This window comes from Triticum urartu, chromosome 2 (assembly GCF_003073215.2).
Source record: "Triticum urartu cultivar G1812 chromosome 2, Tu2.1, whole genome shotgun sequence".
NCBI classification, from domain to species: Eukaryota; Viridiplantae; Streptophyta; class Magnoliopsida; order Poales; family Poaceae; genus Triticum; species Triticum urartu.
The window spans coordinates 738,089,171-738,161,259 of record NC_053023.1 but is presented as its reverse complement, the minus strand read 5'-3'; the positions used below and the strand labels follow the sequence as shown (position 1 = coordinate 738,161,259).

The following is a 72,089-nucleotide window of genomic DNA, read 5'->3' as shown; positions in this document are numbered from 1 at the left end:
CTCAGGACATTATCTTCCTCTTCTTCAGCAACAGTCTCAGGCACTGGGGCCTTGTTCTTCTCAGCTGCAGGAATGCTCCTTGTATTTCTCTTAGGCTTTGGCTTTGGAGCTGACTTGGCCTTGGAAGCAGCTCCCCCTGATTTTATGGCATCTCCCATTAGCTTGGGTGCCTTGGGCGCTGGTGCAGCTACCTCTTCTTCCTCTTCTTCTTCCATGATGGAAGCTTTGCCAAGCACTCTAGCCACAGTCTTCTTCACCCTTTCCTTCCTTTTCTTGCCCTCAGCTGCAACTAGCTCTATGGGCTTCTCAGTTGACATTCTGGCCTTTGACATTGGCTGCCTGCCTGCTGGCCTTTTGATTTTCAGACCAGGCTTAGTGCCTTGAGCTGGCTCAACTCTCTTGGAAGTGGCCTCTTCCTCTGCCACATAGTCCTCTTCTTCGGAATCTGAAGTCCTCTTCTTCCTTTGTCTCATGGCAGCCTTTGGCAAATTGCTAGGAGTGCTCCTGCTGCCTTCATCAGATGAACTGGAGGGACTAGTGCCCTCACTCATCACCACTTGCTGCTCTGACATATTTCGGCTATCACTTTGATCAGACATGCTGCAAACTGACTGCTGACCCTGTGAATAGATTGTAGATGAGATAGAAAAGATGAGCATCACAAAATGCAGAGATTTTTGCAAAAGAATGATCCAAAAACTTAGTTTTAGTTTCCCACTGAAATCATCTCGGATCTACCGATTTTCAAACTCGGTGATACCGAAGCAGTTTTGGATCCTAAACTAGTGAACTCGGTAGGACCGAGTCATAGTTCGGTGGCACCGAGACTGCTAGGGTTTCATTGAGTTCAAAAATCGGTCACACCGATAAGTAATTCTCGGTCAGACCGAGTCTCACTTGTGCAATGGCAAGAGCCAAATCGGTGGGACCGAGTTTTTCAACTCGGTGGGTCCGAGATGGTTTCGGCGGAAACCTAAACCTAAAATTTTCGAATCAAACCTAATCTACGGGTGTTTTGACTGGATAGGAGTGTTTCAATCGTGGCAATAATCATTAAGAACACAATGTGCTAGGGATTGGACGGGGAATAGCACTGTGATCAAGTCCATACCCTAGTTCGGCGGAGACTTGCTACGGCGGCAACGGCGGGGCAGAATTCCCGTTGACGGCGACGGAGACCAGCGACTGGAGGCTGTTGGCGGCGAGAAGATGATCCGGAGACCACGAGGGCAGAGCAGGCTATCGCGCGGGCGAAGGGGTTCGGAGAAATTTCCAAAATTTTGCCCGTGACTATATATAGCCCGACCCTGTCAGTGTGACCGAGTGGAACAACTCGGTGGCACCGAGATTCATAACTGCAAGCAGTTACTGAAACTCGGTGTGACCGAAAGGTTCAAATCAGTTGCACCGAGATCGAAAACCTAGATCAACTTAATGATCTCGGTAGGACCGAAGGTGGAGTATCGGTCAGACCGAGAATCATAAAGAGGTTTTGGAAGTTTAAGTCTATGACGAATTGGGGACTCCGAGCGCTCCTCACACAGAATGGTTCGAATCTGACTTGATCAAATTTTGTGATGCAGCATGAATAGAGTTTGAGACAAGAAAAGCATAGATAGCTAGAGGGGGTTCTTAGGCATTCTTGTCCATCCACTTGGCAAAAGACGATAAAACCAAACAATCAAAACAACAAGTGGATGTCCTCGAATGAGTAAAATATGCAACCAGCATGCTCACACAATAAGATGGCAAATGAAATATGTGGCAAGGCATGCAGAACCAATTCTAGCATCTATCAAGCAATTTGCGATGACTAGGTCATCTATATATGAGTATATTGACTTAGGAGTCAAATGAGAACACTTGATCATAGGTCATACTCATCGTTTAAGCTCAAGTGGGGTTACCACTTTTACATAAAGCATTGTTTTGTTCACATCTTTAGAGTTGCTTTAGCTCAAGTCTTAGAGTAAAGCTCCCCCTAGATGTGATATCCCCCCTAAGAGGGATGAACTAGCCTTGGGTTTTGTCGATGATGACTTCATGTAGATATTGAAGATGTGGATGCTCAATGTTGATGTAGATCTCTTGGAGCTATCCATTTGAGTGAATTGCACTTTCAATACCTACATGGGTTAGTCCCACAAGGAACAAACAGGGATATCCATAGACATAGAGTGATGCGCACAAAAGATGATGTCCATGAAAACTTTTAGGTTACCTTGTCCCTTGTCTTACCAACAAGAGGGTTTGTGACTCCTTGAACTAGTGCAAGATGTGGAAGTTGATTGCACTTGTTCTTGCCAAAATGATAAGAGTGAAGTATGTTGGCGGAGTCACCCTCAAGAACTCTCTAGTTCTTCTTCTTTTGGATCCACACCATCTTGATGGGAATCCTTGGAGTTGTAGTCATACTTGATGAAGTGGAACTTGAAGTAGTCTTGGGAATCCACTTGACTAAGGTCTTTGGAGCTTCTTCAAATGCATCAATTTCCTCTTGAAGCTTGTCCTTGCCTTCTTGCTTGTAGTCTTGTGGTGGAAGATCATCTTGAGCTTGTGTCCCCTTGAAAGAAGTATACTTCTCTTGTTGGGGGACAAACTTTGTCTTGGGGTATTGATCTTCTTCCCACTCAACTCCATTGGCATTGAACTTTCGTTCAAAACCAACACCTTGATTCTTCCGGTGCATTCCTTGCTTGCGCACGATTTCCTTGAATTGCTTACTCCCGGCAAGGCTTTTGTACACTCCTTTCTCTATAATTCCCTTCAATAAGCTATTTTCTTGCTCAAGTGTAACTTGGCTAAGAGAATCATTAGTGGAATCAAGAGAACTACTAGAAGCAACAATATTGGATTTAGCATGATCATTGTTATTGCTAGAGGAAGAATCTTTCTTGTTACTAGACTTGACTTGAGGCATGTAAGTGGATAAGAGTAAACGCTTGGCAATGTAAGAAGAACTTTTCTTGCGGAGATCATCATTGATTGCTTTTAAGAACTCATGCTCTTGCTAAAGATTGAGCTTTTCAAAGCGTAATTTCTCATGAGCTCTTAAAAGTTCTCGATGATCTTCGAAGATGGTTTCATGAGCTAACTTAAGAGTGTTTAGTTCTTTAGTTAGGGCCTCAATCTTCTCCTTATCATTGTCATTCATTTTATCTTGATTAGCATGTTTAATTGACATTTCATCATAGTATTCATCACTAGAGTTGTCACCAAGCAAATCATCACCTAACAAGTCATCTTCATCACTATTGAAATCAACATACTCGGGGTGTGTTACCTTAGGACCTTTGGCCATGAAGCATCTTCCAATTCCTTCATTTGGTGAGTCAAATATGTCGTAGGAGTTGGTTGACACAAGTGCTAGACCGGCAACACCTTCATCTTGAGTATCTTCAGAGCCGGAGTAATAACTTCTCTCGGAGTGGCTGTCGGAGTCGGAGCCGGATACCCATTCACCAACATGAGCTTGATGTCTTCGTCTGGTGTAGCTTCTTGATGATTTTTCCTTCCTTTCCGAATCCTTGCTTCTCCGTGAGTATCTTCGTTCATAACGATCATCTCTACTCCTTCTCTCTCTTGGTGGTGATCCTTTTCTTCTTCTTTTTGGAGAATCTTCTCTTCTCTTGTAGGGAGCCGTACACTCATTGAAATAGTGTCCGGGTCTTCCACAATTGTAGCAGTTTCGCTCTCGACTAGAAGATCTTTTGTCATTGTAGGACCTTGACTTGGAGCTTCTATCTTTGCTTCTACTCTTGTAGAACTTGTTGAAGTTCTTCACCATTAAGCTCAATTCTTCATTGAAGTCTTGTTTCTCACTTGATAATGTAGGGGCTTCACATGAGGCTTTATAGGCACCACTTGATTTGTTGTGAAGTTCATCTTTATCCTTAAGTGACATCTCATGAGCAACAATTCTTCCAATCACCTCCGTTGGCTTGAGATCTTTGTAATTGGGCATCATTTGGATCAATGTGCACACGGTATCATATTTTTCATCCAAGGCTCTTAGAATCTTCTTGATGATGAATTTATCGGTCATCTCTTCACTTCCTAAGCCGGCAATCTCATTTGTGATGAGAGCAAGCCTAGAGTACATTTCAGCGACACCTTCACCATCCTTCATCTTGAACTTGTCAAGTTGGCTTTAAAGCACATCCAACTTGGATTCCTTGACGGAGTCGGTACCTTCGTGCATATCAATCAAAGTGTCCCAAATTTCCTTCGCATTCTCAAGGCAGCTGATTTTGTTGAATTCTTTGGGGCACAATCCGTTGAAGAGAATATCACAAGCTTGAGCATTGTATTGCAACATCTTCAACTCATCCATGGTAGCTTCACGGTTCGGTTCTCTCCCATCAAAGAAGTCACCTTGCAAACCAACACACACAATAGCCCAAACGGCGGGGTTATGTCCAAGAATATGCATTTTCATTTTATGCTTCCAACTAGCAAAATTAGTACCATCAAAGTAAGGACCTCTACTGTGATAATTTCCCTCGCTAGACTCCATACTCTCCTAGGTTGTGAAACCAAGGCTATGACCACCAAAAGCTATGGAGATCAAAGCAAATGGAGACCAAAGCTCTGATACCACTTGTAGGATCGAAAGTATGTCTAGAGGGGGGGTGATTAGACTACTTGACCAAATAAAAACTTAACCTTTTCCCAATTTTAGTTCTTGGCAGATTTTAGCTAATTTAGGACAAGTCAAGCAATCACCACATAATTCAAGCAAGCATGCAAAGAGTATATAGGCAACGGAAAGTAAAGCATGCAACTTGCAAGAATGTAAAGGGAAGGGTTTGGAGAATTCAAACGCAATTGGAGACACGGATGTTTTTCCCATGGTTCGGATAGGTGGTGCTATCCTACATCCACGTTGATGGAGACTTCAACCCACGAAGGGTAACGGTTGCGCGAGTCCACACAGGGCTCCACCCAAGGGTAACAGTTGCGCGAGTCCACACAGGGCTCCACCCACGAAGGGTCCACGAAGAAGCAACCACCCACAAAGGGTCCACGAAGAAGCAACCTTGTCTATCCCACCATGGCCATCGCCCACACAGGACTTGCCTCACTAGCGGTAGATCTTCACGAAGTAGGCGATCTCCTTGCCCTTACAAACTCCTTGGTTCAACTCCACAATCTTGTCGGAGGCTCCCAAGTGACACCTAGCCAATCTAGGAGACACCACTCTCCAAGAAGTAACAAATGGTGTGTAGGTAATGAACTCCTTGCTCTTGTGCTTCAAATGATAGTCTCCCCAACACTCAACTCTCTCTCATAGGATTTGGATTTGGTGAAAAGAAGATTTGAGTGGAAAGCAACTTGGGAAGGCTAGAGATCAAGATTCATATGGTAGGAATGGAATGTCTTGGTCTCAACACATGAGTAGGTGGTTCTCTCTCATAACATATGAGTTGGAATGGTGTGTGTGTTCTGATTGCTCTCTCCTCGAATGAGAAGAAGGTGGAGGGGTATATATAGCCTCCACACAAAATCCAACCGTTACACAGTTTTCCAATCTTGGTGGGACCGAATCAATAAACTCGGTCGGACCGAAAATGTAAACCTAGTGACCGTTAGAGATTTTCGGTGGGACTGACATGCAACTCGGTAGGACCGATATGGTTGGGGTTTGGGCATAACGTAATCTCGGTGAGACCGATTACACAAACTCGGTGAGACCGAATTTGGTAATTAGCTAACCAGAGAGTTGGTCAGGCAAACTCTATGGGACCGATTTGCTCTTTCGGTGAGACCGAGTGGAACTCGGTGAGACCGAAAAGTTACAAAGGGGAAACACTGAGTTTACATTGCAATCTCGGTGGGACCGATTCGCTCTTTCGGTGGGACCGAAAAGTTACGAAAGGGAAACAGAGAGTTTGCAACCCCATCTCAGTGAGACCGAGATCCTTATCGGTAGAACCGAATTGCTAGGGTTTGGCAGTGGCTAATGACAAGTGAAAACTCGGTGGCGCCGGATAGGAAGAATCGGTAGGACCGAGTTTGGCTTAGGGTTTAGGTCATATGTGGATATGGGAAAGTAGTTGAGGGTTTTGGAGCATATCACTAAGCACATGAAGCAAGAGGCTCATTAAGCAACACATCATCCCTCCTTGATAGTATTGGCTTTTCCTATGGACTCAATGTGATCTTGGATCACTAAAATATAAAATGAAGAGTCTTGAGCTTTTGAGCTTGAGCCAATCCTTTGTCTTTAGCATTTTGAGGGTTCCACTTTCACATTCATGCCATGCCAATCATTGAGCTTTCCTGAAATAATCATCTTGAAATAGCATTAGCTCAATGAGCTATATGTTGTTATGAATTACCAAAACCACCTAGGGATAGTTGCACTTTCAGGAGACATGGTTGCTGGTGAAAACCGAGCCGACGGCAGGCGATGGCGGCGTTCTACGCCGTTACCTTGATGAAGGCATCGTCGTGTAACTACTATCGACCCACTCGTGCTGCTCTGAGGGAAACCCTAGGATCTGGTGTTCCAGATCGGACGATGGCGGCATTGCGGTGTCGTTTCTCTCTTGGAAGCATCATTTGTGGAGCAGTGCTGGAAGTCGAAGGCAGGAGGTGGAGCGGCTTCGTCATGCACGGAGCTTCAGTGGAGATGTCAAGTCATGCCTGACCGGCAGGTGCTACGATTTGTTATGTCTGGTCGGCAGATGCTACGCACGACAGATTTTCCATGGACTTCAAGTTGTGTTGGCTGGTGGTACTTTGCAGCATGGCGCTGAGGTGTATCTGTGGCGACCGCGACGTGCTCAGTTGTTTGCGCGCAGGGAGGAGGTGTCGTTGGGCGCCGTCGTGGCGTCGACGATAGCTACACCGAGTAAGGTTGATGCATCAATACAGTTCTGAAGATGGAGCGGTGGCAGTTGGCGACGGCGGCCTCTGAGAGCACGCCGGACCAGTGTGTGCCCCAAAGTCGGCAAGTGGCTACGTTGGGGTCTCAGGTCTTAGATGTTAGGCTTGGCTGCGATGTCTGTTTGGTATTAGGCTCAGGCTATATGCGCCCCTTCATCAACTGGATAGGTGTAGCGACAGTTTGTTGCTTAGACGGTAGTTTTAGTCTTACTGTTGTATGGCTTTGTAAGGTTTTCTGAAAATAATTAATAAAGTGGTTGTATGCATCGCCTAGAGGCAAAGGCCGGGGGTCATCCTCTTTTTTCTAAAAAAAAACTAAGATCTCAACTCTCTCTTCCCCGCCAAAAACAAAAAGAATATCAAGTCTCTCTACTTGACCAGTTGATAGAGCTAACAACTAACATCTCATTATTGTCCGCAAAAAAGAAAAAAAAATAACATGTCAATATATTCGTTGTGGTATCTTCAAAATAAAAATCGTTGTGGTAATCTAGAGCGGTACGCGTCTCCCAGGAAGGTTCCTAAAGTCTTTTGTTGAATCATAAATATTCTCCACTCTCGCCTGAAAACTCATAATATAAAGTAGTTTTTGCCCAAATCATACGTATGTATGCTGGTCAAACTACACGGTCGCTGCATTGCAAGTGGGTGAAGGGCACGCCTTCACACTGGTTTAGAGAAAGAATGGATAAGCCACGTATGCATCGATCTGATTGAACAAATTGGCGAATATGCCATGATTCCGGCCGCGGTTGTTGGGCGATGTATCAGGCTCTAATACACTATCAGTGGATTCCGCCTTTCGGGTTTTGTCCTGAACAAGGTAGTTACTAGGAAGGGACTTTGGTTCTTGGTATTTCCTTGACACTGCAAATTATATGCTGTCTCGAGTCCTCAAGTTTCGAAAATTGTATAGAGAAGTCGGTTTCACTGTGAAAGTGCATTAATTTTCGACCTCAAAATTGATTTTTGTAATTATAAACCCGGACGAAGTGAGTGCAACTCATATGGTTAAGTTCCTTGTGACACAACCAACCCACCCGGGTTCAACTCCTAGTCTTGGCATTAGTGATCGCATTTTTCTGATTTTATTTCAGGTTTTCCGCGCACATGTGTTTAGGAGGAGACGTTTATGCTGACTATGAAGGCTTTTGTGACGACTTCGTCAATCTCAAGATGATGTACCGGCTCAGTTTCTCGAAGCTCTCATAAGAATAGGACATGCATGCGCACATTCAGAAGGGTAAGCGTGCATATGCATGAACGCCTACGTCTTTACCGTGTTAAAGAAAAAGCCCCTCTATACCTTCATTATGTTAATTATAGTAATGTGTCCCATCCTATTTTGTCCTAACTAATTAAGGGCATGCATGATTTGCACTCATGCATGCTTTGTAATCATGCATTGCTTCTTATCCTTATCTGTTTAGTTTGTGATGATCAAGTGGATAACCTCTAATATGGGGTCGGTCGGTCCTCATTAGTATTAGTGTTTTGATAAGCTATGGTTACGTTAATAATTCTTTTGTACGTTATGTTTGTTAGTTGATTTGACTAGACTACTCCCTCCTTCCATCTATATAGGGCCTAATGCGTTTTTCAAAACGGCTTTTGACTATTGACAAGATTAATAGTACATGACATGCATAATGTAAAAATTATATCATTGAAATCTCCTTTCACATACGAATTTGAGGACATGCTTTGTGTAAATTGCATGTCATATATTGTTGCTCTAACATTTGGTCAAAGTTAGCCTTGAAAAACGCATTAGGCCCTATATAGATGGAAGGAGGGAGTAGAAAGCTAATCTCCAAAAATCTACCTGCCGTTATTCCAGGCGGTGTGCATGTGATTAGAGCGAATGGTCAGAGAGGCTTTACTGACATGGGTGACAACATAATCTTCGAATCGGCCTACTACCTACATCGACATAGGTATAGTTTTGGTCTAATATAAATATAATTAATGTTGGGAAATGCCTTTTTTATTATGTCAAACTGGTAGCTTTGATTGTGTGCATCTTAAATATACAGAGACAAGATGTCGCTCATAATACTCTGTATTCACTCGATCCTACAATATGAATTAATCAAAACATTCTTTATAAAATAAATAAAAAACTGTTCTGCAACTGCAAGTAGGTTTATAGTACTATTTGTAAATGCACCGGAGGCGCGCCTTCACACTGAAAGGGGGCAAAGTAGTGGACATGACATGCATTTTTCCAAGCAGTGTGAGTGGATATGATGGTGATATCCAAGTTCTTATTTTGAAACGGAAGTACTTAATTAGTTGAATCTCGCTTTCATTTCGCTTGGCAACAAAGGGTAGACCGGGCACACAGATGACACACGTACATCATATGCTGGCACCGTTCGATGTTAGGTTATCCCGGCGGGCATCTATAGTCGAATATGTTAAATATGGCCCCTCAAACAACGTCCGCGGAAGCGTCCGGGCGTGTCCGCGAGCAGTGACTATGTACACCTTAAATTTTAGTACTTGCATCGGGACATCTCATATTAGATTCTTAAATTCATAAAAGGACATGCAAACAAAATAAACCGACATACTACATCGATCATCTAGCTACTGATTGTCGGAGATGTCGACGATCTTCGTGCCCGGCTCCGGTAGCATGGGTGGTAGCTGCAGCTCCGGCTCCTCCGGGGCCTCCACTCCGGCCTCCTCCTCCTCTATCTCCGCGTCGAGTTCGGCGAAGAGCGCATCGGACGCCGTCTGCTCCTGTCGGAGGAACGCCCGGTTTGCCTTCACATAGGCCTCATCCTGCAAGGACTCCAGGATAGCCTGCTGCTCCGCCATCTCCTCTGATTGGGCGACGGTAAACTCCGCCTCTGCCTACTCCATGTTGACGCCCGGCAGCTCCTGCTCCGGCTGCTCCGCCTCCTCCACCTCCATCGGAGCCAGCTCCTCTTCCTGCTCATCCTCATTCTCCAGCTCCGGCAAGTCCAGAGGCGGCCCGACAGCGATGCGGGTGGCGCGCGCGGCTTGTCTCGCCCGGATCTCCTGCTGGATCCCATACCGGCGCTGCGGCATGAGCATTGCGTAGTAGGTGATCTTGCTCAGGACCATGGCGGAGCGCCGGAGCGTGGGCAGAGCATCGGAGTGTGGGAAAAGCGCCGGAGGGGAGAGGGAGGAGGTGGATGGGCTCGGGCTGGTGGCGCGGAAAGGAGATGGTGGATGGGATAGGGTTGCGGGACGTTGTCCGGGTTAAATAGGCGTATTTGCTCTCAGGGGCAAGCTGAAACGGCGTACACACCACGGTGAAGGAGGAGGCATCCGTTGGACCGTCGGGTTTTCGCGCGAGTTCACGTGGGACCCATTCGTCAGTCCTACATGGTGGGCGTGCCGTGCGTTCTCATATTCGCCCCATATTTGGACTGGATATGAGGGTGCCGGTCAGCTCGGGCGTTTGAGGCCCGTTTGAGAGGGCCATCTGGGTCGAAAAATCATGACCGGGCAGCCATCCCAAACGTATAAGCGGGTTTGGGGCGCTCGGCTATAGACGCTCTTATCAGGATTAACATTCTTCGCAATTTATTTTTATCACGAGTAACAGGCAGTACACGTGTAACAGTGTTGAAAGTGTTAGAATATAAGTTGTATAGGATAGGAAAGTGGTTTAACTTATCCCTGTCTATCTCTTCTTCTCTCCCTTATCTCCTGTAACCTCTTGAGAGGATCACGATCTATGATCAAACTCTAAAACGTGTACATCAAGGCATTGGCCATATATATATACTGCGGCCCGAGACAAAGGGTTCTACGCTTCCTCATATGGTATCAGAGCCCTTCCTCTCGTACGTCTAGCCCTCGAGAAGGAATCGATCTAGTTGATCGAGAAAACAGAGAGGAACCAAGATCGAGAGAGAGGTAACCATGGCAGGCACCGCGCCGTCCACCGCTGCATCCACCACGCCCGCATCCACCATGAGCACTTTGTCAACCCTGTCCGCGTCTTCCACCTTCGCATCATCATCTACCCATAGCAGCTCGCCCTCTCTCGGTCCGCCTCCATCAGAGAAGCTCACGAGGACGAACTTCCTCCTCTGGAAGGCTGTTGTGCTACCCCAGATCAAGGGGGCACAGATGGAGCACTTCCTCGATGCCGCAAGTCCGGCGCCCCCTGCCACCATCACCGTTACCAACGATGAGAAGGAAGAGCAGGTCTTCAACGTCGCCAGGTCGATCTGGTTTGCGCAGCAACAACAGCTCCAAGGGTATCTCATGGGGTCTCTGTCTCGAGAGGTCCTTGCCCAAGTTGCCATGCTCCAGACGCCGGCCGAGGTGTGGAACTCCATCCATGCCATGTTCGCTGCGCAAACACAAGCCCAGAAGATCAACACGAGGATGGCGCTCACCAATCTGCAGAAAGGTAATCTAACCATGGCAGAATATCTTGGGAAAATTAAAACCCTTACAGATGAAGTTGCCTGCGCCGGTGCACCGCTCGGAGATGCCGAGATCATCTCCCATGTCATAGCCGGCCTCGACATCGACTACAACCCCGTGATCTCGGCTCTGGCTGCGCAGGTCGAACCTGTTACGGTTCAGGAGCTGTATAGTCAGCTCCTGAGCTTTGACGCCCGCCTCAGCATGCTCCAAGGAGGAAACTTGCGCCAATCGTCTGTCAACGCTGCCTCCCGCGGACGTGGCCGTGGGCGTGGACAGCAAGGGCGTGGACGCGGGAACAGCAACGGCGGCGGGCGCGGTGGTAACCAGGGCCAGGCTCGCTCTGGTGGTGGTGACCGTGGCGGCGGTGATCGCGGCGGTGGCTACAACAACAACAGTCGTCGCCCTAGATGTCAGCTATGCAAGAAACCGGGCCATGAAGTCATTGACTGCTGGCACCGGTATGATGAGGACTTCGTGCCCGATGCACGACACGCTGCTGCAGCCATACGGGAGCACGGCGGAGCTGATGGTAACACGGTATGGTATGCTGATTATGGAGCTACTGATCATGTCACAAACGAGCTAGAGAAGCTTGCTCTCCGAGAGAGATATCACGGCAATGATCAGATTCACACCGCAAGCGGTGGAGGTATGGACATTCTTCACATTGGTCAATCTTCTATTAATTCCCCTAGTCTCAAACGTGATCTTGTCCTTAAAGATGTCCTTCATGTTCCACAAGCCGATAAAAATCTAGCTTCCATGTCTCGCTTAACCTCCGACAATAATGTTTTCTTTGAAACTCATCCTACCTATTTTTTCATAAAGGATCGGGCAACGAGGGAGCTCATCCATCACGGTAGATGCATTGGAGGATTATACCCCATCACATCAAGAGTCTTTGATCGAAAGCATCATCATAAAGTTCATTCTTCTATCAAGCCCTCCTTAGCCAAGTGGCACCAAAGATTAGGGCATCCTTCTTTAAATATAGTCAAGCAAGTAGTCAATAAAGGCAATCTTTCATTGTCACGTAGTTCGGAAAGTGAGTCGGTTTGTGAAGCTTGTCAATGTGCAAAGAGTCACCAACTTCCTTATCCATTGTCAAATAGTGTGTCTCATGCTCCTTTAGAGCTTATCTTCAGTGATGTATGGGGTCATGCAAAAGATTCTTTTGGTAGAAAGAAATACTATGTCAGTATAGCAAATTCACGTGGATATATTTGCTTAAATTCAAGTCTGAAGTCTTCTCTGTTTTTCAAGAGTTCCAAAAACTTGTTGAAAGACAATTTGATCGAAAAATTCTTGCAGTCCAAAGTGAATGGGGAGGAGAGTATGAGAAATTCAACTCTTTCTTTCGGAGCATTGGCATTATTCATCATGTTTCTTGCCCCCATGCACATCAACAGAACGGTTCAGCTGAACGAAAACATCGTCATATTGTGGAAGTTGGTTTGTCTCTTTTAGCTCATGCATCAATGCCACTCAAATATTGGGATGAGGCTTTTATCACGGCTACTTATCTCATCAATCGTCTGCCTAGTCGTGTCATTGGCAACACCACTCCTTTGGAACGTTTGTTTCATCAAAAACCTGACTATAGTTCTCTCAAAAATTTTGGGTGTGCTTGCTACCCAAATTTGCGTCCCTACAATCATCATAAACTTGAGTTCAGATCTACACAATGTGTGTTTCTTGGCTATAGTAATCTTCACAAAGGATACAAATGTCTAGAAATCTCATCAGGCCGTATCTATATTTCTCATGATGTTATCTTTGATGAAACATTGTTTCCATTTGCCAAACTTCATCCTAATGCCGGAGCTCTTTTGCGTGCTGAAATCTCTCTTCTTTCCGATCCTCTGTCTTCTTCTGATCATGGGGGTGAATTAATTAGAATTGACCATGTGGAAAATTCCATAAAAAATTTTGAATCTGGTGTTGATTGTGCAGCAACAGGGCGTTATTTTATGTGTCCAGATACAGCCAAGACAAGATCTGGCACGGGATCCCAGGCTGATTCGCCTGCAGCTGCGCGATCCGAGGCGGCCGCGCGATCCGAGGCGGATTCGCGCCGCAGACTGATGGACGCGGGATCCCAGGAGGATCGCCTCGCGTCTCCCGCGGCAACCGACCGGGTGGCCGACCGCTCCCCAGGTGTGGAGCCCGCGGCAACCGACCGGGTGGCCGACAGCTCCTCAGGCGCCCACCCCACCAATCTGCATGGGAGCGATTCGCCCCGTGCCACGACTCCCGATGCTGCTGGCGAGGGGGAGAGCGCGCCGCCGCCTGCTGATGAGGATCCGGCCGGATTTTCTGTGGACGACACCTCTGCTGCAGAACCAGAATTTTCAGGATCTTCTGCGGCCAGACCTGCAGAAACACCGGTTCCCCTCCGTCATACACGGTCTCGGTCAGGTATTGTCAAGGAAAAGAAGTATTCAGATGGTACAATCAGGTATGATAAACTTAAGCGTGCTTTTCTCACAAGTATCGGTGAACCAACAAATTTGCATGATGCTCTTGCACACAAGGATTGGAAGAAGGCTATGGATGTTGAATATGATGCACTCATTCAAAACAAAACCTGGCGGTTAGTTCCACCAAAGAGAGATGCCAATGTGATTGATTGCAAATGGGTATATAAAATTAAGAAAAAGGCTGATGGAAGCATAGACAGATACAAAGCTAGACTAGTTGCAAAAGGGTTTAAACAAAGGTTTGGCATAGATTATGAGGATACCTTTAGCCCTGTTATTAAATCAGCTACTATTCGACTTGTGTTGTCTATTGCTATTTCCAGAGGTTGGAGTCTACGATAGCTAGACGTTCAGAACGCGTTTCTTCATGGTGTTCTCGAGGAAGAAGTGTTCATGCGGCAGCCACCAGGATATGAAAACAAAAATACACCACATTATGTCTGTAAGTTGGACAAAGCATTGTATGGCTTAAAACAGGCCCCAAGAGCCTGGTACTCAAGGCTAAGTACACAGTTACAAAAACTTGGGTTTACACCGTCAAAGGCAGATACCTCGTTATTCTTTTACCATAAGAACAATATTACTATATTTGTTCTTGTCTATGTTGATGATATAATTGTTGCAAGTTCAAGCCCAGATGCCACAACCTGTCTGCTTAAGGATTTAAAGCTGGAAATTGCTCTTAAAGACTTAGGAGATCTACATTACTTTCTTGGAATTGAGGTCAAGAAGGTAAAGGATGGCATACTTCTTACACAGCAAAAATATACCACTGATATTCTCAGAAGGGTAGGTATGGAAAAGTGTAAGCCAGTCAGTACACCTATCTCTACTTCAGAAAAGCTTAATGTTGAAAGTGGAGAAGCACTTGGGTCAGATGATACAACAAATTATAGAAGCATTGTAGGTGCATTACAGTACTTGACTCTTACACGTCCTGATATTTCATATTCTGTTAACAAAGTATGTCAATACTTTCATGCTCCTACTACTTCTCATTGGACAGCAGTCAAAAGAATTTTGAGGTATCTCAAGTTTACAGAGGGACTTGGTCTTCAGATTGTCAAGTCTTCATCTATGCTTGTGTCAGCTTACTCGGATGCAGATTGGGCAGGGTGTGCTGATGATAGAAGGTCAACAGGTGGTTTTGCTGTATTTCTGGGAACAAACCTTGTGTCATGGAGTGCAAGAAAACAGGCAACAGTCTCAAGATCAAGCACTGAGGCTGAGTATAAAGCTTTGGCTAATGCAACAGCTGAAGTAATGTGGATTCAGACATTGTTACATGAACTTGGAATTAAAGTTCCACAGGCTGCAAGATTATGGTGTGATAACATTGGTGCAACCTATCTTTCAGCCAATCCTGTTTTTCATGCACGGACAAAACATATTGAAGTTGACTTTCACTTTGTCAGAGAAAGAGTGACGCGCAAACTACTTGATATAAGGTTCATTCCAACAAGTGATCAAATTGCTGATGGATTCACAAAGCCTCTTACGATGAGGAGGTTAGATGATTTCAAGTACAATCTCAACCTTGGCAAATAGGGTTTAGATTGAGGGGGAGTGTTAGAATATAAGTTGTATAGGGATAGGAAAGTGGTTTAACTTATCCCTGTCTATCTCTTCTTCTCTCCCTTATCTCCTGTAACCTCTTGAGAGGATCACGATCTATGATCAAACTCTAAAACGTGTACATCAAGGCATTGGCCATATATATATACTGCGGCCCGAGACAAAGGGTTCTACGCTTCCTCATAGAAAGATGCTCTAGGAAGTGACGGAGACGAATGAGGACGGCACACGAGACGTGAGGTGGTCGACCACTGTCTAGCTCGATCAAGAAAGTGCTGCAAGGAACATGATGGATGCGCTTCTTCATGCTTCTGATGCAGGGGGGAAAGTACTCCCTGGGGATACATCTTCGTAGGATATACTGTGTCTTTTGGTCGGTCTACGGGTCGTTTAGGTGCTTTTGAACTTTATGTGCTGCCAGATTTTCGCCTCATAACATTCGTTTTAACTACGAGCGAATAGCAGTGGGTTTCCTCCCAGTGCTCTAACTCGCTCTATTTCTTTCCCTCCTCGTGACAATATTCTCTGGATCCGGTTGTATTTCCATTCATTTGCAATGGAAAAGAGTAAAGTCCGGTTAAAAAAAAGCTCGATGGAGAAAGTAGGAGTATCTTATCATGCATGCATGGAAAGTTGGTGCATGCTGGGATCAAGCAAACGTGCATAAAGACACGTACGGACACACGCTGCATCCTATCTATGCTTTTCCGTGCCTGGCAAGAGAAAAAAACAGCAGCGTGCTGGCGCGTATAAAGCTGACAGCGACACTCCCAAACGGGGTGAAATACATCGATCTCATCTCATGCCATTTCATCTTTCAAGTAGGTTTTTACCATCGAAGATGATCAGTCGGGAAGAACCAAGTCTCCCGGATACAAGATGAGGGGTTGATCGATCGAACAACTAAGGGCATCTTCACCGGCGTTTCTCAAAGGCTGGATATGACAGGCCGGTCAGAGGGCATTCAGTGTTGTCCTCTAAAATTCTGCCAATTCAAACCCGCAATTTATATTAAATTTAAATTAGCTTGATATATAACATATAAAATTGATAAAGTTTAATTAGTTTGATATGTTTTACATCCAAACTACTTAAAATGAACCAAAACTAAACTATACTATACTATAAGTAGGGGGGCCGTGACCTTGTAGGAATAGCCTCCGGGGCCACTGCGATCGCCATCGCAGCCGTCGTCGGTGGTTGCGGAAGCTTTCCCAACCACCACAACATCTGTCCCAGGCTGCGACGTCGTGCTCACGCCACAAGCTTCATGCCTTCTTCTCCGTCTTGAGACGTCGGGTGTCCACCTTGACACGGAGCTCACGCTCCGACTTGGCGACTCCAGTCAGGAAGTGGTCCCGACTGATCTGGCGTTAGCAATGGGCATGGGTCTCCTTGGTGGTCTTGGGCATATCCAAGGGCCATGCCCTCCGCAAACTCTGGGCCAACGATGACCCATGCCAGCGGCACCTATGTCGCAGGGGCGAGCCCACATTGTGCCAGCAGGTAGCACAGGACACCGGGTAAAAGAATGTCTTACCTTATAACTATAGAGCCCACGTACACTGGGTCACCCCTAATTTTTCTAGGGGGACACTCGTACAACCAGGCTCCACCCAGCACAAATGCAAGTGCAGCCAGGCGCGTGACGAAGGCCCAGTCCAACTTGTAGATCGATGCGTGCAGTAGATTGATCGATCAATTGATCGATGCGTGCTTTTCTGTTCGTCTGCTCCACGCTGCGCTTTGTGCCTTGAGCCCTTGACCTTTCGCTTTCGTTCGTATCCCCCCGTATGCCGTACTCGCCGCCTATTACCATAGCACGGCAAGTCATCGAATCAGTGAAGAAAAGAAGGAACAGGTAGGCCACATCAGTCCCCAAACCCAATGCGGTGTGCCTCAGCCTCGATTGCATATCCGGTTCTAATTATTGATTTTTTTTCTCTAACCCTAGGGAATTAGGGCTACTGAATAAGACTAGAGATTTTGATTGTATTGGATAATTGGACTACTTTAAATAATTGTGCACCGAGTGGAGACCAATATTGCAACACTCTAGGACGCCAACACAATATCAAGTAATTTTTATGTTACATTCAAGTATTCTGTGTACACATGATTCATGGTTCTTTTCTTCCTTGCAAATTTTATAATTATCTGAATAAATTACAAATTTCAGGTGAAGCTCGGTTTATGGAAAGTTTCTAAAAAAGAGGAGAACCTCAGTGCAAGATGAAAATGTTGGTCCGTCACACGAACATAATCAGAATGATGTCTCTGTCCCGCCACCATCAGAAGGACAAAGTAATGCCTCACCGCATGAACAGATTGATGTCCCGGCCCCACCATCACCACATGGACAAAATGATGCCTCCAGATATGGAGTTCTGCCAATAATACAAGGAGTTCATTTCAAGCTGAAGAAGAGATCAATTGGGAAAAAGAAACTAAATTTGATCGAGGTAAAAGGAGAAGCATTGATGAGTACCATCCAAATCAGCAAGATTTGGTAAGAAGGAAATATTTGGCCAATGGGCCTTCTCAACCTCGTACTTATTCTTAAGTGGATTGTTTTAATGATGCTATTGATTAGTTGCTCCAAGAACTTGATAATAGCTTCATGGAGAAAAATTCTGAACTGCTTGTTCGCTCGGCGACTTTGAGCCCAAATGAATTATTTTGTGATTTCAACATAGTGCATTTGATGAGTCTTGCTAAATTTATCCAAAAGATTTTGATGATGGAGAACTCAGGGACCTTAGACAAAACCTTCATCTTGACATTGTTGTGTCCGAGCAGATGATCGCTCCTCTAGTTTAAGTAATATTTGTGAGCTCTCTCAAAAAATGGAGACAAGAAAACATATTGTCTATCCCTTGGTTTATCGGACTTTTTATTGCACAATTGTTATTAATATGCTACTAATTGGTTTTGTTTCTTTTGAATTGTCGGCAATCAAGATCTAGTGTTGCATTTTCTTGTGGTCATCGGTTATACTTTATTCATAATCTGGACACTTTGGTTCTTCTTCAATGTTTAATTTCCTACTATCAACTAATATTTCAAGTGAAACTCTTTATTTTGGATCTCTGGTAAGCATATTCAACGTTATATTGTATTCTTGGTATATTATATTGTTATAAGTGTGTTACTTTTATCTATATAATTACTTGATATCGACATATATGTGATAGAGATAGAACCCCGGGTCATTTTTGTCCTGGGTCCGCGCCTGTGTCTAAGCGAAGGACGTTGTGTGCCGCGCGTGGCGCTGCGCCACGGTAGTGAGGCGTTTCGAGCCCCTAAGCGACGAGGAGGAGGCGTTGGACCACACACCATTGCCGAGGTAGTACTTGAGGCGGGTGCACATATGCGGCGAGGATGGAGCCCGCTCCTATTTGATAAGGGCCGGGCGCCATTGGGTACCGGGGCGACAATGCAGCAGAGCCAGTCACCTAATTCTTGATTAGATTAAAAATGAGGCAATTAACTAGTGCAAGTATTTTGGCTCAAAATGTCTCTGTTCAAAAAACAAAGTGAAGGTACTCCGTCCGGTCCTTTTTACTCCGCGTATTAGATTTGTGTCAAGTCAAACTCTACAAAGTTTGACCAAATTTATATTAAAAAATATCAACATCTACAAGACCAAATATATATACTAAGAAACTACATTTCATAATGAATCTGACAATAATGTTTTGCTATTGTGAATGTTGATATTTTTTTCTATAAGTTCGGTCAAAATAGAGATACTTTGACTTCGGACAAAACTTATATGCAAACTAAAAAGGACCGGAGGGAGTACTTCAGATGTATTAGTCGTCATATCCTTAATTAGAGCAAAAAGGAGTTGTGCATGTATTTCGGCTCAAAAATGTTTTGGTTCAAAAGATGACGTGGAAGTATTTTAGATGTATTAGTCATATGATCCTTAAGTGGAGCAAAAATGAAGCGATTAATTAGTGCAAGTATTTGGCTTAGAAAATATCGGTTTAAAAATTAAGTGAACGTATTTTGGATTAATTAGCCGTCTGATCCTTAATTGGAGAAAAACGAGGCAACTAATTAGCATTTGCATACGATGCTATGTTGTTAATCTGGCTATTCAGTAGTTAATCTGCTATTAATCAAGAGAGGGTGATTAGGCGCTAACTGTAGGAATATATGCATGTCGGTTGGCTACGATGCAGTTAATTAGCTCTTGATCGTGGTAGGTTGGTAGGAGATTCTAGACAAGTGGAGGAAGCCAGGATTCATTATTTAATGCTGATGTGAGCACGACCCACTTAAATGCGATATACCAATGATATACGAGTTGGCTTTGTAATTATACAAGAAAAAAATTCAGAAAGATACTAGTTACTGACGGCTTTTGATGAACCTTGAATGGTGAGATTTAGGAAGGTGGCGTGAGCAGGTTCTCCTTCGTATTTCTCGGCCATATATTAATTTTTTTTAGCATCAGTACAGACACAAGCGCTCATATACACGCGCATACACTCACCCCTATGAACGCACACACGTACACCCTATCCCTATGAGTACCTCCGAGAGACTGAACCGGCATATCATCTTGGGATTTACGAAGTCACCGTAGGCGCCTCGTCGTCGATGGGAACGTCTTCTCCCACTGAAAGCACATCGCCGGAAATCCTGAAATAAATCCAGAAATAATGCGAGCACCAGAATTTAAACCCTGGTGGGTTAGGGATATCACTGTCCACCTAACCAACTCAACCGCAGGTTGATTCACCCGCCATATATCAATTGATATACTGACTTGATAGTAAGCATATATTCTCTCACCGCCACGGCCACAATACGTACACAGCACTGCTACACAACGATAAATTCATGCACGATCTGCACACCACAACGCATCACATCCTTGGTTGCCTCGTTTTGTAAATCTCTGTGGCCCAAATCGTGTCGTGTGTGGATCGTGGATGCACAGATCGTGTGCACAGCACTTCCAATACACGAACGCATAACAGTGGGAGCAAGTGGTAGGAAAGTACTTTCTTCATTTTTTTTAGTTTACATATAAGGTTTGATCAAAGTCAACCTTTGTAAAATTTGACTAACTTTATATTAAAAAGTTATCATGATTCATAATATGAAATTAATATTATCAGATGCAACATGAAATGTATTTTCATACTATATAGTTTTAGTATTATAGATGTTCATATTTTTTTATATAAATTTGATCAAATTTTTGTAGTTTGACTTTAATCTAATTTTATACGCGGAATAAAAAGAAACGAAGTACATGAGCATACGACAAGCAAACGAAAGTAGTCCACCACGTGATGGAGTGCATGAGTCCTCTTTTTCTCAACTTTTTCCACTTTTATATTCGGGACATACTCCTACACATGGTTAGAGCATCTCTAGCAGACCTCGCATAACACTCGGTCAGCAAAAATTTTGACGAGTATACGGATTTGGGCCAATTTTGCAGCCAGAACAGAGCCCGCATACTCGCCCAGCCCGCAAAAACTTTTACCGCACCTGCAAACCGCATGCCCCGAGCACTATAAGTGCGGTTCCGCGACCCTTTTGCGGGTCCAAACCCTATCCCCCGCCGCCGCGAGCCACCCAATTCTCCTTTCTCCCCTCTCAATTTCTCGCCGCCGGCGACCCTCCGCCCCGCCTCCAGCCGCCATGTCGGGGCGAATGTGGAGCTCCGGACGCGGCTCCGGCAGCCGATCCGGCCGTGAGAGGGATCCGGAGCGCGAGCGGCGCGTCCGGTCCGACGGCGCGAGGAAGCGCGGCGCGCGGAGGTCGACGAACCGCGGGCTTTCGCCGCAGGCGAGCTTCGACCGCCGCCAGACGGTGGAGTACGACCGCCGGCGCGCGTCGTTCTCCTCCGCGCGGTCTTCGTACGCTGGATCCTCCTCCGCCGCCGCCGCGGGCTTCCTCTCCGTGAAGAGAGAGTGGTCGGACGAGGAGGAGGAGCCGGCGCCGCCGGCGCCGTTCCCCTTCGTGCCGGTGAAGGAGGAGCCCGAGGACCCCGCTCCGCTCGGCCGCCGCGGAGTCGTCGGGCCCGAGGACTTCGTCGTGGAGTTCGATGCCGTCGCCGCCGCCATCGCCGAGCGGAGCGTGCACGAGGAGGAGGAGCGCCGACGCCACGCCGAGGAGCTCGAAGCCCTCGAGTGGCGGCAGGCGGTCGCCGCCAACCTCACCGCCAAGGAGAAGGCCGAGGAGTGGCGCCGCATCCGCGCGGAGCAGGCGGAGAAGTTCATCGATCTCTGCAGCTCCGGCGAGGACGAGTGAGCGTCCGGCTCCTCCACAGCATCGTCCGGTTGTCGCGACCTCGCCGCCGTTACCCCCTAGTACTAGTTTAACGTGGTATGTAGTATAACTATGCTTGTAGTTTGATGAACTATGTAGTATGCGATGCACAATGTAGTATGTGTGATGAACTGTGTTTGCGCAATTTCCCTTGCGAAAGAAGTTTTTCAAATTATGCAGGTTTAGATACAGGTTCTGCTCGGACGCATATGTTTTTGACCCGCAAAAGCGATTTTCGTGAACCCGCAAACGCGTTTTGCGGGTCGTATTTTTGCGGGGTCTACTAGAGTTGCTCTTAGAGCATCTCCAGCCGTTGGCTCCAGGGGCTCGGAAAATCGTCGCCTGGGGAGGAGCCGAGGAGGAGGCACGCCCGTTCTCGTTGATGAGGATGCCGGTGCTGCGGGTGCGTCGGCCGAGCGGCATTTCCGCGGGCTCGGCCTTGACGCTGAAGAGCGCCGGCGACCCAAAAGAGTGGGAGGAGGAGGAAGACGAGCCGGTCCTCCTCGGCATCAATTGGCCGCAACTCCGTCGGGGGACCGGGGCTGCCGGGTACGTCAGTGGAGGCTCGTTGCCGCCCTCAAGGTGCTCAAGGACGGCGTGGAGCGTGCGGCCGGGGCGCCCCACCACACGCGGCGGCCGTCGCTGTTTTTGGTCCCCCGCACCATCGGCGTGTTGTTGGTGGAGGCTATCCGCTCCACCTGCCAGCGTTCGAAGTACGCCGCCCACGCCTCGTGGTTGCCGGCGGCGTACTCCGGGAGGGTCCGCTGCTCCTCCGGATCTCGGCGCGGAAGTAGTCCGGGCGCGTGACGTTGGACAGTGGGGGAACGGGGACGCCCCCGGCGCTGAGCCTCCACCGCCCCGGCGCGCGCATGTCGGGAGGCGCCGGGTAGTTGGCTTCGTGCAGGAGCTGGGCTTCCCACTCGTGCAGAGAGCGACGGCCGAAGCCATTCGCCGCCGCCCCATCGCCGGGGAACCTTTCGCCCGTCGTCTACGGCGGCTGTGAACAGGGAGGGAGAGGAAAGAGGGCTCGTCGGCGGTGGCTGTGCACGGGGAGAGTGGGGCTGCAGGCGGGTGTGTCCACCGGTGAGGAAGGTGTTGCTTTATATAGAGGCCGAGGGGTGGCGTCGTGTGTACGCGTGGCGGGGAGGGGGTGCGTCGCCGCTCGTGAGAAATCAATGGAAGGCTGACCGGCGGCAGCCTTGGCATTAATTCCTCGCGGAAAACCGAGGCAACGTGAGGACGACGAGGCGCAGGTCGCTGACTCGGCAGGCCCGCTGTTCTTTCGCGCCAAAACGATCGTCCCGGTGTTTCTGGGTGCCTCAGCGTGCCGGATTCGGTCTGGATCCACCGACGTCGGTTTTGGCTCTAACCGACAAAAACTAGGCTTTTAGGGCGCAACTGCGTCGTTTTTGGGCGCCAATGCCAAAAAAGAAGTCTGGGGCTGTTGGGGGCACGACCGAAGATGTTCTTAGGACGGGAGTAGTTGGCGAATTGAATGCGTGATCTAGGTCCGGATCCGTGCAGCTTTTCGCACTCTACAGTGTGCTGTGCCCCGTCCGGTTTGATACACATGCATGTCACGAGAGAGGATAAGACTCATGCATGCATGTTTTTCTACAACATCTAGCTGCACGTACGTAGTAACTAGGTCAAGATCATGCATCATACTGCGCCTGCGTCGAGACCCGCGAAATCATTGTGCTAACGCGCCGCACCTACTATGACGGAGTCAGTCGCAAAACTGTGGACGTGTAGCATACGTGCTGGTCCTTCCTGACCTGTTTGCACCTCGAGTTGGTGATGTGAGCTGAGCAGCACCTTCAAGGACATGATCGTACGTCCCGTTCCAACATCTGCCTCCATCTCTGCCAACTCGCACCTACCTAGTGGCATACATATAGTAGAAATAGCATTATTCTAGCTATAGACACATAGAGTACAATAATGTTGCATTATCACTTTGGGCGAAGTGAGTCAAGTGGCTGCATACACAGCAGTCGTACAATCGAACCTGTTAGAGCATGGGTACGCCACTTTTACTTTTCTTTGGTCTATCCTCACACATACACAGCAGTTACAATCGAACCTGTTAGAGCGTCTACAACCCGCCCGGCTTGGCAAATCCGACTCCTCAAACACCCACGAACACTGACTGATTACACCTCATACTTGATGCTATGCATGTGAGTATCTCATATTCAATCCTCTAGATCCAGACAAATCATGCACAAGAAAACTTACGTACTACACAAATCACGCTAACCTAACTACGCTTCATCGTCGGAGAAGTCCACTAGGAGATCCGTAATAGATTTTAATGAAATTTTGGTGGTTTACCGAAATATTTTTAATCTGAAACTTCGATCCATATTAAGAATAAAATGAAATTATATTTAAATTTAATAAAAATTTGACTAAGCAACAAAAAAAAGATATGAAGGATTTTTTTATGAAATACATATAAGTTGCCTGGATTTTGATTCTGTGTAAGTTGATTTCTCACTATCCAACGGAAAAATGAATGTGCAGCAAAATCAAAATTGACTTGCACTAAATTTTGGCTCAGACGTATTTTAGACGAGCACTAATGATAAAAAAACTAAAAATAAAAAATTAAGTTTTCTAAGGAAGAATGAATTACTGGAATGATATTATCCTTAAAGAAGAAAGAACATAGTAAAAACAAAATTATGATAAATTTGCGCACAATATACACAGAAATTACAATTTATTACAATATGCATGAACAAGCATATAATAGAGAAATTTTTGCAAAACTTAAGTATTCTAAAAAAATGGATGAATTAGTGGCATTGGTATTAACCATGCCAAACAAAGATAATGAAAAACTAGAACAAAATGAAAATAAAGAAGTTTTCTAATGAAGAATGAATTAGTGGCCACAGTATTACCTTTTAAGAAAAAAAATATTTTTTTTAAATAAATAAAGACACAATTTGCACGCAATTTATACAGAAATTGTGTTTTTTTATAATATGCCAGAATTAGTATATAATAGTGACTTGTTTTGCACAAATAGAAGTTTCTCAAGAATGAACAAATTAATGCCACCGATATGAGTTAAAGAATAAATAAAATAAAATAAAAACCAAACAAAATCAAAATAATGAAGTTTGCTAAGAAAAAACAAATTAATGGCATTGTTATTACCCTTTAAAAGGAAAGAAAAATGAAACTAAAACAAATAATGACAATAATTGCACACAAATTGTATTTATTTATATTATGCAAGAATAAACATGCAATATTGATTTTTTGCAAAAAAAGATATTTTAAGATGAAATGAAATAAAAACTAAAACTTAGTAAAAAATGATGTTTTCTAAGTAAGAAATGAAATAGTGGCATTGGTTTTAACTTATAGATTGAAATAAAATAAAAAAAACTTAACAAACTTGCACACAACTTTGCATTGAAATCACACCTTTTGTAAATTGTAATATAAGAATAAGCATATAATAGTGCAATTTTCGGACTCTAATATAATATACACATATATTATATAGTATTTGCATGTATATTTAGGAGGATTTTTTTAAAGGCACTTTCTAAGAAGGATTGGTAATTAGGGGTTACCTTGTAAAGAAAGAAAATAAAAATAAATACAAAAAGTTGCACACAATTTGCATAGGAATAACAAATTTTATAGTATGAAAAAATGTACATATAATAGTGAAATCTTCATACTCTAGTATAATTTACACATATATTATATTATACTCATACGTATAAATTTACTCTCACCTAACACCAAAATATTTTCTATGAATACATGCGAGTTATACTCCATGTTAAAATAAAAAACAGCAAAGTTAGAGATTAATTCTCTCTCAACATATAAAAATAAATTGCATCTTATATTGGTGGTGTCATCTCCCTCAACACGCATGTGCGCGTGCGTGCACGCGCGCGCGCGCGCACACACACACACACAAAGAAAAACAGAAATAGAGAAGAAAAAATAAAGTAGCCGTAGAAACGCATTCCTACATTGATACGATAGAGAAAATTCATCAAAATGTCTTTAAATTCAAACTAAAACGAGCTTGCTGGATTGATCTCAACTACTCTCGACTAACACGTCACTAATTATCTCGGCAGCCCGTCACCCGTCCTGCACATGCTGGCTGCATGTTGCATGCATGTCGTATTGTACATGTGTGCACAGTTTGGGGGAAAGCAATTGACTGACTCTAGTTGTTTTTTCAGGCAACTAAAGTATAGCTAAAGTGAAAACATTTCTAGTTTCTGAAATTTGAAATTTTCCTTTACAGATCCCTATTAGAGGGTTGGGTGCTTCTGCAATTTCATTAAGGACAAGAGAGAGATCTAGTTTATAAGGAGACTAGACCGAAAAACCAGAAAGGTTGAATAGAGGACAACCATGCCAAAAACCCAATGACAAACACAAGCAACCCCTAAACGAAACTAGACTCCACCACCAAGCGCAAGCCACTGACCGAGGGCCAAAGAGATACATGATAGGGGAGAAAAACTTTCCGACAACGCCTTCGAGAAGTAAATGATACCCATGGGGCACCGGCGTGAAATACATTGACACGATGTCCTCTGTTTTGTTCTCCCTCCGTTTCAAAGTATAGTGCATCCTCAGTTTCCGCGCTTCAACTTTGACCATAAATTTAACCAACGAGACAGACTGCGGCGGGAGCAAAAATTATACCAGTGAATTCATATTCGAAAAAAGTTTTCAATTATATAATTTTTGCTTCCACCGCGGTCGGTCTCGTTGGTTAAATTTATGATCAAAGTTGAACCTCGAGAAGTGTTAGCGCACTATATTTTGAAACGAAGGAGTACATTCAAGCGGTCATTTTCCATGCCCTCATCGTCAAGAGCACACAGGAGCTCTAGCCAACCCGAGCCACCATGGGCACCAAATCTGGGTGGCACTGTGCGAGGAATCCCAGAGTCAACATCGGCCATTCATCGCAACCCCAACTCCGTCAATCCAGCGCCGCAGTTGTATATGGACACCACTGCACCTACCTAGAGCCTCTCCACCACGAGCAGGGCCCCACCGCCAGCGTCGGTTGCACATTCACCCAGCGGCGGCGAGGGGGAGATGGGCCAGGATGAGGGGTGGTGGCGGCTAGGTTTCAAGACGCTGCCTGAGTCGCCCTTGTGAGAGCAAAGCGGAGGCTTTGTGGCTAATTGTCCTCACCGACAATAATAAACCAACATTGTTTAACTCATACAAATTTTGATACATTACAGATTTCTAGTTGATAGCAATGGGAAAATAAGCAAATAGCAGACAATATAATGCCTTTTAAAAAGAAAATTAGATAATGGAGTTGTTGAACATCCATCAGCTTCTTATGCTATAGCATTATTGGTGGCATGTGTAACTATTATGACACTGTAGTCTTTTTTTTGCGAGAAACTTCCAATCTATTCATCTTCAATCATGACAGTATAAAGAACAACAGAGGTAATAGAAATTACAATCATGTCCATGGACCACCTAGCAACGACTACAAGAACTGGAGCAAGCTGCCGTCATCGCCCCTCCCTCACCGGAGCTGGGCAAACCTTTTTGTAGTACATAGTCAGGAAGTCGTCGTGCTAAGGCCCCATAGGACCAGCGCACCAGAGTAGCATCCATCGTCGTGAAGAAATTCGTAGATAAGAAGGATCAAAGCTGTAAACACCCAAGCGAAGACGAACGAACACCGGATCCAACCAGATCCATCGAAGACCAGCACCGGCCGAATTCTGCGAGATTCGACAAAGACACACGTCCACACGCACTCCGACGATACTAGGCGCACCATCGGAACGGGGATAAAACGCAGGAGGCATTATTCCTACTAAGGGATATCGCCACCACCACACAGTCCCTACCAAGATGTTGAACCTAACAAGAACGAGACCAGGGTCCCTCCTGCCAGCGAGGGGCCGAGATCCTCCACACCTCCATGGCCTAGAGACCATGGGAGATGGGGCGGACCGGCAGCGGCGCCGACGGGATGAGAAAAGCTTTTCTTGTGGAGGAGAAAAGAGATATGAGAACAATAGAAACCCATATCAGCTATATGACACGGTGATCTTAATTATTATACCTTACATATGTTCTATGACTTAGCAAATATTTTCTTGCGTATTATGTGTTTTGACATGAAATTGCCACATCTTGTGTTTTGATCATGCTCTGCAATGCCTGCGGTGTCAGCTTCATGTCTTGTTGCACACAACAAAGTCTTGATATAATAATTTTCAAGAAAAAAAAAGAGTCTGGATAGAATAAACACCCGTTATTATTAGATCCATGCATCTTATCAGACGATGGAAATAACCAAGTACGCATACGAACAATGATAGTAAACAACATGGATACAATGTACGTACGTACATACATAGTACATAGTAGTATAGTAGTACTGTACGTAGCTAGCAACAAGCTAGACCTTATTACACAAACAACTTTCGGTGAACGTACGATCGATGCATCTATATGATAGTATAATCTAGACCAACTCGCAAGCTGGTCAGACCTCACCGACGTTTCTGCTCTTGTGGTTAGGCACGGAGCAGCTGATGGTGCGGACCTCACCGGCGTTTCCTTGGGGCCCCTGCAGCTTCCCCAGCTTCCTGATGGAGGTGTCGAACTGGTTCCAGAACCACCACTGGTTTTCCGCGATGCCTTTGACGAGCTCCATGGCGCGGGGGTGATGGAGGAGCTGCATGTCGGACTTGAGCACCCCCTTCCCCGCTTCCAGGTTGCCAAAGTACTTGTCGTCGAACTTGTTCGGGGTTGTCACGTCGAGGTCCTGCTTGTCTCTTATGTCGCCAGTGGTGCAGTTGTGCAGGAGCTGTTGGAAATATGAGCAAATTACTATGAGATTTAATTCAAATAAACAGAATATAAATCATGACCACAACAACAGAGATTAAACTAATCATGCGAACTAGCATAGCAGATGAACATATCACATCTAGGGCACATACTAGAAACATGAATTCTACCACGATCTCGAACAGAAAGGATAGAATCACATACGGTGCAGCGGGTGCAGCACCACCGGCGTTGATGTTGTCGCCCATGTCGTCGAGGATGAGGTTGCCGAGGTCGGGGAAGAAGTCGTCGTTCGCGAAATCGTCGCTGCCAGCAGTCGCGCGAGTGCGCTCCCCAAAAACCTGATCGCCCCTCTCCCGTACAGGATCACGAGAGGCGGGGTTCCGGAGGCCTGCTGTCCCTTTTCGCGATGCACGCCGAAAGGAGGGATGGAGAAGGCTAGCTTGGCGGCGCAATGATCTGGAACGGTGATGAGAAACCATACGAAGCGGCAGCTAGGGTAGACGTCTGCCTGACTATATATTGCGGGCCGGGTAGGTCGTGGGAGTAAACCCCACGTCCGAGTCGTCACGATCCAAAAGAATCGGAAACGGTTCAGTAATTAACGCGTCCGTTAATTATTAATTAATGACTCATTAATTTTCCCATGCAGCAAAAATATAGACAACGTGCATAGCTCTGTCCTCGGCTCGGCTCAATCCCGCGTCGCGTCGCGTCACGTCGTGACGAGGCATGGCGTGGCGAGGCGAGCGAGGAGGAGGAGCGCGCGTGTAGGTCCCCTCTTCTCATGCTCATACAAGTGGTAGAAGAGCTCACCTTATAAAGAGGTGCAACTCTCTCTCAACTTCCAATATGGGACTAAACTTTAGCCTCACTCACTCCACTCACATGTGTGCATGAATGGGCCAAGAGAATTTTAGAATTTTAGTTCGGCTTTGGGCCAAAGGCCTACTAGCAAAATTTCAACAATCCCCCACAAAGTCTCATTGGCACATCTCATCATTTAGTTCCAAAACATTGTTTTATATATCGGTGCTTAGTGGAGTCTGTGAAGTTGAACTTCCACTTAAAAATTTATGCTACACTAAATCACAACTTGAATAGTGGACTATGCCTTGAACTACAAGTTTTCTGTGAAACTAGTTTCACACAAATTCTTGACCGATACTGGGCTGCCGCAAGGCTTCCCCGCGGGTGGAGCGTATACGTCATACTCCAGAGCCTTTCATGAATTTATTAGAGAACACCCAATTCTCACATACTGCGACGTTGACAGTCAAATTCATATAGGTGTGTTCCTCAGAAGATGTTCTGCAGGACAACATCTCTGCTTACCCGAATAAGCCACTTGGAACACATTAAGATAATTATCAACCTGCCATGCAGATCAGGAGAGTATTGCATCTTTACGGAGTGGGATAATTAATATAGGGATACTCTCCTCCCAGCTGACCAACAGCTTGTCTCCCACTTCTACTTCACGGGATCTCTGATCACATAGAGTGGGTTACCACTATGGACAACTCATGCGGTGGGTCTCAAACCCATCTCCATCGATGCATTATCTATCACATTACGTGATAGACCTTTTGTGAAGGGATCTGCCAAGTTTTTCGATGTTTGAATATAATCCAACGTAATAACTCCGGAGTTCCTCAATTTTCTGACAGATTTTAGTCTCCTCTTCACATGCCTTGAGGACTTCATATTGTAGAACTGTTTATCTTGACGATCACAGTTTGATTATTACAGTTTATCAGGATATGGGGTATTGGTTTTTCAACCATAGGTAAGTCCATCAAGAGTTCACGAAGCCACTCTGCTTCAACAGTGGCAGTGTCTAATGCTGTGAGTTCTGCTTCCATAGTTGACCTCGTTAAGATGGTCTGCTTGCAAGACTTCCAGGAAACAGCGCCACCACCAAGTGTAAAAACATAACCACTTGTGGCCTTAATCTCGTCAGCATCAGATATCCAGTTTGAGTCACTATAACCCTCCAGTACCCTTGGATACCCGGTGTAGTGAATCCCATAGCTCGCGATGCCTTTCAAATAGCGCATAACTCTCTCAAACGCATGCCAATGATCATCTCCCGGTTTTGACACAAACCGAATCAATTTGCTCACAGCAAAAGAGATGTCAGGCCTCGTGGCACTCGTCAAATACGTAAGCGAGCCAATAATCTGAGAATACCTCAGTTGATCTCTAGCAATCCGTCGATTCTTTCGAAGCAACACACGAGCATCATATGGAGTTGGAGAAGGCGTGCAGTCGCTATACCCAAAACGACTCAAGACCTTTTCCACATAATGAGACTGAAGCAGTGTGATCCCACCATTCTCATCTCTCAACAGCTTGATGTTTAAGATAACATCAGCTATTCCTAGATCCTTCATCTCAAAACAGCGAGATAAGAAATCCTTAACCTCCTTGATTAAATCAAGTTTGGTTCCAAAGATCAATATGTCATCGACATACAGATAAAGAATAACTCCTTCGCCCCCACCATAGCGATAGTACACACACTTGTCACCATCGTTTACTACAAAGCCGGCAGCAGTTAATGTTCTTTCGAACTTCTCATGCCACTCCTTAGGAGCTTGTTTAAGGCCATATAAAGACTTTAATAACTTGCACACCTTTCCTTCCTGATCAGGTACTACAAAACCATCTGGCTGATCCATGTAAATTTCCTCCTTCAACTCTCCATTAAGGAAAGCCGTCTTAACGTCCATTTGATGAACGAGAAGACCATGTGAGGCAGCCAGTGATAGTAGCACCCGAATTGTGGTCAGTCTAGCCACGGGTGAGTAAGTATCAAAGAAGTCTTCACCTTCTTTCTGGGTATAACCCTTGGCCACAAGCTTGCCTTATACTTTTCAATCGTACCATCAGGTCTAAGCTTCTTCTTGAACACCCACTTACATCCTACAGGTTTGCACCCATATGGACGGTCAGTGATCTCCCAGGTACCGTTAGCTAAGATGGAATCCATCTCGCTACGTACAGCTTCCTTCCAGTAGTCAGCATCAGGAGATACATAGGCTTCTGAAATAGTCCTGGGTGTGTCATCCACGAGGTACACAATGAAATCATCACCAAAAGACTTTGCAGTCCTCTGTCTCTTACTCCTCTCTGGAGTTCCATTGTTACCCTTAACAGGATTCTCAACGTGTTCCATCGCAGTGGTGGGTTCAGGAATTACAGTGAATTTCTCACTAGATGGAGTAGGTATCTCCTGATTTGATAAACTCGACATATCCTTCATAGGAAATATGTCCTCAAAGAAAGTTGCATCATTTGATTCCATAATTGTACCAACATGCATGTCGGATACCTTAGATTTTATTATCAGAAATCTATAGCCGATGCTATGAAAAGCATAGCCCAGAAGAACACAATCCACGGTTTTTGGTCCAAGCTTGCGCTTCTTGAAAATTGGTATATTGACTTTCGCCAAACAACCCCAAGTACGTAGGTAAGAGAGTTTCAACCTTTTCCTTTCCCATTCCTCAAATGGAGTCATGGTCTTATGCTTTGTGGGAACTCGGTTTAGGACATGACACGCAGTCATTAGTGCCTCCCCCCACCATTCCTTGGATAGACCCGAAGTGTCTAACATGGTGTTAACCATATCAGTTAGAGTTCGGTTCTTTCTTTCGGCTACCCCATTTGACTAGGGTAAGTAGGGAGGCGTCCTCTCATGGATTATACCATGTTCCGCACAAAACAGATCAAATTCATTGGAAAAATACTCTCCACCACGATCGGACCTAAGCCGTTTAATTTTTCGATCAAGTTGGTTCTCTGCTTCAGCTTTATAGTTTTTAAAGAAACAAAGCCTCATCTTTTGATTTCAGAAGATACACATAACAATATCTAGTGGAGTCATCAATCAACGTCATGAAGTATCTCTTTCCATCTTTTGTCAACACGCCATTCATCTCACAAAGATCAGAATGTATAAGCTCTAGTGGCGCCAAGTCTCTTGCCTCTGCAGTCTTATGGGACTTGCGAGGTTGCTTAGCTTGCACACATACTTGGCACTTGAAGCCTTTGACAGTAGAGATTTTCGGAATTAAATTCCTATTGGCTAACCGCGTCTTGCAACCAAAGTTAATATGACAGAGTCGTGAATGCCAAATATCAGACTCATTATTGTGGCAAACATTATTAATAACTTTAGTGCAAATATCTGACAAAGATAGGCGGAACAAGCCTCCGCACTCATAGACTTTTCCAACAAATTGTCCACACTTAGAAATTACAACTTTATTGGATTCGAAAACCAACTTAAAACCATCTCAACATAAACGGGAACCGCTAACGAGATTTTTATTGATGGACGACACATGATGAACGTTCTTCAGACGCACAGTCTTCCCCGAAGTAAACTTCAGATCGACCGTACCAACACCTTGAACGATGGCATGTGACCCGTTCCCCATCAGCACGGGTGAAGTCCCTGTTGCCTGGTAAGAAGAAAACATGGAGGCGTCAGCACAAACATGTACATTGGCACCGGTGTCAATTAATCAATCAGGGGATTAAAATACTGAAAGGATGATAGGAAAAATACCGTACCCTGATTCCTTCATATCAGTATCACCGATGACAACATTAGCGGACTTGCCGCTCTTCTCATGTTCGCGCTCCTCAAAGCGGTTAGGACACTTTGGAGCCCAGTGATTAGGATCACCGCAGACATGGCAAAGTCCCTTCCCCTTCTTATGAGAATTCTTCTTGAAATTGGTAGAATGTGATGGCTTGTTCTTTGTATCAAACTTGCCTTTGCCCTGAGTTTTGTTCTTATTGTTTTTGTGCTTGTTGGGCTGGGAGTTCTTCTTCTGTACCATGTGGGCACTAGAACCTCCCTCAGCAACTCGAGCACGTGTGTCCTTTGCTCTCGCCTTCTCTTTAACATCAAGAGTACCAATGAGATCCGCAACGGAAAACTCCTGTCTCTTGTGTTTCAGTGAAGTAGCAAAATTGTTCCACGAAGGTGGAAGCTTGGCAATGATGCCTCCGGCAACAAATTTGTCCGGTAACACACACTTGAAGTACTCAAATTCTTTTGCGAGCGACTGTATCTCATGAGCCTGCTGTACAACAGGGCGCTCATCAGTCATCTTGTAGTCATAGAATTGCTCCATGACGTACAACTCGCTGCTGGCGTCCGAGGCACCAAACTTGGCCTCGAGCGCAGCCCACATGTCCTTGCCGTTGTCAAACGACATATACGAATCCACAATGGAGTCATCAAGAACACTCAGAAGAGCGCCTTTAAAGACGGTATCGATTTTCTCAAAAGCTTCCAGCTGTGCTGGATTAAGATCGCCCTCAGGCTTGCCCTTGGTGGCATCATAGCAGCCCATGGTCTGAAACCAGTGGACTGCTCTCGTGCGCCACCTCTTATATTGCGCCCCCTTAAAGGCAGGCGGTTTCAGATGCGCAGCAAAACCACTCGGAGTAAATTGCCTATAATCAGGTTTTTGGATTGTTGGAAATATGAGCAAATTACTACGAGATTTAATCCGAATAAACAGAATATAAATCATGACCACAGCAGCAGAGATTAAACTAATCATGCGAACTAGCATAGCAGATGAACATATCACATCTAGGGCACATACTAGAAACATGAATTCTACCACGATCTCGAACAGGAAGGATAGAATCACATACGGTGCAGCGGGTGCAGCACCGCCGGCGTTGATGTTGTCGCCCATGTCGTTGAGGATGAGGTTTCCAAGGTCGGGGAAGAAGTCGTCATTCGCGAAGTCGTCGCTGCTAGCAGTCGCGCGAGTGCGCTCCCCAAAAACCTGATCGCCCCTCTCCCGTACAGGATAACGAGAGGCGGGGTTCCGGAGGCCTGATGTCCCTTCTCGCGGTGCACACCGAAAGGAGGGATGGAGAAGACTAGCTTGACGGCGCAATGATCTGGAATGGTGATGAGAAATCATACGAAGCGGCGGCTAGGGTAGACGTCTGCCTGACTATATATTGCGGGCCGGGTAGGTCGTGGGAGTAAACCTCACGTCTGAGTCGTCACGATCCAAAAGAATCGGAAACGGTTCAGTAATTAACGTGTCCGTTAATTATTAATTAATGACTCATTAATTTTCCCATGCAGCAAAAATATAGACAACGTGCATAGCTCTGTCCTCGGCTCGGCTCAATCCCGCAACCCGCGGCGCGTCGTGATGAGGCGTGGAGGAGGAGGAGCGCGCGTGTAGGTCTCCTCTTCTCATGCTTATACAAGTGGTAGAAGAGTTCACCTTATAAAAAGGTGCAACTCTCTCTCAACTTTCAATGTGGGACTAAACTTTAGCCTCACTCACTCCACTCATATGTGTGCATGAATGGGCCAAGATAATTTCAGAATTTTAGTTGGAGTTGGCCTCTCCGGCAAAGCAGTCGGCATAGGAGGTGCAGTGAGCCCCTCCGATGGTGTGCGCGCCGGAGAGCGCTACGAGGTCAGTCACGTCGAGGCTGCGGCTCTCGAAGGCCTCGATGAGCTGGGAGATGTTGAAGGTGGGGAGCGGGAGCTCACTGACGGTGCTCAGTGGGGCGGGTTCCAGGCTGTCGAGGCGACCGAGCGGTACGAGGTAGGATTGGCCCCCGGACTACGTACATACATGCATGCATGCAGATAGTTATTCAGATAGACCGTAGCTCACTCGACATCAAAATAGTTAAATAGATATAGATACTTTTCTAATCATTTTTACTACTTGCTCTGTAAGAAAATGTAGGATGTTTTATGGTAGCCAACTACACCAAAAAAATACTATTATGATATCGATGTATAATGGTATTTACATGGTTAAATCGTGCAGTTTACCTTGAGTACGGCATCATGGGTTGCGAGCGCCATGATATCGGCGCAAGAGACAACGGGCCCGCAGGCATGGTGCACCTTGATGCGGATGTCCTCGATGAGCTGCACGGCAGCCCGCTGCAGAAACCTGTTCGGCCACATCTGTAGCTCACTCTCTGCTCCCGCCAGAAGGATGGACGCATCGCAGCCCTGTGAATCCGTCTCAGGACACATACTTGTAACTTGTTCGTTCAAGATATCATTAATTACTTGCTGAGATATACGTATGTATGTGCACCTGAGGGAAGCAGTCGTGGTAGAAGAGGCGGATGAGCCCGGCGGCGAGGGCGATATCCTTCTGGAGCGCTTCGCCCACGGCGGAGCGCACAAGGCCCCGCACATCCGGGCAAGAGTCGGCGTAGTAGTCCGGGGTGAGGCTTTCTGCTAGGAACACTACCGGAGCATGACCACGGTGAACATCTTCCGTTGGCATGGAGATCAACGACGCCTCCGCCATGGACAGGGCTGTCGGATACGACAGCAGCGCGGCAACCAAGCCCAGCATGGCCAACATCGATGCCTTCCATGCCATTACGTTCCTTTACCCTAGCTAGCTCTGTGACTTGTTTATGTTGTGAGTGATGGAGTGTGAGTGCTTCTCCACGGAGACGCCGGCCGTTATTTATAGCTGAGTGAACTACCACCTTCAGTCCTTCACTACCTTAGGATGTCCCATTTCAAAAATTACCTTAGGATGTCCTACCATTGTGTTTCCATTGGGGAAAATTCCCAGTTTCGTGTGGGACTGCTTTTGTCTCTGGATGTCAAATGCCCCTTGACGGGCAAACGGGAGGCTCTCGAAAAGACGATAGAGGCCATCTTGAAATGCCAAGGGAAGCCCACAGACTCCCTAGCGTCTCTACTCGACCTAAAATGCGATCTCGAGGACCCCGAAAAACTCGAGACCGCTCTCCGTCCATATTTAGGACGGTTAGGGCGATTTTTTAAGAAATAAAAACCTTCTGTCGATTTATCCACACTTCCATGACTTCTAGAGGAAAGCTAACTGCTTGCTGGCTGGGAGCTGTATGAGCGGTAACGTCCACGTACGGCTCCGTGAGAAGGTGGACGGAAATGGCCTTGTTGTACCTCACTCCCGTCTTCAATGGGGTCTGCTCTTTTTTTTTAGGAGAGTATGCCAATATGATCTTAATGAGGTGCGGGGCTTTGCATCTGACATTCGTTGGGCTTTCCTCTGCGGGAGCCCGCGTCCCGGCCTTTTTGTGCAATAAACCCCTCCGGCCGAAGACTAGTGATAGGTGGTCCCGCGGAGCTTTCGGAGAAGGGTAGCCTAGTGTGTAAGCACAGCAATGAACCGCGGCGAACCCTCAGACGACCCTTCTAAGATAAGGGGGGAGATCCTCAGTAGTGGTGACCCTTTGACTCTTCCACTGACTTATATATGTACCGAATGCTCATACGGGAAAGTGAACTCCTGGGTCTGGAACCTGGGGGGGTTGCTCCGAGAAAAAATCCTTTCTTTCTCGTCCACTCTAGGGGGTGCGGACACACCTGCGCGGATTACAGGTGACGGTTACAAGAATGGCGGGGAAGTGAAGAGTACCCGACGACATTCAGGGATGAATGTAGACCCATCGGGCGGGGATAATCATTCCGGTCCTGGGAGAGGTGGCGACACCAGTCTGAGCTGAGGGAAGCCAGCCAATTGAGTCACTGAAACGACCGCAGGAGGCGCACCCTAAGCCCAGCTTCTCGGAGCTGCTATTGCGAAATACGGCTTCCTTAATATCCAAATTTCAACAAGGGGGCTGGGCTGCTCGCCTTCATAGAAAGGCGACCGGGCCTAGATTAGATGTTCGCCTTTTTATAGAATAGAAAGAGAAGGTAAAGGGGGGGGGTTTGGAGATTCTTGAAAGAATGCATGGCTTCCTCCTATTCCGCTTCAACAGAAGCCCTTAAAATCCTGCTGCTATGGCAGCAAGGGTTATCCATTTCATAGGCGAGGGTGGGGGAGAAGCAAGCCGAACCTCTGATCGACCCGGACACGTAAAAAATTCTCGGCGCCGAGAGAAAGACGAGATTCAGTAAGTAATTCAATGAGTGCTTTCTTTTATAAGAAGAGCGTCGGCTTGGAAGAAGAAAATGAAATACGAACAACCGCTCTGGTTGTAATAGATCGACTTGAATGCGTCTTCTTGCTCCAGCATTCAAGTTCCATTTCAAGGGAGGACGACGTACCATGATACTTTCTGTTTTGTCGAGCCCTGCTTTGGTCTCTGGTTTGATGGTTGTACGTGCTAAAAATCCGGTACATTCCGTTTTGTTTCCCATCCTAGTCTTTTGCGACACTTCTGGTTTACTTATTTTGTTAGGTCTCGACTTCTCCGCTATGATCTCCCCAGTAGTTCATATAGGAGCTATTGCCGTTTCATTCCTATTCGTGGTTATGATGTTCAATATTCGTCATCTATACACTCCATCTGACATAGGAAGGTTATCCCTTCCATTTATCGGGTACTCGAGTTATGGTGTAAAACGGGGGCCCGGTTTTATACACTCCCAGGTAAGTCGGTTTGTGCTTATGTCCTCATAGGGTTCGTTTTGCCCTTGACCTAGGAATAGAGTCATGACAAAGGATGAGGCACGCGATCGTTTTTGCTTCCTACGAGCGAGCGCTGCCAAATCGACAACACTTGTTTGACGTTATGCCGATTGCTGCAGGATGTTGACGGGAAGGCATCGTCGACTCTCTCTTCCATGTTTAGGTACTGTTTGAATAGGGTGAGTAAATCGTTGTATTTTATCCTCTAGAAGAGTGAAATATGACGAAGAGCGGTTCGAATGTATATAGATGGGGAAATTCCTACGGCTTCTATTTACCACTATCAGATAGAGGGCATAAATCTCTTGATAGCCTGTTCACTCAACTACCACGCTTAGCTAGTCTGTCTGTGGGGGTAGGAATAGGGTAGTCTCCCCTTCTTCGTAAGTAGCCGAACTCGGATCTTCGCAACTATCAAAACTCGAACTCAATAAAGCTTCTGAAAGTGGTTCCGTGTTAAGCGACTCACTCTCGTTGAAGGAGTATCGCCCGATGCAGATAACAGCGTTGAAGTGGAACAAGCTTTTTCTTTTTCCACTAGATTCGAGGTTACAGGACACGGAGTAGACATCAATCTCTTGGAAATGTGGTTCGTCTCAAATCTTCCCATTCTTTCTTCTATTTACGAAGTGGTATACCACCCTCTGTGCATGTGGAGCCATCTTTTAGATCTATGTCGTGGATCTAACAACAGCAAAAACACGTGCGACATTGCTATTTACCCCTATGGCATAGCTAGGATTGTAACGAAGCCTTCTATCACAGATAATCCTCGTTGTTCTCCACTTCAATACACCCATCCGCTAAAACGATGACTTTTCTTTCATGTGGGGTACAAACCAGACAAGGGGTTGTACTATTCTCCTCATCGAGATAGTCGATTTTCCCAGGAATACCTACATCTTCTAACAATGATTCCAGATCGATATATGTTTCATCCTTGATTACTATAATCACTTCGCTACCCAACCGTGAGTAACTAACTCCTGGATATGCCTTCCATATCTTCGAGTCAAATTGCGCCCTCAAGTAAACGTGAAATAGCACCCGAGAGATTTCTCCTATCTCTGGGACATACTCCCATGACGCATCCCACCCTTTATCCTGATAGTAAAAGGGGTTGTTTAACAACATTCCGATCAGCGCTTCTTCCATGCTACTCAACCCATCTACATAGCTTAACACAACTTTCTGAAGAGTATACTTCTTCATATTCCATAATGAGAAGTCGATCTTGTACACTCTTCTTACATTCGTTGACATCTTACTAATATAAGAATAGTGAGCTTCCTCAAGATCTTCCAACTCGTAAACGTTGTGCGGGTGACCTATCAATTCCAATAGACGTTTTGATAGTGCCATCAATACTAGTAAATCTACGCCGCACCCCGCTAGTACTGCTACAGATGCTGGCGCCAATTATCAACATGTGTACGTGGCCGGACCGAACATGGAGCTGCGTACGGCGTCCATGCACATTGCCCCATATATGGCCATCTCCATTGTTTTACATGCAGGCTTGCATGCAAGTCTGTCGGTGGGTGGAATATGAGCAATGCTACACCTACATAAAAGATCTACTTAAGTTTCCGTACCAGTCAACGTGGCAGAATTAGATTGGCGTTTAGGGGATGAGGGGCCCACCCCCTAAAAATCAGGGGGAGATGTTTAAGATTAGTTTGGAACGTCTCGTAACCTTACGTATCCTCTTTCATAGGTCTAGCATTTTCGGTGGAATATTTGGGTAGGTGCATGCATGGGAAAACGTGCATGCAGACGGGACACATGGCAGGGCTAGGCAAAGCTACCATCAGCAGCTTCATTTAACAATAATATAGTTTAGTTTGTTTTTATCTGCTCCGTATATTAGCTTTGACTGACCCACAGATCTTGGGAATATATCCAAGGCACTGGATACCATACAATATTTAAAAAAATATATTAAAAAATCTAACATGTTAACACAATATCAACATATAATTTTCTAATATTTCGTATAAAATTTTGAAATATGTTTTGAAATACAAAAATGACAAATTTAATATCAGTGTGATAGTGGGCAATCAAAAGCCCAAGTTATGGTATGTAGTACTATTCAGTGTTGAATTTGTCATTTTTGTTTTTAGAGTTATGCTTCGAATTTTGACTTGAAATTTTGTGACTATCTACATTAATGTTGTGTGAGTGTGCTAAATTTTATTTTCAGAATTTCTTGAACATTTTAAAAGCACAACGTGAGTTCGGTGTATCGGTAGCACCACAAACTTCGGTGCACCATATATTTTCCTGCATGTCCTTGTCCTTGCCCTTGTTCTTGGCCTTGTCGTCTTTGTCATGGAAGTAGCCTTCAAAGACGCAAAGTGGATCGAATCGGATTTGCTCACCACCAAAGTTGCCCGATCTGTCACCAGCTTCTTCCTTCTCCTCTTTGGGTGCCTTTTCAACCATGGCACAGCCTGCCCGACTTTGCTCCCTTGCAATGACGCCAGGCCCGGCACTGAAGGGGACGGGGAGGGGGGGAGGGGGGGGGGGGCACCCCGGGAGGCCCCCAAGGTAGGCCTGTGATGCCTATTCATCAACCATCCAAAGGCCGAGTCGTAGTAGCAGTTACATGCAGCCCACGCGAACGATACGGTCAGATCGCTCTTTTGTAGCGAACTCGTGGACAATTTAGTTATGCGCTAAGGCTCATACACGCCCTGGATAATTCACATTGAACCTTGGTGCGTACACATGCACTCTGCAAAAAATGTTGTTACGGGCTTGCCTGAAGGTTTGACATCCCACCATATTGCCATTCAAATATTGTTTACTATTTTGGCTCTTGTATTAGGGGCCCCCTTGCCTGAAAAATATTTTTGCCCAGGGCCTAGAAAATCTCAGGACTGGCTGAATGGCACGTGTTGTCATCCTGTGCCGCTTCTCGAGGATGCGAGCACGGAGGGCTTCCTTGTTGTTGCCGAAGGCGCATGCGACTCCGCCTCCCCGGCCTCAGCCTCTAGGGCTGTTGCGCCTTGTTCCTCGTACAGTGGGCACACTGGTCCTCCAAACCAATTGGGCCGTAGCGCTTGCTGCATTGATATCTAAGTCGGACCCCGAAACCACAGCGACAAGGCGCCACGGAAGGGTTTGTCGCGTCAAGGTGAGGCCGCGTTCATGCGGCTTGAGCCATCAGTGCCGCTAGATCCAAGCGCCATTTGCAAATATACAATGGATTCGCGTCGGAGCGACTCCAACTATGGAGTTAGCATTTCCTCCCGAGAACGGCGGAGTGCCAACCCGACAACGAACTCCTCCTCGTCGCCGCAAGGGATGAGGTCCCAATCTATAGATCAGGAGATTTCGAAGTCGGATCCACTGCCTGCCATGTCGAAGAAGGCCAAAGATTGCCAGGCAGGAGCTTGGGGGAGGAGTGGAGTGGACTCTCTAGGGCTTGGTCCGGATCCGACATGGAGGGCAAACCCGAGCGCCTGTGGGCCTCCCCATATCAACCCTAGATATGGGCACGATAAGAGGAGTGCCGGTTTGAGCGGACATATAGGACCGATATGAGTGGTGTGGCTAAGTCGTGATTTCTTGACCGTTCACCGACTAGGCCGTCCCCCCGGACGTATAGGGACGTTTGAGGAGTCCGGCTGTAGATGCTTCCAATAGCAAAAGAAGCACCTCAACTCAACCAAATATTTAATTAGGTCGTGTTTGTTTGGACTGCAATTTTCACTGTTGCAGCTCCAACGGCTCCAGCTAAAAGGAGCAACTATAGCTGCCAGCTGGAAGGTTGAAGGTGAGATGCAGTCATTTGGTAGTTGTATTGCAACAACTACGGCCGGTGGAAAGACGAGTTGAGATGAAGTCATTTGGTGAATATGGACCTAGCTCAAATTCGGGCGCACGTTTCTACCGGTTTTCTTCTGAACTTTTATTGCTGGTTTCCTATTTTCCTTTTTTTGTTCCTTTCCTTCTTTTTTTGTTTTTCATTTTCCAGTTTTTTAAGTATTAACTATTTTATAACACACAAGCAGTATTTGCCTGACATTTTTTTTATTATTCATGGACACATTTTATAAATCCATGAATATTTTTGAAATATGTGAACGTTTATATAAAAGTTTCAACGTTTCTAAGACATTTTTTAATATTTTATATTTTTACAAAAACTTATCAACATTTTTAATAATATTTGAATATATTTTTGCGCAACTGTTTTTTCCTGTAGGACCCTGTTTGGGCGTTTTAGTAGCTATTCTCTATTTGAACTAAAAACCCCTGTTAATAGTCTCTATATGTAGAAGGAGCACTCAGTTGAAACCACAAAAGCTACACCTCACTTATTGTGAGTTACAGTCAGTGCTCGCCTCAGCGCAGCCCTAAGTGTGCCGGCCTAGTAAGGGAGTAACGGGGCAAATTTCTTTGGATTATTTTATGCGATTTTTACTTTGTTTTCCTTTTACATTTTGGCTACGGTTTTTCATTTTGGGTGTTTTTTCTTAGGCTTTTTCTGTTCCTTTCCTCTTTTTGTTTTGGTTTTTGTCTTCGTCCCTGTATTTTACAACCTTCCTTTTTTCCAAGTTTATTTCTTAGATAGATATAATCATTTCTTCCAAACTATACAAACATTTTTAATACATGAAAAACATTTGTTTGATACATGATTAACATTTTATAAACACAATATCATTTTTTCCAATATATATGCACATTTGTTTTCAATAAAAACGAACTTTCCTTAAACAGATGATGAATGTTTTATGATACACATGTTTTTTTAATACATAATAGTTTTTACAATAAAATATGTATATTTTTAAACACACAATGAACATTTTTATAATTACAAGATAATAATTTTTGTACAAGATGAATATTTGCAAAATACACTATAAACATTTTTTTAAACATAGGGCTCACTATTTTCTAATACATGATGAAAACTTTTTCATACATCGTAATATTTCTTAAGTTATATGATGAACATTTTTTTAACTAAAGGAAGGATTTTTTTTATATAGGAAGGATTTTTTTTATGTAGGAAGGATTTTTTTAATACATGGTAAACATCTTTAAAACATAAGACAACCAATTTCCCAACACACAGTGGATATTTGTAAAATGCTTAAAATATAAATATTCCTATATCAAATATCGGCACATTTTAGAATCAATATAAACTGGGAAGCAAAAAAAATACAAATTCAGCATAGTTAGGATGACCACACAAACTAGCGATCCGTCCTCGACTCAAAAAACCAGCGATCATACCACATGACCCCGAGGAGGACATGGCCGTTCGTCTTGCGCTCCGCAGCTCCCAGGAGGAGGCCCGTGCACGGCAGTGCTCGGACTCCTTCCTTCAGGAATTCATTGCGTCCACCCAAATGGCGCATGGATATGACGCTAGGTGTGACGTCGCTGTCTCACCGGTCCGTGTGGCGTCCAAACGCAGTGGTGAACGCTCAACCCCTCCGTTGGCGCTCCAAGGCCATGGACGCACCATGGGCGTCATCCGACGAAAACATGGCACGGCGGCCCGCCGTGCGAGGCCGCGGACGCGGGGGGCAGCGGCAGATCTCGCGGCAGTGGACGGCGGCAAGGCGGAGTCGCACTCTTCGGCGCCTCGTATAGTGCAGCAGTTCAGGCACCACAACCGTGTCGTGGTAATGTGGCCGGCTCATTTGCAGGACGGATTCATCATCGATCTGACGTCCATCGACACCCAACGGGTTCCGGGCTCTGACGGGAAAGAGTATAGCATGGGAGACGGCGGCACCTTAAGTCTCGTGAGCCGGCTCGTGCCCCATGGCCTACTCTACCTAGCCGGCGACCAGACCAACACTCTGGGGAGTGGAGCCGGCCGCCGGACATGGGCACGGCAGAGTCAGATGAGCTACATTTAAAGATCGCTTTTACGTTGCATGTAATAATACGAATTTGAAATTTCTAATTTAAGATATCTGAATGTTGAATGTATTGTTTGAGGCATGACCGATAATTATAAGTGTTTGAGAGGTCGGATTTATAGTCCAATTGTAGACGCTCTTACCTCCTTGTCATTGCGCCGCGGTACGACAAGCCTAGGGCCGCGCCCCAAAGTTGAGGCGGCATCAGACCGATGTATTTCAACCCATTTGTGAGTGTCGGCTTGTCAGCTTTATAGGCACGGGCACGCTGCTAGTCATGCACGAAAAAGTCTGGGGGTGCAACGTGCGTCCGTACGTGACTTTATGCACGTTTCCTTGATCCCAGCATGCATGCACTCACTTTCCATACATGTATGACAAGATACTCCTACTTTCACCATCGAGCTAGCCAGCCATGGCCGGCCACCTCTTGTGTCGTGTGGTCTCCTCACTCCTCACCGATCTATCGTCTCCTTGAGGGTACTCCCTTCATTTTAAATATATGACCTTTGTGAGATTTCAATACGAACTATATATGAATGTATAGAGAGATTTAGAGTGCAGATTCACTCATTTTGCTTCATGTAAAATCTATATTGAAACCTCTAAAAGAGTTCATATTTAGAAATGGAGGGGGTATCTTTTTACACGTGCTTCCTACTTTAGTATAGTACCACGCTCAGTATAGTTTGGGAGATTATCATACAAAAACCAACATCCAAAAGACTTTGTGGAAATCATGTTTTAAAGTTTCGAAAAAATCTGAAAAAATGTGGGACGTTAAAACAATGCCAGCACTTTGTTCCACGCTACTACTGCATGCCTGTTTTCTCCTTTTTTTCCTGTCAAACGAAACGGATGCTGGATTTAAACTATTTATTTATTACTCTCTCCGATCTATATTAATTATCGCTGATTTAATATAACATTGCACTAAATTAGTGACAATTGATATATGGATCCGAGGGTGTAAGACAATTGCTATCTTTTCTCTTCAGAAGCTGCCTGGCATATGGCACCTACTTGCAGTTCGAGAGGGGAAGACCTATACATGGTTTAGTCAAGCAGTTATATATTAACAATACTACTTAAGACCGACCGACCGATCCCGTATTAGAACTCACCCACTTGATCAGCACAAGCTAACAGAAAAGTACACCGATGCAATGCAGGATCACAAAGCATGCATTGCCCTTAATTATTCAGGAAGACATGGAACACGTTACTAGCACACAATATATGATACCCGCCCAGAGATTGATACATAGCCCAAGAACCCGGGCCGGAATCATGGCATATTCGCCAATTTGTTCAATCAGATCGATTCGTACGTGGCTCATAATTTTTTCTTTTCTCTAAACCAGTGTGGAGGCGTGCCCTTCCCCGCCCCCGCGGCGGCCCCAACCCTAGAGCGCCGCCAGCCCCCTTTCCCCTCCCTCCAGATCTCGCCACCACAAGAGATAGCTGCTGTCAAGCCCGCGCGGCGTCGAGGAAGGTGGCGGTGGGGCCGGTTCCTGCTGCCTCGCGCAGGAGAGCCTGGTGTGTCGGGGTGGCGGCCCCGGTCAAGGTGGGTGGCACCTTCCATGCGACGGAGGGTGGCTGCGGGTGTGTGGCCGGTCTTCCTCGGCTTGCGAGGGCGGCGAGGACCCGGTTGTGGGAGCTCATGGCGGTCGTGATTTCCGTCGTCCGGTCTCCAGATCTGGATCGACCAGCGCCAGCTTCATCTCCTTCACCTTATCCGGCTTGATCTGGGCTTCGGTGTGGCCTTGCTCGACGGATCCGGGTGGTGGGCCGTGATTGGATGGTAGGGCTCTTGGGACCGGGGGAAACCCTTGGCCGGCAATGGCGGCCACAACGACGATGATGCCACGGCGCCGATCCACTCCTTGGAGTCTTCGTTGAGGTTTCTCAACCCCCACCCACCCTTCCCTGCATCTAGGGGAAACCCTTGGTCCTGCTTGGGGACGACGGCGGCGCTACGGTGTCGTTCCCCTTCCTGAAGGCGCAGTCCTTGGACCGTAGGGGGGTTGGTGTTGGGGTGTGCTGGTGAGATCCCGGCAGGGATGGCGACGACACGTGCATGAGAGATGGAGGTCTTCGATCTGATTATGGGTGAAAACCTGCTATTGGCTATTGCCAAGGTCTGTGATGGCGATGCTGTCTACGTCGTTCCCTTTCTGAAGGCATCGCCGTGGAGAAGTTCAAGTTCACTCTCTGCTACCTCCGGGGGAACCCAAAATCAGTAGATTGGATGACGGCGGCTATCTGGTGTCGTTTCCCCCCTTGGGGGCGTCATTCTTGGAGGTGCACACGGGCTCGAGGGATCGAAGGATGGTGTCTCTGGTGGAGCGGTGCTTCGTCTTCCACATTGATGGTGGCGGTTCTCGGTGGTGTGGCGTTGTGGAGACTCGGCGTCTGATGCGCGGAGATGGACTCGCATAGGAGGAAGTTGTTTGGCGTCATGGTGGCGTTGATGACAGAGAGGCCTGGCAAGGTCGGTGCATCCGTTCTGCTCTGAGGATGGACCGAGGGAAGATGGAGGTGACGGCCCTTACAGCGTGCGGTGCTCACTGGAAGTGTGCCAGACCGGTGTGGGACCCAATACAGGTAGTGGCTTAGATGGGAGCCCGGCTTTAGGTGTTAGACTTTGGTGCGATGTCTATTTGGTATTAGGCCCGAACATTAGACACGCCTTCATCAAGGGATAGGAGTAGCAACGGTGTTGGGCTTATTGATGTATCGTCTTGTATGGTTTTTGTGAATAATTAATAATATGACTGCATGCTTCATCCAGATGCAGAGGTCGAGGGTACATTCTCCTTTTCAAAAAAAAAAGTGTGGAGGCGTGCCCTTTCCCACTTGCAATGCAATGACTGTACTTTGACCAGCGTACATACATGCCTACGGTTTGGGATAAAAACTACTATTGTATATCATGTGATTTCAGTACAGATCGGTGGAGAATATTATCATTGAACAAAGGACTTTAGCAACCTTCTTGCGAAACGCGTGCCACTATAGATTACCACAACGAATATATTGACATGTTAGGTGTCGGCTCTATCAACTTGTCAAGCAGAGAGAGTTTAGATTTTAGTATAGCGTGGGCAATATTGTCTTTGAAGAAGAAAGAGCTTAGCAACCATCTGGATAAACCTTCTTGATGGACACGTACCACCCCACGTTTCAGTACCATATACGCATTGGCTCATATAAATTGTTTTGAAATGAAAAACAAACTTAATAATTGCACCATCGCAATATTCAACGTCGCTTTTCGACATTGCCGACAGCTAGCAAAATGTATGCTACAAACACGATTTTTCTTTTTCTGAATGGTTTGCATGTACTAACAAATTTGAATCTTCAACATACTAGAGCAGAGCCATCTTAAAGAAATGAAGCCCAACTATGTCCTACATCTCACTGTCATGCTTATCTTTAACTTCCTTTGAGTATTCTTGGTGTGATCCATGCTAGGATTAATTGGACAAATATCTCCACTTGGTTGTGTCCCGTTTAGCTTATAAATAACGGCCGTTTCGCTAGACTTGAGCAAGCCACACGCCTAGCCTTAGCTAGCTAGCTTACTCCACAGTCCACACCCACCGCACCGCACCAACTATGGCGATGGCGAGCAGCAGCGGCGGCGCAGGCGCACTGGTTCTGGCCTTCCTTACCGTCGCCGTTCTGCTCTCCCCGGCGCTGTCCGCCCCTCTGGACAGCGCCGGCTTCCACTCGGCGACGTGCCCGCAGCTGGAGAGCATCGTGCTGTCCTCCGTGCAGGCGGCGCTCCAGCGCGAGGTGGCGCTCGCCGCCGGCCTCCTCCGCATCTTCTTCCACGACTGCTTCCCGCAGGGCTGCGACGCGTCCGTCTACCTCAAGGGCAGCGGCACGGAGCAGGCCATGGGGCCCAACACCACGCTGCAGCCGCGGGCGCTGCAGCTGGTGGAGGACATCCGCGCCAAGGTGCACGCGGCCTGCGGCGCCACCGTGTCCTGTGCCGACATCTCGGCGCTGGCCACCCGCGACGCCGTCGTGCTCTCCGGCGGGCCCAACTACACCGTGCCGCAGGGCCAGTTCGACAGCCTCGCCCCGGCGTCACAGAACGCCGTCAACGCCCTCCCGTCGCCGGCCACCGCCAGCGTCTCCGCCCTCGCGCGCGCCTTCAGCGCCAAGGGCCTCCGCGACCTTGCCGACCTGGTGGCGCTCTCCGGCGCCCACACCGTCGGGAGGACGGGCTGCCCCTTCTTCCGCGACCGGGCTCAGCGCATGGACGACACCTTCTCCCGGAGGCTGGCGGCGAACTGCAGCGCGGCCCCGACCCGGCTGCAGAACCTGGACGTGGTGACCCCCGACCTGTTCGACAACGGCTACTACAAGGCGCTGGTGAACAGCCAGGGCGTGTTCACCTCCGACATGGCGCTCATCAAGGACAGCACCACGGCGCCCATCGTGAGGCAGTTCGCGCAGAGCAAGGACGCCTTCTTCGCGCAGTTCGCCAAGTCCATGGCCAAGCTCGCCACCGCGCCGAGGCCCGGCGGGAACGTGGGCGAGATCCGCCGCAGCTGCTTCAGCCCCAACGCCCGGCGCGCCATCGACACCGTCGTCGACGCCGTCGAGGAGGAGGGATTCGCGGCTTCTGCGTGATGTCGATCGACTGATTAGCCTGTGTACGTTTCCTGCTAGTCGTGCGCTAGATAGCATGCACGTGCATGGCTTCGTGTATGTCAGCTGTTAATTTCTGCTCCCGTGTGTGTGTGCCTGCTTTGGCTCGATAGTCTGTAGTGTAATAAGAGACTTCATCAGGGAGTCACTGAGTGCTTGCTTGCTCAAGGTTCAACATTTCAATGAAATTTCACCCGGCGGGTACCGAAATATTTGTAACCTTGAATTTTGGGACCAGATTCAAACTAGTTTCGAACCAATTAAATTAGGACAACATTCATTAAAAAAATAAATGGATTTAAATAGATGAAAATCTGAAACAATTGTTGGCATATTTCGACGAGGTCCGAGAGTTTTTCTTAACTGAAATTGTAAACCCCGGTGAAAAGATTACGCTCTCTGGGTTCTTAGGTAGATACTTGTGTTTTTTCTACAAAAGTCCACTTAGACTAAACTTAATTGTACCACAACTATATTAATTGCGGTAGTGAAAAGAACTTCTTTAGAGTGAAGCGTTTTGGTGACCAGGCTCCACGGAGCCCAGAATTAAAAAAAACAAAAATAAAACTTCCCGATTTCAACAAAATCTGAAAATCTTTTTGCGATAATACAAGGATGAAACGTATATGTGTGTAAAAATTTAGGATGAAAAATATGTTGAAATACCACCAGTACAAAAAAACCAAAGTCTATGACTTTGAAGACGAATAGTATCACGTGCTGAAAAGTTTCAGTTTTTTTTTTTGCACAATCATCATTTCAACGTATTTCGTCATGAAAATTTACACACATGTTCATTATGCCTCCATGTATTTCTATATTTTCCAGAATTTTTGAAAAGTGAAAATATAAATTTTGATGAATTTTGAAAACTGCAAATGTAGACATTCATGTAGCTCGGCCTCCAAAAACAATTTTCGATTTCTTTAGCGATAATTAATTAAGTGCGCGCATGGAGTCCTAACATCCCAAGAAACCATGCAATTGAGATACATACTCCCTCCGTCCACAAATAAGTATACTTTGGTATTCAAAATTTATCCATAAAAAATGAACCTATACCTTCTCAATGCATTTTAAAGTAAAAAATGCTTTTCTCTAATCAGATACTCCCTTCATTCCGAATTACTTGTCGAAGGTATGAATGTATCTAGATTTATTTTAGTTTTAAATACATCCATTTCTGCGATAAGTAATTTGGAACGGAGAAAGTAGTAAGAGCATCTCCAACAGGCGCGCTAAACAGGCGCCGCGCCGCAAAATCCCCTGTTTTAGCGCGCGCGCAACCCGGCGGATGGCTCCAGCGGGCGCGCAATAACCGCGTGCGTGGTATAAGCAGTTGGGCGCGCGCTAGGAAGCAGTACCTCGCGCGGTGTATTTGCCACGCCCGCTTCCGCGCGCGACACACACGACGCTCGCGCTGCGCTCTTCTTCTCCCCCTCCAAAGCCTCGCGTGCGCCGGCGCCGGCGACCCGTACCCATGGACGCACGCGCCGGCACCCCGCTCACCCCGTCCTATAGCCGCGACCCCCCCCCCCTCCCCCCGCCGCCGCCGCCACAAACCTTAGGCCGGGTGGCGTTGGCCTCGCCTCCGCCGGAGCTCCTCCGACGAGCGGCCTCGCGCGCGGCCTCTTCATGCCGCCGCGGATGACCTCGGCGGCGGGTGGCGTTGCGCCGGCGCCGGCCAGAGCCGCCGCCCCCTCCTCCTCAAAGCTCCCCAATGCGGCGCGGCCAAACAAGGGCAAGACATCGGCGAAGAAAAACAAGGCGGCGGACGGCTCCGGCACCTCCAAGGCGAAGAGGAAGAAGCTTGCGGGGCGTGCGACGGGCCCGGCGGCTGCCGAAGCGCCGGCATGCTCACTCGTTGAGCCGGCGGCCGGCGCGCACAACATGTTCGACGAAATGCCTCCAAGGTAAAAAATTCTAACTTTTCATTTTTTGGTTATTTTTTGAATGCATTCGTCACATATAGATAGCTTATTTGCATTCTGCAAAAAAATTTGTAGTCTCAATGATGATGCATACATGTCAACGATGGGTGTTGACTCCAACAATTCGCATTGGTCTCAAACCAATGACATGCATTTTGAAGACCATGAGTTCGAGGTGGACGAGGAGGGTGAGGGCATTGTCGACGCACCGAAAGGAAGAGCGGGCAATTACACCAACACCGACGACATCTTACTATGCAATACTTGGTTGCAAGTGTCGAGGGATCCATCCGTTGGAGCTGATCAAAGTAGAGATGCTTATTGGAACCGGATGAAGGAACACTTTGATGCTCGCAACGTGAGTGGAATTGACCGCTCCAACCGATCACTTAGGTCCCGATGGTCGACAATCAACTCGGATTGTCAAAGGTGGGCGGCCTGTCAAAAGGCGGTTGACAAGTTGAACCCAAGTGGCACAAATGAGGATGATAGAGTAAGTGCCATTTCATCTTACATGTTGGTGCTAAACTTGCTTTGTTTTGCTTGTTGTTGGTGCTAACTTGCTTTGTTTTCATGTAGTACAACATTGCGCAAAACTTGTTCAAAGAAGCGGAGAGGAAAACCAAGAAGGGGAAGATCAAGAAAGGAAGGGTATTTACTTTGCCTCATTGCTATGAAGTGTTGAAGGATGATGAGAAATGGAAAAAGCATGAAGATTTGGATGTTTTTCATTTGAGCGACAAACGAAAGCGAACAATTAAGTTGGATGATGATGATGCATCAAGTGATGACGGCAAGAGAAGCCCCACACCCAACTCGGTTTCATACTCGAAGCCAAAGCGGCCGAATGGGTGCAAGAAAGACAAAACCGAAAAGAAGAAGAGGAAAGGAGATGATGAGCTCAAAAATGCTATGGAATCTATTGTGAAGGCAAGAAAAGAAGTCAACGAGGAGAAAAATGGCAAGGACCCAAGATGCCGCGGCCGAGGAGAGAAGGTTGGCGGCCGAGGAGAGGAAGGTGGCTTTGGAGGAGAGGAAGGTGAGCAATGAGGAGCGAACTAGATTGTTGGAATGGGAGAAGCACTTGTTCTTCTTGGACACAACTAATCTCAATGCGGCGCAAAAGGAGTATGTTAATCTTGCCGAACAAGAAGTCTTGATCCAAAAAAGAGCCATGGTTCGTGCAATGGGTGGCGGTGGCCTCGGCGCAATGGGTGGCGGTGGCCTCGGCGCAATGGGTGGCGGTGCCTCGACGCCATGGGTGGCGGTGGCATCGGCGCCATGGGTGGCGGTGGCCTCGGCGCCATGGGTGCCATGGGTGGCTTCGGAGGTACCGTGGGCGGTTTAGGTGCAATGGGAGGCATGGCTGGCTTTGGAGCACCCCCCGACGCTATGGCCACGATGGGAGGCATGAGTTTTGCTTCTCTCATGGGAGGCATGGATGCACCTCCGGCCGCCATGGGCGGAATGTCTTTCGATGAGCCTCCTCGCACACATTCCCATGAAGATGCCGTTGAAAATCTTGCCAACACCGTCGGAGCTTCATGTGATGCGGTGCGCGATGAGGAGAGTGAGGAAGATTCATCTTCGGAGGCGGAAGAATCGTCTTCCGAAGAAGAGGACGAGGACGAAGACGAGGACGAGGACGAGGAATGATGTGTCTTTCCTTTGTGTATTGAACTTGATTTGCATTTTGAACTTGGTTGGATGAACTTGTGAGCATGATTTTAAACTTGTGGGCATGAACTTCATCAACTTGTTTGTGTGAAATTTCTATTGTGTTGAAAATGTTCATTATTTTGTGTTGAAAAATGCCATATGCAATGCACTAGCGAGTCACGCGCGCTGCATTTTGGCGCGCTGCTGGAGCGACGCGCGCGCGCTGCATTTTAACGCGGCCGTTGGAGCCAGCGCCGCGCGCCGCGCCAAACCAATCAATGTACGCGCGGCATATGTGTTTTTTGCGCGCAGCGCGACCGGCGCCTGTTGGAGATGCTCTAATCAAGACCAATAACGTTCAGTACATGGTTTTCTCACTTACTACATGCACTTAATTCATTGGGAGTGCGGTAATTAAATAGACAAGAGAGGATGGCTTACATCTTTTCAATATATTTTTTACTCCACTTTATAATCTATTCTAGATTTTTATATATATACAACTATTCATGGGCGGAGGGAATAATACGATAGTGACAGAGCAAAGCTGCTCCGTCCAATAGATAGATCTATCTACACGAAACGACAGGCCGAGTAAATGGAAATGCAAGAAAGATATCCATTTTATTGTATAGTACTCCCTCCGTTTCTAAATATGAAGTATAATTATTATTTTAAAGATTTCAATAAGGGACTATATACAGAGCAAAATGAATGAATCTACACTCTAAAATATGTCTACATATATTCATATGTTGTAGTCCATTTAAAATGTTTAAAAAGACTTATACGTATTTAAAAATGGAGGGAGTAAGGCCAACTCCACCGCACGACCTCAAACGGACGTTCGGTTGGGCCGGATTTTGTCCCTTTGGGACGGCAGTGGGTTCGCCCATGTCCATCTCTATTCGTTGGGTCATGGGTGCGCCCAATGCGCGGCCGCACCCCAAATCATGTCTGGGATGGACATGATAAAAAAACAAAAAAACTTAAATAAAATACCTAAAATGGTAAATAAACGCAGTTAAAAAAACTTAAATCATATTTTGGGTTATGACCACAAAACGGCCCAGTTTCATGCCGCACTTAAACGGCCCAGTTTCATAATTGACATAAAAACAAAATAAAAAAAATGCCGCCCGCGGAATCGTGCCGCGCCCGTCCATGCCGTGGCCATCGCCGCCACCGTCTTCAGTGGCCGCCGGTGTCGTCGTCGTCGCTGACGAGGTCGACGTAGTCCGGCGGCGTCCACAGGTGGGCCTACGGTCCGCGGTGCACGGGGCGGTGGGCTGGAAGGTGGCCGGTGCCTACACCACCTTCTCCCGCAGCGAGGCGTCCCGCTCTGGCGACCGTGGCGGCGTGGGGCACCAGTTGCCCCCCACGGCGACCGCCATCTGCTCCGCCATGCACGACCAGCTCCACCCCTGGCCCACCAGGCCCAGGTGGAAGGCGGCCACCGGCGGCTCCTCCACCACCTCCTCCTTCGGCACCATCTTCAACTCGGGGATGGCGACGTCGCCGGCCGCAGAGAGGGTCGTCATCTCCTCCAGGCCCTCCAATTGGCGCTCGTCGTGCGTGCGCATGGAGTTCTCCATGACACGCGCCATGAGACGGGCCTCCTCCTTTGTTGTCGTGCGAGGAGGTAGAGGTGGTGACGGAGACGGGGGAGCGACGGTGTGGGCGTGAGGCCGCGCACCCGTGTACCCCCGCGCACCTCCTGACGTGGCCGCCGCGGCCCCGACAACGTGCCGGCGAAGTAGGACGCGCGCCGCACGTCGTGCTCGTCCTGGAGCCACATGTCCCACGTGACGGAGTCGGGGGCGTACCTCTCGTCGTAGTAGAGGTCGTCGGGGAGGAGGAGGCGGCGGCGCTCGATCTCATCGCGCCGCGCGCGGCCGCTCGCCGGCACCGGCGGGATGGGGACCCGGTCCGTGGAGAGGTGCCAGTTGTTGGGGAGGTGCACGTCGCTCCACGGGACCGGCGTCCTCGTCTCCTAGTACCGTCAGCACACGTCCACGGCCAGGTACCGCCGGTCACGCTCGCCGGCGGCCCTAGAGGCAATGGTGAAGGGGCCAGGCGCGGGGCCTCGACTGGAGGAGTGCGGCGGTGATGCGGCCTCCTCCTTCTTGGTGGAGCCGCGGCGGCGTCCCGAGGAGGACTGGCCTCCCGGTCGTGCTTCCCCTTGCGGTCGTAGTTCCAAAGCTCCATGGTTGCGGTCGGCCGGCGAGGTCGAGGACGGGGAGTGGCTAGGGTTTCGAGGGTGTCGGTTTTCGAGGGGGCGGATAGGGGCCGGAGTGGGAAGTGTGGACGACGACCGGTCCACAGCTTCCCATTTAAGAAGGACGACGACCCTTTGCTGGGCAGATGACAGGTGGGGCCACCCGCCCGTGCGCATTGATGTTGACGGGTGGGAGGTAGGTGGCCACCTGCCACGCGGTTCCGACGCGGACGTTCGAAACGTCCGTTTGCTGTCCGCCGCGACCCAAACCCAGCGCATGTTTGCGCTCGAAATGGATCGGCCCAGACACAAAACAGAGAAGATGGGTCCGGGCCGTCGCGCGCTGGGCCGCCTTATTTGTTCTTTTTATTCTGAATGGACGGGGCCGGACAAAATAAGGTCATGCGGTGGAGTTGGCCTAACATGCATGAGCACATGGGTGTGTGTGTGATATGAGTCATGATGTGTAGGATGGCACGAGGCGGATGGCTATGCATGTCGAGGTTCGATGGACTGATTGCCCAACGTAGGTACACGCATCAAGGAATCTACACGTGCAGATATACTTGGCGACAGCACCCAGACCAGCATATGCTCCCCTTTTTTCTCCCTTCAAACTGATGAAAGGCGGGTCGGCGGTTTTTTTTTTTTGTGCGGAGTGGGTCGGCGGTTAATTAGCTAGCACTTGGACTAGCTGCAACGGACACTGCGGGCTTCACGTGGAAATTAACTGAGCGGCCAACTCCTTAGACAAGTTATTTTCACAGAACTGCGGCTAACTCATGATGCGTGCGATGAATTTATTTCCACAGCATCGAGCGCGTGCAGCCCGACCGAGTAACTTTGGTCCTTGCTTTCTGCCCATGCCATGTGCACAACGTACTTCCTACGTTACACCGTGGTCCGTGGGCGGTAGCACTTTTGAAGCTATGAATCTTGATGCATGACTCGCTGGATAGCAATTGCTTTCTACTTCGCCCGTCACAGCCCAAAGATAAGTTGTGACTTGCGACCAAAAGTTGATGGTCCATGCAAATGCAAGCACTTATATCATGGCCCAAATTAACGCCCAACAGGCAACGGCTACCAACCCAGCACCAATAGTAACACTGTTACAGTACAATACTACATTGTCCACTAGCAAAATTATGAAGGTGTTTGTTTCCATGGACTTATTAGTTTAGGGCCTTCAAAAAGTCTCTATAAGTCCCATCTAAAAGGGTGCTTGGATCCAAGGGACTATTTTTAGTCTGACTAAAAATAGTCTCTTTTAGAGGCTAAAGTTCCAAGCACCCCTGACTAAAAAGAGGCTAGGACTAGTCTTGAGGCTAAAAACTTTTAGTCATAGGAAACCTACTAAAATATGTATTAGCCCTCTCTCTCCTCATTTAATTCCTCTACTTTAACACATGCGAGTTCTGGATTGGATGGTTTGGAGGATAATAAATGCTCAATAATTTGATTTTAGTCTCTTTAGTATTTGGATCCAAGCATGGGTGAGGCTAGCAAGTTTTAGTCCCACTACTTTTAGTCATGGGACTAAAACGTATCCAAGCACCCTCTAAATCAAACAAGAGGGACTTATAGGGACTTACAGTAGGGATTTGGGACTTATGAAATAAGACTCTCAAGGAGGGACTTATAGGGACTTATAGTTGTAATGTGGTCTTTTAGTCCATGTTAAGTCCCAGAAACAAAACAGATATGGACTTTTTAGGGACTTGAGACTTATAAGTTGGGACTTAAAAAAATCCTAAAACTTATGAACCAAACATGGCCTATGGTCTCACGTCCTCGCTCCCCTCGTATCTCATCACGTGGATGACTAGATGAGGGATCACTCAAAAAAGAAACGAACATCTAGCCGTATTTCGACATGTAGTAAGTGAAACCATCATATTTGAGGGCTGGCCGGGGTTCGGACACGTACCATGTGGCACTCAACAGCCCCGTGTTACAACAGAAAACAACCCCGCCAAAAAGAGGATGAGTCGTCGCTCCATGATTGGGGTTGGCAATGGCCACCCGGCCCGCCTAAGATCGATCCCTAGGATCAGTCACGGGTGTCTCATCTCGCACACTCTCCCCATACGTGTGTGTGGTATGTGTGTTGTGCGTCCGTACTGGTCAACAACATGTATTCATGTAGGGCAAGTTTGGTTGTCCGCATCGAGCGCACGGGATGCGTGTGGGCTGTTTGGTTGCCTAGTTTTATTATTGGGCCTGCATAGCACAATGTTTAAAGCAGCTCTGGGCCTGCCTCATTGGAAACGCATGAATCGGCAGTTTCTTCAGGGCCAGGCCCGAGCAGTGCACGTGGGCGGGTGCGGCTGCATGCGTGCGGCCACCCTCGAGAAGTCGCGTTGCTTCTTGAAGCACCGGCAGTTATTAGCCTCACCGCCCCTCACCGCTCCCTCTCCCCACGCTTCCCCACTCTCCCAACTCTCACCGGCGGCGGCGGATCAGAGCAGAGGAAGAAAACCACCGGACTTCATCACCGGCGGGGGCGGATCGGAGCAGAGGAAGAAGACCACCGGACTCCATCAATGGCGGTAAGCACTCCTCTCTCTTCGACATGCACGCTAGATTCGATCCTCGACGATAGATTCGATCCACGGCGGAGGGGAATGGGGAATAGAGGTAGATAAGCATAGGGGTAGTTCATACTAGTTCATAGCAGTTCATACGAGTACATACATGCAAGATCAGAATGCATAAGGTAGATTTCGGGATTGGGGGATAGGGGAATAGGGGGAAAGGGGTACACAACGTACACCGGTTGACCGCGGCGGCCGTCACCGGCGTGCGGAGCGGCTGGTCGAGCCGCTGGCCTTCGTCTTCTTCATCGCCGTGCGGGCCGGCGGGTCGTCCGCGTCGTCCTCAGCGGAGTCGAGGTTGATCTGCCAGGTAGGACGGACTGGCTCCGGCGCCCTAGCTGGCATGTGCACCGCCTCTTCTTCCTCCTCCTTAGGCTCCCCGCCGATGACCGCCGGCGGCGCAATAGTCGTCTCCCAGTACACTACGGCACGACGGTCATTAGGAGCCCAGTAGGTCTTGTACTTGCACCACTTGTTCCTCCGTTTAGGGTCGTCGGAGACGACCTGATTCATGGCCCAGCGAATGATGTCAACTGCCATCGCGCTCTTCGCTGGGTCAGGAATCAGCGTCTTCAGCTCTTCTTTAGTGGCCTTCATAACCACGGCTCTGCATGTCCGCCATGGAGCCAATGTTCGAGCACACCTCTATGGTGTTCTCGAACTTGGTCCGGTCACCAGCCGTCCACCCGAGGAAGAAGGCCCTCCAGCCAATACCCGAAGGGAAGGGGTTGGCGTTGGAGCTGGAGCTAGAGATCATGGCAATGGGGAGGAGGAAGGTTGACAGTGAGAGAAGAGAGGGGGCGGGTAAATAGTGGAGGGCAGGGTGAGTAAATATAGGGGGATGGAGAGGAGGAGAAGAGTGACAGTCATGCCGTTTTAACTACAAGCTCTTGAATTAGCCATGAACTCTGTGCAATGTCTGACTCCATAACTTGTGTGCAGATCGAGGATAACAATGAGATGGGCACAGAGGTGCTCCCTGCTGTTGACAGCAAGGGCAAGCAGCCCCTTCACCCAATGCCCGACGAGGTTGAGCTGCCGCCCACCGCCGAGGAGGACCCGAAGACACCTGAGGGTGGCGACAACGAGGGCATGGAGGAGCCCCGAGCAACAAGCGCCGCAACTACAGCCACTACCATCAGCAGGATGGCCCAACTCACTTCTGCAAGGTCATCCTTGCACCGAAGTTTGAGTGCATCCCCATGCCCCTGGACTTCACCAAGCACTTCGTCGCGGTGCCGACGGAGTTCAAGCTCAGGAACAACACCGACTGCTGCTGGAAGGTGACGGTCAAGCTGATGAACGGCAGGGTGACCCTGAATCAGGGTTGGGCCACCTACGCAGCCGTTCATCAAATCACGATCGGCTACATGGCGACGTTCAAGCTCCTCACTCCCGACAATCTCAAGGTCATCATCTTCGACGACGATGGCATTGAGGTCGTCAACAAGTGCAGGAAGCACGACGACGCCTTCGCCGCCAAGGAGTAGGGCCGGGCCACCTCTTTCGAGCGTACTATTGAATTATGCTAGTTGATGGTTTATGCGTTGAACTGTTATATCTGTGGTACTGCTTATATCTGAATTTTGCTAGTTGATGCTCTGTTTATACTCTGTTGTGCTTATGATGTGTGCTGCCGAAGTGTGGTGGTAACCTCACCAACTAGCCAAAGAGGTTACCACACATCAGGCCTTGCATACAACCAAACACCATGCCTTGGGTTTGTGGACTAACATGCAGGCAACCAAACACCAGGCAGTGTGGTTCAACCCATGCAGGTAAGAGGGCATGCAGGCAACCAAACAACATGCATATGGTGAATTTGAGGTTGCATTTGCATAACCAGGCTGAGTACAGAAGTGTATGCGATGCATGCACTGTTGCACACGGCAACCAAACACGCCCGTAATGTTTTGTAGCAACCAGCAGACCGCCTTGGGGGGAGGGGGGCGATGCCGACGATGGGAGAAGTGTCTGCTGGAGCGGCTCGAACAGCGGCTCCGAAACAGCAGCTCGGAGGCCCGAGGAAGGAGCTTGATGCAAGGGTCTGTTGGGGAACGTAGTAATTTCAAAAAAATTCCTACACACATGCAAGATCATGGTGATGCATAGCAACGAGAGGGGAGAGTGTGATCTACGTACCCTTGTAGACCGACAGCGGAAGCGTTAGCACAACGCGGTTGATGTAGTTGTACGTCTTCACGGCCCGACCGATCAAGCACCGAAACTACGGCACCTCCGAGTTCTAGCACACGTTCAGCTCGATGACGATCCCCGGACTCCGATCCAGCAAAGTGTCGGGGAAGAGTTCCGTCAGCACGACGGCGTGGTGACGATCTTGATGTACTACCGTCGCAGGGCTTCGCTTAAGCACCACTACAATATTATCGAGGATTATGGTGGAAGGGGGCACCGCACATGGCTAAGAATATGATCACGTGGATCAACTTGTGTCTAGGGGTGCCCCCTGCCCCCGTATATAAAGGAACGGGGGGAGGTGTGGCCGGCCAGGAGGAGGCGCGCCAGGGAGTAGGATTCCTACTCCTAGTTGGAGTAGGTTTCCTCCTTTCCTAGTCCAACTAGGAGAAGGGGGAAAGGGGGGAAGAGGGGAAGGAAGGGAGAGAGGGGCCGCGCCCCAAACCCCTTGTCCAATTCGGACTGGGCTTGGGAGGGGCGCGCGCCACCTCCTGGTCCTTCCCACTAAGGCCCATTAAGGCCCATTGCTTCTTCCTCGTATTCCCGTAACTCCCCGGTACCTCCGAAAATACCCGAATCACTCGGAACCTTTCCGATGTCCGAATATAATCGTCCAATATATCGATCTTTACGTCTCGACCATTTCGAGACTCCTCGTCATGTCCCCAATCTCATCCGGGACTCCGAACTCCTTCGGTACATCAAAACTCATAAACTCATAATATAACTGTCATCGAAACCTTAAGCGTGCGGACCCTACGGGTTCGAGAACAATGTAGACATGATCGAGACACGTCTCCGGTCAATAACCAATAGCGGAACCTGGATGCTCATATTGGCTCCCACATATTCTACGAAGATCTTTATCGGTCAGACCGCATAACAACATACGTTGTTCCCTTTGTCATCGGTATGTTACTTGCCCGAGATTCGATCGTCGGTATCTCAATACCTAGTTCAATCTCGTTACCGGCAAGTCTCTTTACTTGTTTCATAATACATCATCTCGCAACTAACTCATTAGTTGCAATGCTTGCAAGGCTTATGTGATGTGCATTACCGAGAGGGCCCAGAGATACCTCTCCGACAATCGGAGTGACAAATCCTAATCTCGAAATACGCCAACCCAACATGTACCTTTGGAGACACCTGTAGAGCTCCTTTATAATCACCCAGTTACGTTGTGACGTTTGGTAGCACACAAAGTGTTCCTCCAGCAAACGGGAGTTGCATAATCTCATAGTCATAGGAACATGTATAAGTCATGAAGAAAGCAATAGCAACATACTAAACGATCGGGTGCTAAGCTAATGGAATGGGTCATGTCAATCACATCATTCTCCTAATAATGTGATCCCGTTAATCAAATGACAACACATGTCTATGGTTAGGAAACATAATCATCTTTGATTAATGAGCTAGTCAAGTAGAGGCATACTAGTGACATTTAGTTTGTCTATGTATTCACACAAGTATTATGTTTCCGGATAATACAATTCTAGCATGAATAATAAACATTTATCATGAAATAAGGAAATAAATAATAACTTTATTATTGCCTCTAGGGCATATTTCCTTTAGTCTCCCACTTGCACTAGAGTCAATAATCTAGTTCACATTGCTATGTGATTTAACACCAATAGTTCACATCATTATGTGACCAACACTCAAAGGGTTACTAGAGTCAATAATCTAGTTCACATCGCTATGTGATTAACACCCAAAGAGTACTAAGGTGTGATCATGTTTTGCCTGTGGGAGAAGTTTAGTCAACGGGTCTGCCATATTCAGATCCGTATGTATTTTGCAAATTTCTATGTCAACAATGCTCTACACGGAGCTACTCTAGCTAATTGCTCCCATTTTCAATATGCATCCAGATTGAGACTAAGAGTCATTCGGATCAGTGCCAAAACTTGTATCGACGTAACCCTTTTACGACGAACCTTTTGTCACCTCCATAATCGAGAAACATATCCTTATTCCACTAAGGATAATTTTGACCGCTGTCAAGTGATCTACTCCTAGATCACTATTGTACTCCCTTGCCAAAATTAGTGTAGGGTATACAATAGGTCTGGTACACAGCATGGCATACTTTATAGAACCTATGGCCGAGGCATAATGAATGACTTTCATTCTCATTCTATTTTCTGTCATGGTCGGGCTTTGAGTTTTACTCAACTTCACACCTTGTAACACAGGCAAGAATTCTTTCTTTGACTGTTCCATTTTGAACTACTTCAAAATCTTGTCAAGGTATGTACTCATTGAAAAAACTTATCAAGCATCTTGATCTATCTCTATAGATCTTGATGCTCAATATGTAAGCAGCTTCACCGAGGTTTTCTTTGAAAAAATCCTTTCAAACACTCCTTTATGCTTTGCAGAATAATTCTACATTATTTCCAATCAACAATATGTCATACACATATACTTATCAGAAATGTTGTAGTGCTCCCACTCACTTTCTTGTAAATACAGGCTTCACCGCAAGTCTGTATAAAACTATATGCTTTGATCAACTTATCAAAGCGTATATTCCAACTCCGAGATGCTTTCACCAGTCCATAGATGGATCGCTGGAGCTTGCATATTTTGTTAGCACCTTTAGAATTGACAAAACCTTCTGGTTGTATCATATACAACTCTTCTTTAAATCCATTAAGGAATGTAGTTTTTTGTTTATCCATTTGCCAGATTTCATAAAATTGCGGCAATTGCTAACATGATTTGGACAGACTTAAGCATCGCTACGAGTGAGAAAATTTCATCGTAGTCAACACCTTGAACTTTGTCAAAAACATTTTTCGACAAGTCTAGCTTTGTAGACAGTAATATTACCGTCAGCGTCAGTCTTCTTCTTGAAGATCCATTTATTCTCAATTGCTTGCCAATCATTGGGCAAGTCAACCAAAGTCCATACTTTGTTCTCATACATGGATCCCATCTCAGATTTCATGGCTTCAAGCCATTTTGCGGAATCTGGGCTCATCATCGCTTCCTCATAGTTCGCAAGTTCGTCATGGTCTAGTAACATGACTTCCAAAACAAGATTACCGTACCACTCTGGTGCGGATCTCACTCTAGTTTACCTACGAGATTCGGTAGTAACTTGATCTGAAGTTACATGATCATCATCATTAGCTTCCTCACTAATTGGTGTAGTAGTCACAAGAACAGATTTCTGTGATGAACTACTTTCCAATAAGGGAGAAGGTACAATTACCTTATCAAGTTTTCTACTTTCCTTCCACTCACTTCTTTCAAGAGAAACTCCTTCTCTAGGAAGGATCCATTCTTAGCAACGAATGTCTTGCCGTCGGATCTGTGATAGAAGGTGTACCCAACAGTCTCCTTTGGGTATCCTATGAAGACATATTTCTCCGATTTGGGTTTGAGCTTATCTAGATGAAACTTTTTCATATAAGCATCACAATCCCATACTTTAAGAAACGACAACTTTGGTTTCTTGCCAAACCATAGTTCAGATTGTGTCGTCTCAACGGACTTAGATGGTGCCCCTTTTTTTTAACGTGAATGCAGCTGTCTCTAATGCATGATCCCAAAACGATATTGGTAAATCGGTAAGAAACATCATAGATTGTACTATATCCAATAAAGTACGGTTATGACGTTCGGACACACCATTATGCTGTGGTGTTCCAGGTGGCATGAGTTTGTGAAACTATTCCACATTGTTTTAATTGAAGACTAAACTCGTAACTCAAATATTCGTCTCTGCGATCAGATCGTAGAAACTTTATTTTCTTGTCATGATGATTTTCTACTTCACTCTGAAATACTTTGAACTTTTCAGACTTATGTTTCATCAAGTAGATATACTCATATCTGCTTAAATCATCTGTGAAGGTCAGAAAATAATGATACTTGTCGCGAGCTTTAATATTCATCGGACTACATACATCAGTATGTATGATTTCCAACAAATATGTTGCTCGCTCCATTGTTCCGGAGAACGGAGTCTTTAGTCATCTTGCCCATAAGGCATGGTTCGCAAACACCAAGTGATTCATAATTAAGTGATTCCAAAATCCCATCAGCATGGAGTTTCTTCATGCGCTTTGCACCAATATGACCTAAACAGCAGTGCCACAAATAAGTTGCACTATCATTATTAACTTTGCATCTTTTGGTTTCAATATTATGAATATGTGTATCACTACGATCGAGATCCAATGAACCATTTTCATTGGGTGTGTAACCAGATAAGGTTTTATTCATGTAAGCAAAACAACAATTTATTCTCTTACCTAAATGAATAACTGTATTACAATAAAAATGATCAAATCATGTTCATGCTCAACGCAAACACCAAATAACACTTATTTAGGTTGAACACTAATCCCGAAAGTATAGGGAGTGTGCGATGATGATCATATCAATCTTGGAACTACTTCCAACACACATTGTCACTTCACCCTTAACTAGTCTCTGTTTATTCTGCAACTCCCGTTTCGAGTTACTAATCTTAGCAACTGAACTAGTATCTAATACTGAGGGGTTTCTATAAACACTAGTAAAGTACACATCAATAACATGTATATCAAATATACTTATGTTCACTTTGCCATCCTTCTTATCCGCCAATCACTTGGGGTAGTTCTGCTTCTAGTGACCAGTCCCTTTGCAGTAGAAACACTTAGTCTCAGGCTTAGGACTAGACTTGGGCTTCTTCACTTGAGCAGCAACTTGCTTGCTGTTCTTCTTGAAGTTCCCCTTCTTCCCTTTGCCCTTTTCTTGAAACTAGTGGTCTTGTCAACCATCAACACTTGATGTTTTTCTTGATTTCTACCTTCATCGATTTCATCATCATGAAAAGCTCGGGAGTCATTTTCGTCATCCCTTGCATACTATAGTTCATCACAAAGTTCTACTAACTTGGTGATGGTGACTAGAGAATTCTGTCAATCACTATCTTATCTGGAAGATTAACTCCCACTTGATTCAAGCGATTGTAGTACCCAGACAATCTGAGCACATGCTCACTAGTTGAGCGATTCTCCTCCATCTTTTAGCTATAGAACTTGTTGGAGACTTCATATCTCTCAACTCGGGTATTTGCTTGAAATATTATCTTCAACTCCTGGAACATCTCATATGGTCCATGACGTTCAAAACGTCTTTGAAGTCCCGATTCTAAGCCATTAAGCATGGTGCACTAAACTATCAAGTAGTCATCATATTGAGCTAGCCATATGTTCATAACGTCTGCATCTGCTCCTGCAATAGGTCTGTCATCTAGCGGTGCATCAAGGACATAATTCTTCTGTGCAGCAATGAGGATAAACCTCAGATCGGGGATCCAATCCGCATCATTGCTACTAACATCTTTCAATACAATTTTCTCTAGGAACATATCAAAATAAACACAGGGAAGCAACAACGCGAGCTATTGATCTACAACATGATTTACAAAAATACTACCATGACTAAGTTCATGATAAATTTAAGTTCAATTAATCATATTACTTAAGAACTCCCACTTAGATAGACATCCCTCTAATCCTCTAAGTGATCACGTGATCCAAATCAACTAAACCATGTCCGATCATCACGTGAGATGGAGTAGTTTCATTGGTGAACATCACTATGTTGATCATATCTACTATATGATTCACGCTCGACCTTTCGGTCTTCGTGTTCCGAGGCCATGTCTGTATATGCTTGGCTCATCAAGTATAACCTGAGTATTTCGCGTGTGCAACTGTTTTGCACCCGTTGTATTTGAACGTAGAGCCTATCACACCCGATCATCACGTGGTGTCTCAGCACGAAGAACTTTCGCAACGGTGCATACTCAAGGAGAACACTTCTTGATAATTAGTGAGAGATCATCTTAAAATGCTACCGTCAATCAAAGCAAGATAAGATGCATAAAAGATAAACATCACATGCAATCAATATAAGTGATATGATATGGCCATCATCATCTTGTGCTTGTGATCTCCATCTTCGAAGCACCGTCGTGATCACCATCGTCACCGGCGCGACACCTTGATCACCATCGTAGCATTGTTGTCGTCTCGCCAATCTTATGCTTCCACGACTATCGCTACCGCTTAGTGATAAAGTAAAGCATTATAGTGCAATTGCATTGCATACAATAAAGCGACAACCATATGGCTCCTGCCAGTTGCCGATAACTTGGTTACAAAACATGATCATCTCATATAATAAAATTTAGCATCATGTCTTGACCATATCACATCACAACATGCCCTGCAAAAACAAGTTAGACGTCCTCTACTTTGTTGTTGCAAGTTTTACGTGGCTGCTACGGGCTTAAGCAAGAACCAATCTTACCTACGCGTCAAAACCACAACGATAGTTTGTCAAGTTGGTGTTGTTTTAACCTTCACAAGGACCGGGCGTAGCCACACTCGGTTCAACTAAAGTTGGAGAAACTGTCACCCGCTAGCCACCTTTGTGCAAAGCACGTCGGGAGAACTGGTCTCGCGTAAGCGTACGCGTAGTGTCGGTCCGGGCCGCTTCGTCCAACAATACCGCCGAACCAAAGTATGACATGTTGGTAAGCAGTATGACTTATATCGCCCACAACTCACTTGTGTTCTACTCGTGCAAATAACATCAACACATAAAATCTAGGCTCGGATGCCACTGTTGGGGAACGTAGTAATTCCAAAAAATTTCCTACGCACACGCAAGATCATGGTGATGCATAGCAACGAGAGGGGAGAGTGTGATCTACGTACCCTTGTAGACCGACAGCGGAAGCGTTAGCACAACGCGGTTGATGTAGTCGTACGTCTTCACGGCCCGACCGATCAAGCACCAAAACTACGGCACCTCCGAGTTCTAGCACACGTTCAGCTCGATGACGATCCCCGGACTCCGATCCAGCAAAGTGTCGGGGAAGAGTTCCGTCAGCACGACGGCGTGGTGACGATCTTGATGTACTACCGTCGCAGGGCTTCGCCTAAGCACCGCTACAATATTATCAAGGATTATGGTGGAAGGGGGCACCACACACCGCTAAGAATATGATCACGTGGATCAACTTGTGTCTAGGGGTGCCCCCTGCCCCTGTATATAAAGGAACAGGGGGAGGTGCGGCCGGCCAGGAGGAGGCGCGCCAGGGAGTAGGATTCCTACTCCTAGTTGGAGTAGGTTTCCTCCTTTCCTAGTCCAACTAGGAGAAGGGGGGAAAGGGGGGAAGAGGGGAAGGAAGGGAGAGAGGGGCCGCGCCCCAAACCCCTTTTCCAATTCGGACTGGGCTTGGGAGGGGCGCGCGCCACCTCCTGGTCCTTCCCACTAAGGCCCATTAAGGCCCATTGCTTCTTCCTCGTATTCCCGTAACTCCCCGGTACCTCCGAAAATACCCGAATCACTCGGAACCTTTTCGATGTCCGAATATAATCGTCCAATATATCGATCTTTACGTCTCGACCATTTTGAGACTCCTCGTCATGTCCCCGATCTCATCCGGGACTCCGAACTCCTTCGGTACATCAAAACTCATAAACTCATAATATAACTGTCATCGAAACCTTAAGCGTGCGGACCCTACGGGTTCGAGAACAATGTAGACATGATCGAGACACGTCTCCGGTCAATAACCAATAGCGGAACCTGGATGCTCATATTGGCTCCCACATATTCTACGAAGATCTTTATCGGTCAGACCGCATAACAACATACGTTGTTCCCTTTGTTATCGGTATGTTACTTGCTCGAGATTTGATCGTCGGTATCTCAATACCTAGTTCAATCTCGTTACCGGAAAGTCTCTTTACTCGTTTCATAATACATCATCTCGCAACTAACTCATTAGTTGCAATGCTTGCAAGGCTTATGTGATGTGCATTACCGAGAGGGTCCAGAGATACCTCTCCGACAATCGGAGTGACAAATCCTACTCTCGAAATACGCCAACCCAATATGTACATTTGGAGACACCTGTAGAGCTCCTTTATAATCACCCAGTTACATTGTGACGTTTGGTAGCACACAAAGTGTTCCTCCAGCAAACGGGAGTTGCATAATCTCATAGTCATAGGAACATGTATAAGTCATGAAGAAAGCAATAGCAACATACTAAACGATCGGGTGCTAAGCTAATGGAATTGGTCATGTCAATCACATCATTCTCCTAATAATGTGACCCCGTTAATCAAATGACAACACATGTCTATGGTTAGGAAACATAACCATCTTTGATTAATGAGCTAGTCAAGTAGAGGCATACTAGTGACGTTTAGTTTGTATATGTATTCACACAAGTATTATGTTTCCGGATAATACAATTCTAGCATGAATAATAAACATTTATCATGAAATAAGAAAATAAATAATAACTTTATTATTGCCTCTAGGGCATATTTCCTTCAGGGTCCAGAGGCCAATAGAGGCGGCGTGGGCGAGCACTCAAACTCAAGGAGCTTGGCTGGGGAGACTAGCAACGGCGGCATGGGAGACGGGCATAGCTTGAGCAGGGGCTGGCTTGGCGCAGCGCGGGAGGCTGGTAATGTCCTCAGCGTGGCATCCCTCTCGGAGTGCGGTGTAGCGGGCAGGACAGATGTGGGCGACATACGAGGCGACGCCGGGGGAGTCTGGCTTTCTCTTGGTAGCACAAATCTGTGTTTTCACCGGAAGCAAATATATGTTTCTTGTGATAGCAAAATAAATTATTATTTTTCGAGAAGCATGGTTATGCTTCGCAGAAAAACTTCAAAACTTAAGAAAAACCCTGTGAAAATCAAAAAGACAAAAAAACATATAAATATGGAATATGCATGCAAAAAATAAAAAAAAACTAAACGCAGAGGGAGTGCCCAGCATGCAACACATGACAATGGTTGGACGCATCACTTGATGCGCTCCCAAGCCACCCAAGCCACAAATGTGACCCTTGCAGGACCCCCCCCCCCCCTACGCGGCAAGGGATAGCTCTTAGTTAGTTGCTTTCTACTCTCTCTGTTCCTAAATATAAGTCTTTTTAGAGATTCCAACAAGTGACTACATACGGAGCAAAATGCGTAAATCTACACTCTAAAATATATCTACATACATCCGTATGTTGTAGTCCATTTTGAAATGTCTAAAAAGACTTGTATATAGGAATGGAGGGAGTAGTTTTCTACTCCTCGAGAACGCAACCCTATAGCCAGCTTATCTACTATATCTAGCTAGCCCCCACTAGTCGATTTCTCTTAACATGCGTGCTTCCACATCACCTGAATTATTTGTCGCCGTCCGATCAAAATCGTGTGACATTAGAAGTCATGCATGTACTTATAAGTTACACTCTTGCACTAACCTACCCATACAAACCATGCCATCTCATTAAATCATGCATGTTTTTTTTCAGGGAATCAAGTCATGCATGTGAGTCATAATTCAATTTTTTGCATTAATTTTTGTGTGGATATGAATGGTATATATGTTGGCAGTTGAAGCAAAATTATATGGTTTGTGTTCCACTTTTTGGTTAAAAGATAGTGTCACATTATGTTCAATTCAAAATGTTTTCTCTTTTTATACATCGTCTAATCACATACTTTGTATCTTTTATCTTTTTAAAATTTAAACTAAGATCACTTTTACAATTGTATTTTAAACAGTTTTAATTGTTTTTAAGCATTTATTTTAACATGGTTCCAGCAGCAACGCGCGGGCATTATCTAGTTCAATGAGGTAACGCAGCCCACGCCAAGAAAACATAAACAAAGAGCAATAGGGAGTCTGCCATGTGTCGCTTACAGCGAGACGTAGGGCAACCTCCCCTGAGTGAGCGCGAGACTTGGTCGGCTTAGCATGCTGGAGGCCATAGCCTCGTCATTTTCTTTTGCATGTTTTTGGTTTTCATTTCTTGCTTTATGTTTTTACTTGTTTTTATACTTCTAGTATTATAAATATATATTACAAAAAGGGAAAACTTTGTTTTTGCCACTCTAGTTTTTGCCAACTTTGCTTATGCCACTCTAGAATTTGACATTTCACTTTTGCCACTCTTAGCTTTTGACAATATATCACTTTTGCCATTCTGTGGCAAAAACGATAATTTTAGAGTGGCAATTATGATACATGTCAAAAGTTAAGAGTGGCAAAAGTGAAATAAAAAATTATCGTTTTTGCCATGGAATGGCATTTGTGATGTATTGTCAAAAGCTAAGGGTGGCAAAAGTGAGATGTCAAATTCTAGAGTGGCATAAGCAAAGTTGACAAAAACTAGTGTGGCAAAAACAAAGTTTTTCCTTACAAAAATACTCTACATTGTTTTTGAAAAATGTTCACTTCGTATAGAAAAAAGGTTTCTCATGTATATAAAATATATATAGTGTGTATGAAAATTTTGATCATGTGTTTAAAAATGTTAATAAAGTATTTGAAAATAATAAATTTGTATAGAAAAAGTTCATGTATACAAGAAATATGCAATGTGTATGAAAAAAACTATTGATCATGGATTTAAAAATGTGAATCAACCATTTAAAGTTTTTAATGAACCATTTCAAATGTTAAGTATTTATAGAAAAATGTTTCTGATGTATAAAAAAATACACAATGTGTATGAAAAAAGGTTGATCGTGTATTTAAAAAAAAAAACCACAGCACTGGGAGCAATTCCGAGAACTACGGTACATGGGCATACGACAAACACACAAAAGGAGTCCAGCACGTGATCACCCGTGCAGGAGTCACCTCTTTTCTCAATCTTTCCACTTCTATATTGGCGAATGGCGACACACACATGGTTAGCAAGGGAGTGGTTGGTGATTATGAGTGCGTGATCTAAGCCCGGATTCGTGCAGCTTTTCATACTCTACAGTACAGTGTTGTGCCCCATCCGGCACGAAGTGCATTCCATGGCTCCATTTGCATTTGCAAGACCGATCCGCAAGAGAAGATAGGATTCGTGCATGGTTATCTACATATGGCTGGTCGTACGGCGAAAGTTATACGTGCACTCACATGCATGCATGTTTGCACGCTGTCTTAACGGCTTAACGCGCAGAAGCTACTACTCGCAATTAACTTGGAAGCAGTTGCAAAACTGAAACTGTGGGCGCGTAGCGTACGTACACTGGCCCTAAAACTGTTTTCACAGGTCCAATAAAAACATATCTTTAAAAAATATTATCATTCGTACCCACTCCACCACATAGTACAAGCTTGACGCAGTGAGCTGAGCTGCTGCAACTTTAGTCCTCCTCCTCGCACGTGCCACGTACGTACCGGCTGATCCAGGACATCGATTGGTCGTGTGCCCACCACGGGTGCACCACGTCCCGTTCCAACATCTCCCTCCATCTCCGGCAACTTGCACCTGCTACATAGTAGAAATATTATTCCAGCTACAGATAGAGTATAATATTAGTGCATGATCACTTTCGGCGAATGAGTCGAGTGGCTGCCTCACGCTTGTGTCATGATCGGCGCGCCACCTTCACTTTTCTTGGGTTTATCCTCACACGTACGCTGATGCGCAACAGTACTACTCAACGTCCCCTGCAAAAACACTACTACTCAACGTGTTATTGCTCTCGGTACATTAATTGACGAAACGGATTTGTCAAAAAAAAGAAACGGATTTGTAAAAAAAATTTGGAGGAAACGGATCGATGGGGAGATGCACTTTATAATGGACCTATTTTTCAGAGACTTTTTTGACCGTCAGGAAGTAGCAGGTCTCTTCCAGTACGATCTTGCACCAGCGACATGGGAACTTTTAGTTTCGCCAATTAGCATGCAATGTTGTGATTTAAAAAAAATGAGTATTGACATCCATGTGGTACCGATCAAAGTTGCGAGCGACTAGCTTTCAATGAGAGAAGGTGCCGTTTTTCCTAAAAAGAAGAGTGAAGGTGCATGCATGCGTCGAGATCTGAGATGTCATTGCCAGTGGCCCAACAAGTCAACAACTGCATAAGACAATCTACAGTTGGTCACCTTGAACCCGTTCCACGCGCCCGGGCGGACGACCCGTGACTGACCGGTCACAAAAATGCGATATAGACAGACTTTTTAAACGGGCATCAGACATCCGGGATGACCGACACCCCTCATATTCAACCCAAACATGGAACGGATACGAGGGCGTTCGGACGCGCCGTCATGCTGGACTGACGATTGGGTCACACACGGAATCGCTCGGAAACCCGGCGGTCTGACGGACGTCTCCTCCCCTGGGAGGTGTCAACGCCGTGTGGCGCTGCTCCGGCTCATCGCCTGTGGCCAAATCCGGCTATTTAAGCCGGCCTGCGTCCCCCAACCTTAGCCACATCCACATCCTCCCACTCTGCGCCGCCAGCCCGAACCCATCCAACAGCTCTCTTCCGCTCCGCCGCTCTTCCCACACCGTCTGGCCTCGCCATGGTTCAACAAAACAAGACCACCTATGCTATGCTCACGTCGAAGCGCCGGTTCCAGATTAAGCAGGAGATCTGGCGAGGCGCGCCACACACATCGTGGTCGGCTTGCCACCGGAGTCGCCGGATTGGAGCAGGAGGAGGCGGAGGAGGAAGAGGAGCAGCAGCCGGCTCCGATGGAGGTGGCGGATCCGAAGGAATAGTAGCTGATGCCGGCTCCAGCTCCGGGATTCAACATGGAGGACATGAAGGCGGAGTTCATGATTGCCTAAGCGGTCGAGATGGCGGAGCAGCAGACCATCCTGGAGTCCATCCGAGATGAGCCTATGTGGAGGCAAACCGCAGCTCATTCGGGAGGAACAGGCGGCGACTGACGGGCACTTCGGCGAGGTCAAAGCGGAGATGCACGCGGAGGAGCCGCTGGAGCCAGGGATGTGGTCGCGGTCCATGTACCCGGAGCCAGGCACAGAAATAGTGGACATCTTCGATGAGGAATTTTTTTTTTGAAAACGAAACGAGGATTAGAATAGTAGTATAAGTTATTTGATCTACGTGAATTTTATTATTTACATGTTTTTACATGAATCTAAGGTTTCTAGTATAAATTCGGATGCAAAGAAGCAAAATT

General features: G+C 46.6%; 2 protein-coding genes and 2 pseudogenes across 2 annotated transcripts; 2 read left to right on the top strand and 2 right to left on the bottom strand.

The window, feature by feature from the left end:
* Positions 1-11,361: 11,361 nt before the first annotated feature.
* Positions 11,362-11,500, top strand: LOC125541910 (annotated as a pseudogene).
* Positions 11,501-28,191: 16,691 nt separating this feature from the next.
* On the bottom strand, positions 28,192-35,911 carry LOC125538407 (cationic peroxidase SPC4-like). Its single transcript, XM_048701661.1, has 4 exons — positions 35,618-35,911; positions 35,344-35,529; positions 34,901-35,125; positions 28,192-28,515 (listed from the first exon to the last, which is right to left on the bottom strand). The coding sequence occupies exons 1-4, from the start codon at positions 35,909-35,911 to the stop codon at positions 28,192-28,194; spliced, it is 1,029 nt and encodes a 342-aa protein (XP_048557618.1).
* A 186-nt stretch (positions 35,912-36,097) lies between these two features.
* LOC125540344 lies at positions 36,098-36,953 on the bottom strand (annotated as a pseudogene).
* Positions 36,954-47,383: 10,430 nt separating this feature from the next.
* LOC125540343 (cationic peroxidase SPC4-like) lies at positions 47,384-48,719 on the top strand. Its single transcript, XM_048703953.1, has one exon. The coding sequence runs from the start codon at positions 47,464-47,466 to the stop codon at positions 48,487-48,489; it is 1,026 nt and encodes a 341-aa protein (XP_048559910.1). The 5' UTR covers positions 47,384-47,463; the 3' UTR covers positions 48,490-48,719.
* The last annotated feature ends 23,370 nt before the right edge of the window (positions 48,720-72,089 follow it).

Coding starts and splice junctions, on each gene's coding strand:
- LOC125538407 (XM_048701661.1), bottom strand. CDS start 35,911: ATGGCATGGAAGGCATCGATGTTGGCCATGCTGGGCTTGGTTGCCGCG. Junction 35,126..35,343: donor CCCATGATGCCGTACTCAAG/GTAAACTGCACG, acceptor GTATGTACGTAG/TCCGGGGGCCAATCCTACCT. Junction 28,516..34,900: donor CCGACTGCTTTGCCGGAGAG/GCCAACTCCAAC, acceptor TATTTCCAACAG/CTCCTGCACAACTGCACCAC.
- LOC125540343 (XM_048703953.1), top strand. CDS start 47,464: ATGGCGATGGCGAGCAGCAGCGGCGGCGCAGGCGCACTGGTTCTGGCC.